Raw genomic sequence first — 72,089 nt, forward strand, 5'->3', positions numbered from 1 at the left:
ACTAGTTTCGGATCGTTTGGCTTGAATCGAGGAGTTAGAGAGGCGTTAGAGCCGGTTTTGGAACTTCAGAGCGAGGTAAGTCTCCTGTATAGCCTTGTGAGGGGGAAACTACCCCTAGGTGATATTTATTGTTACGTGCAACTAGTTGTGTGTGCTATGTACGCACGAGGTGACGAGAGTCCGTACGTAGCTAAAGCATGTTTATGTCCGGGTAGACTTAGGATTTTATCATGTAATAATTGAATTATTTGAACTCGTTCTCCTGGCTTAATTAATTAAAGTTATAACTGAATTTGATTTAGAAATAAATATATGTATAATAGGACGAGCCTTAACACTTTGAGTTGTGGTGAGTTATTTGAGAAGCGTAAAGTTTATATTCGTTATGTGCTCATGTACTGTATTGTAAACACGTGTCTCGTAATTCGATAGCTTCCCTCCTTTTTTGTGGAGCGGGCCGAACGCCTTGGCAATATATAGATGCATCTATAGTTCATGCCGCACGACCCTCGGCAGTGTACACATTATTCTGGATTGGGCCGAAAGACCTCGGCAGAATCATGCGTTATATCGCTAGTAGTCTGAATATTTACGAGATAAACCTTCCACTGATGCCAGATATTTTATGGCTTTCCTTATTTATTTGGTATTGACACTTGGCATTTTATGAGTTATTGAGGTAGAATACAAGATCGAGAAATTTATACTTTAAAAGAAATAATTGGAAAATTATGAAATTACAAATTTACTTCACTATTTCTGTGCAAATATTATTTGGACCTCTAGTAAGTGTCGATATCGACCCCTCATCACTACTTCTCTGGGGTTATGCTAGGTACTTACTAGATACGCGTTGATTTATGTACTCATGCTGCACTTCTACATTAAATGTGCAGGATCTGACAGGTTTATTTGGTGATCATCTTGGCCCGTAGGCGCATCTGTTGAGGAGACATATGTGAGCTGCAATTCAGGCTACGCATCGCAGTCGACCTAGTCTCCATTGTACTATTTATTTTATCCTGTCTCATTTACATTCTGGACAGATGTTGTATTATTGTTGTACTCCTTAGAAAATGCTCATACACTTGTGACACTGGGTTTTGGGTGTTCCTACGGGTTTTCGTTACTGAAGTTGTGTAAATATTATCATTTACCCTGTAAATTCTATTTCATACGATTTAACTATGGAAAAAATATGATTTCTAAATTCTGAAATGAGTAATTAAGTTGATCAAACACCGTTGGCTTGTCTGACGGCTGTGTTAGGCACCACTACGACCTTTAGTGGATTTTGCATCGTGACACTGGTGTTGGTAAAGGTGGAGATGAAGCTGATGGAGTCTAAGGGTAAGAAGAAGTTGCATCAAATGCAATGCTAGTGGATGGATACTTGCCAACCAAAGGCAGCAGGGATCCGGTACTCAGCCCCATAATACCAGACACATCAATTGGGGCTCGAAAAAGGGAATTGACATTATCTACCAAATCAAACTCTCCCCAAAGTTTCGAGGCGTCATCCTCAGTTGGTGTAACTCTCTCAACAGGTCGAGCATCCTATTGAGATAATGAGGATCGTTGTCTTCTATGTAAAGAAACTCCCTCATCACTAGCTTTTTCATCATCGTCAATAGTCACGGTGTCTATGACTGACCCAGAAGGAGGGCCAATCACCATCGCCACCGGAGATGACTCAGGGGCATTGGTCCTCGCTCTCTTATTCTTTTTCCCGGCTGCAGAGGAGCATCTTTTCTTTGGTTGTTTGTCCTCCAGTCGGGGACTCCGTAAAGAAGCATTTGTTCTCGAAGCAGGTCCGGAGCCACCTGCTCGAGTAAGCGCCTCGTGAAGCAGCCTCGCTGCATCAACAGAATCAGCCAAGGCATCCTCCTCGGGAACGACAATAGAGCACGTGGTAGACCTAATTTCATAAACAGGTTATAAGAGATCAATCAAGTTCTTTACATGAATAATTGAAACAAGGTGAGTTTTAGTTACCATGATTCTTGGCCTTCCACCCATATTTAGGGGTCAGTTCTTTCCACAAGCGAGTCTCGGGCGTCGTAACGTCCAAGATCTTTTGTACCCACCAGTCCAAACCTTCGATCACTAGTGGGATTCATCGAGTTGCTGAAACAAACGGAGGATGGATGATCAATACAGCTATAGAAAAGTTTTTAGTAAAAAGAAATACTAAACAAAGAGCTTACGAGTTCGGTTCCAAGCGGCTAGAAAGGATGAAGCCATTGCCGTAATGATGTTGTTGGTCGCGACTGTATCGAACCATTCCATCCACCCATGGTCGTTTTCATCTTCCATGCTAGACAACAAAGCATGGTTGCCACGTTTGCAGAGGTTTATCATTCCCCCGCAAAAGATTTTGGGAGAATAAAGATTCATCATATGATTTTGGGAGAATAAAGATTCATCATATGAGCTAAGGTTAGCTCCTCTCCAGTTTCCTGGCTCAAACACCGAAGGCAAGCAACTGTCCTCCACATAGAAGGACTTACTTGTGCCGAACACACTTGGTAGTGGAGGAAAAACTCCGAAATCAGGGAATCAAGCTCCCCACTCAAAGAAAACGCTCCCAAAGTTAAGGGATATGTGTAAACATATGTAAAACCCTCCTTGGGAAGGGTGACTCGATCCGACATATCGGGAGCGATAATTTCCAAGTCATGGCAGCTATAGTCTTCCTTCACAGTAGGAATTCTCAAAGGATGTATGGAAGAAGGATACCGGCTAACGGCCCATGTACGAAAATTAGCAGTAGAGAATTTCTCTTTAAAGTCTTTTGTGGTAATAAGAATTCTAGGGATGATGGAACCTACCGTTGGAGGAGCAGAGTCCTCGGCTTTGTTCTTGTTCTTTGAAGAACCGGCACGCTTGGAGGAAGAAGCCATTAAATAAGAAGAAGGAAAGGGTTTTTGTTTGAACAGAATTAAAGAAAGGATGGAGAAAAAAAATGCAAATTAGAAGCTCGAGAAATTATGAAGTGCAAGGGAAAAGAATGATGCGTATAAATAAAATTTTGGCGGCTAAATTTATGGCCATGATTGCCTCGATAATTGGCAAACGTTGTGCTAAATCGTGATATAACGCGTGTTTGAGGCACTAAATACGGAGAGACGTGCGTCTAATCAACTGTCGGAAGTTATGTCACCAGAAAGCAGGGGGACTATCTATATAAGTTTCAAATATGATATGACACGTGGTCATCTAAAGGAAATACACTTGGAACCCAAGACGGGGATGGCCGAAGACCGAACGCAGCCATTCCGCTTGTCATTGAAAGAGATAACGTTCATAAATGACGTCTTTGCCGCTACATCTTCATCAATGACCTGTTACAGAGAATTTGGCATTTATGTTCACCGCTACATCTTCATCAATGACCCTCATAATTGATATTAAATGAGGGCATGATCTTAGGACGTCCTTACCTAGATACAACTTTAAATAGTGAGCCCAGTTATCATAGGAATTTTCTGGCTAAACTTACACTACATTCTATACAAAGCTTAATACAATCTTACTTTTCTGCTTTTTGATATCATCGTTGCTGTTCCCGAAAACCTTGTTCCCAAAACTGTCATCTTTGCCGTTTCATCTACATTTCTTTAATTATTGCATTATTTCAGGATCAAATTAGTTCACTTGTCTAGAAACCACATATAAATTCAACTATATCGTTTTACAAGTAAACAGTTTGGCGCCCACCGTGGGGCCTAGACAGTCGTGCAATTAAGTTGATCCTTGCCTTTTTTAATAACGTGATTTGATTATTTTGTCTTAGAAAAAATCACAAAAATGGCATATAACACTGTTAACAACACGCACAACCCTGAAATTCGAGGGGATCAACCTCATTTTGAGGATTTAATCAGTGACACCCGCAATGAGGGGAATAACGCCACGCCGATGCATGACAGGTAGTACCCTCGGCAGGTTCGGTAGACAACTCCCGATGATGCTGATGAGGATCATGTCATGGATGCGGTGAGGGTCCTGCAAGAGCAACATGCGATCATTCTAGGCCATCTCACGCGACAGGATAAGTTTATGACGGAGCTGAAGCAGGCACTATCGGGGGCTTTAAATAATGCAAAATGACGAGATCCAATTCCTCTCGGTGTTCCCGCAAACCAAACAACGCAGAGAGTCGACAACAACACTCCCAAGTGTATCGTATATGTGAGAAATCAGTACTTTTTCATCTATAAATAAAGCTACATTTAGCTTCTCACATGACAGAAAATTGAGAAGAGAGCTTCTTCTTTCCCTTGCTTCTTTCAGTACTTTCTTTTCTTCTTTTAGCTATTACAATATCTTCATTTCTAGTTTCGAATAAATTATAATGTTGGAAATTACTCTAGCACTTATTTTTAATTAAATAGGGGGAATTATTCTCTTGAATATTTTTTTCTATTTTCTTATTTAATGGGCAGGAATATTTTCGTTGTCAGTACTAACTCCATTATGGAGTAACTTTTTCTTGTGTTGGGAGAGTGACAGATCTTAATATTTCTATATAACAGTACATATTATCCCTCAATTTCACATGTTTGAGCTGAAGTTTTTTCCATTTAAATTTTATCTGCTTTATAGTTAGGTGTTATTTAATTTTATTAACATTCATCTATTTCGTACTACATATTAACTTCTTACTAATTCTATAATCGAAAAAGGCGGAAGAGTAATATAGTTAATTTTGGTATTGATAGATGTTAACTTTTATTTAGTGACATCTAACTCTTATATGTTAAAAATGATTCTACACTTATTTGTAATCGAAAGAGGCGAATATTGTAGTAATCAGTTATAACAAGTAGGGTAACCAAAAGGGACTTACCAAAAAGAGCAAGTTTTAGTTTAAGTATATATTTCTGGCTTCTTAATATTACTATTTTGACGATTAATTTGTATAACCGAGAGAATTGTAATTAATTGTTCAACTTAAGTAATAATATATAAATGTAATCGTGAGAGACATTTATACATTTGTGAGAAATAGAAATTAAAGGATAATTATATATATTATATTATAGAAATATTAAGTGAAGTTATGATCCCAACACCTTTTATTATATTTGTGAAAAATAAAATATTTTCTATTGCTCTATTCATGCATTTTTAGTTAGTTAATTCACAACTCAACTCTTCCTGGTTTTCTCAAATAGTAATTAAAACAAGAAACGTCTGTAGAATAGATAAACCAATCTCTGTGGGTTCGACATCTTTCTATATAATAATTTGACAGAGTACGAGTTTAAATTTTATACACGCCAGACACTCGTCAGGTTACCACTTCTTGCTCACTTAGCTGCAAACGAGCCTCCAAAACTACGACCTCGGTAGATTTGGTTTCCAGTTCCAAGAGGCAGAGAACAGTTTGGTCCCGTTCCACCAGAAGTTGATTCCGTTTAGAATTAAGTTCCTCCTTCTCACGAATCAACCTCTGAAGGCCCTCAGAAGCAAGAAAGTTGACCTACAAAATAAGAAGAATTAAAACTTAGAATACATTCATACAAAAGTAGAAGAAATAACAAAGGAAGAAAGGAACGCATAACTGCGGCATTTTGCATGGCATTGTTCAATAAACACTTCCCCGAGAGTGCTTGAATCTTTTCCCAGTCTTTCTCTGAAACCAAAGGCTTCAGATAATTAGCAAGCTCTACCGGCCGGGATAGTAAGTTGCATCCGGTAGTGACCGAAAGAATAACGTTCCTCCTCCTTTGTGGATTTTCAGAAGGGGCAACATAATTTTGCCCCAAATTCCCATGAACTGGGGACTGGGGAAGAGGAACACCCTCTCCATGGTCAGGTGCGGCCGGCGGAGATGATGTAGCAGTTGCTGGTGGGAGAGTAGATGAATGTGAAAATGATGTATATGTTGCTGGTGTTGGTGAAGGTGGAGATAAAGCTAATGGAGTCGAAGGGTGAGAATCAGTTACATCTAATGTAGTGCTGGTGGATGGATGCTCGCCAACCAAACACGGAAGGGATCCGGTACTCAGCCCTACAGTACCGGACACAACAATTGGGGCCTGAAAATGGGAGTTGACATTATATACCAAATCAAACTCTCACCAAAGTGCCGATGCATCGTCCTCGGTTGGTGTAACTCTCTCAACAGGTTGAGCATCCTGTTGAGATTATGAGGATCGTTGTCTTCTATGTTAAGAAGCTCCCTCATCACTAGCTTATTCATCATTGTCAATAGTCACAGTGTCTATGACCGGCCCAGAAGGAGGGCCAATCACCATCGCTACCGGAGATGACTCGGGGGCATCGGTCCTCGCTCTCTTATTCTTTTCCCCCGGCTGTAGAGGAGCGACTTCTCTTCGGTTGTTTGTCCTCCAGTCGGGGACTCCGTAAAGAAGCATTTGTTCTCAAAGCAGGCCTAGAGCCACCTGTTCGAGTAAGCGCCTCCTGAAGCAGCCTCGCTGCATCAGCAAGATCAGCCAAGACATCTTTCTCGGGAACGGCAACAGAACCCGCGGGTAGACCTAATTTCATAGACAGGTTAGAAGAGATCAATCAAGTTCTTTACATGAAAAATTGAAACAAGATGATTTTAAGTTACCATGATTCTTGGCCTTCCACCCATATTTAGGGGCCAGTTCTTTTTACAAGTGAGTCTCGTGCGTCGTAACGTCCAAGATCTTTTGTACCAACAGATCCAAACCTTCGATCACCTATGGGATCCATCGAGTTGCTGAAAAAAAAGAAGGATAGAGGATCAATACGGCTATAGAAAATTTATTAGTAAAAAGAAATACTAAACATAGATCTTACGAGTGCGGTTCCAAGCGGCCGGAAAGGATGAAGCCGTTGCCGGAATGATGTCGTTGGTGGCGAATGCAATGAACCATTCCATCCACCCACGGTCATTGTCATCATCCACACTAGACAGCAAAGCATGGTGGCCACACTTGCAGAGGTTTATCATTCCCCCGCGGAAGATTTTGGGATAATAGAGATTCATCATATGAGCTAAGGTTAGCTCCTCTCCAATTTCCTGGCACAAACGCCGAAGGCAAGAAACCGTCCTCCACACAAAAGGACTTGCTTGTGCCAAACACACTTGGTAGCGGAGGCAAAACTCCGGAATCACGGAATCAAACTCTCCACTCAAAGAAAACGCACCCAAAGTAAAGGGATACGTCTAAACATATGTAAAACCCTCCTTGGGAAGGGTGACTCGCTCCGACATATCAGAAGCGATAATTTCCAAGTCACAGCAGCGACAGTCTTCCTTCATAACAGGAATGCTCGAAGGACGTATGGAAGAAGGATACCGGCTAACAGCCCATGTACGAGAATTAGCAGTAGGAAATTTCTTATCAAAGTCTTTTATGGTAATAAAACTTCTAGGGATGATGGAACCCACCGTTGGAGGAGCAAAGTCCTCCGCTTTGTTCTTGTTCCTTGAAGAACCGGCACGCTTGGAGGAAGAAGCCATTGAATAAGAAGAAGGAAAGGGTTTTTGTTTGAACAGAATTAGAGAAAGGATGGAGAACAAAGATAAAAATCAGAAGCTCGAGAAATTATGAAGCGCAAGGGAAAAGAATGATGCATATAAGTAAAATTTTGGCGACTAAATTCATGGCCATGATTGCCTCGATAATTGACAAAAATTATGCTGAATCGTGGGATGACGTGTGTTCGGGGCATTAAATGCGAAGAGACGTGCGTCTAATCAACCGTCAGAAGCCTTCAGAGAGAGTTATAGCAATTCCCGCCAAAAGAGTGTTTCTACCAACTTTTCAGTTAAGTGGGCCGGTCCAAACGGTCCCGATCCCGATCTCGGGCCGGTCCCAATTTAAACGGGCCAAACGATCCCGGTCCTGGTGGTCTTTTTGTAGGAACTGGCCCATGACCGGGCCCACGAACTAATGGTCCCGGACTAAACGGTCCCGGCCCGCAGGCTAAGTGGGCCCAACTGATATATATATATATATATATATATATATATATATATATATATATATATATATATATATATATATATATATATATATATATATATATATATATATATTAAATTTTTTATAGAAATTAGAGAAAAAATAAAAATATCTAAGGCAATTTCTTGTAAATTTTATTATAGAATTGTGACCTAAATTTTTTAATTCAAATTTAAAGACAAAAATATTGTAAAGAGATATTCAAAACAATGCATTATAATTTTATTATAGCATTAAAACAATATGGCAATATATTTATTAGTCTTCCTCCCCCCAATGGAATGAGCACAATAAGGTGCTAATACCATTATTGAGAAGAAAAAGAAACTAATCAAAATGTGCCAAAATACAAGTTACATAATACATACTAAATTTTGTTCATACAAGTTACATGGTATCTTTTACAAACTTTATAAATCCATCAAGGTCCTGAGGAATTTCCGTTGGTGGTAGCGGAAAAGAAGCTTGGTCTTCACCACTTCCGGGCGAAGTTGGGGGGTTAATTATAAAAAGTTTAGGGGTTAAAACAAAGTTGGGAGGGTTAAATGGCTATTTTGTAAAGGGCAACAGCCAATTTTTTCAAAGCCCAACAGGCAAGTTTTTTTTTTTTGAATTTTGACCGTTGGGACCGTTTGGGCCTGCCAAGGACCGGTTCGGTCCCGGGCCTAGCGGTCCTAAAGTGAAGAACCGGACCGGAAGATCGGACCAGGCCCACGTACACAATTCTAACCAGTTCAGGCCCGTTTAGGCCCAAAAGACCAGTTGGTCCCAGGCCGGTCCCGGTCCTGGACTGACCCACTTGCCACCCTTATTCCCGGTAACACAAAGTTATGTCACTTGAAAGAAGGGAGACTATCTGTATATGGTGAAATATGATATGACACGTTGTCATCTAAAGGAAAGACATCTAGAACCCAAGACGGGGATGGCCGAAGACCGAATACAGCCATTCCACTTGTCACCGGAAGGGATAACGTTCATAAAGGTGTATTAAATGCTCTGCGCCCGGTAGCATTTAATAAGAAATATTCTGCAGCATTAAGAGCGACGGCTCGTTACATAGAATTTGGCATTTATGTTCACCGTTACATCTTCATCAATGACCCTCATAGTTGACATTAAAGGAGGGTACGGTCCTAGAACCTCCTTCCCTAGACACAACTATAAATAGTGAGCCCAGTTATCATTGTAAAGTACAGGAATTTTCTGGCTAAACTTACCCTACATTCTATACAAAGCTTAATACAATCTTACTTTTCCGTTTTTTGATCTCATTGTTGTTGTGCCCGGAAACCTTGTTCCCCGAACTGTCGTCTATGTTGTCTCATCTACATTAAGGCTAAGTATTGTACATTTCTTCAATTATTGCATTATTTCAGGATCAAATTAGTTCACTTGTCTAGAAACCACGTATAAATTTATCTGTACCGTTTTACGTGGAAACAAGCAATTAATACGTTAAGAATTTAATTTGGTTTATTCTGTTTATCTTTCTTGCAAATAGTAACAAAATCCAGCTTTAATTCACAAATACTTAAGTGTATTATAAAGCAAAAAAGAAAACCTAAATATCAAAAGATATTATTATTAATGTTCAGTCTTAGTGTTTAGCTTCTGTATGCTTATCTAAATAATTGCTTACCATTAAAAGAGAAAGATTTAGATTGACATGGCATATATATAAATACAATTGAAAGCAAAAATGAATAAATATAAAAATAAGATAGATTTTAAAAAAAAAAAAAAAAAAAAAATTTGGGACTGGGTGGATGGACGTTGGTGGGCTGCGAGGCAGGGCAAGGCAGGGCGAAATTTTGCGGGTTAAGGCATAACCCGCCATGCACCCGCACCACTTGCCATTCCTACGTGGCACGGTGCGATCTCATGGCGCCCAAATCTGTTGTTTTCTTCTACTTTCTACTCTTGGGTGTTTCGATAGTAAGAAGCCGATTCACTTAGTGAGGTAGATACCCATTAAATGCCGGTCACAACCTTCTAAGTTTGGATCATGACACATGCTACAGTCAAACCTCTCTACAACAGTCTCGTTTGTTCTGATATTTTTTGCTGCTATAGTGAAGTGCTGTCATAGAGGACATATATTATAACATAACATAAAAATCGATTTCGAGAATAACTTGATTTTTATAGAGAACGACTATTATATAAGGATGTTGTTATAGATATGTCCGACTATATAAATACTCATAAGTTATACTAATAAATAAAAGCTTTAATGTAAGTGTACTAACACGGGTCCATAAATTCCAACTACTTCTGATTCATTTGAACGGTTTACTACTATTGTGTTATATTTTAGCTAATTTTGCATGTTTTTCAAATAATTGTAGATTCGAAGGTGTGATCAAGTGAAGTTAATAAGAGAACAAGATTAACCTAAAATCAGGATATTCAACTAAACACGATAAGAGTTTTTTTCTTTAAGTGTTGACTACTACCCAATTTGAGGCCGAAAATATTGTAGTTGTCTCTCTGTAGTTACTTATGAACGCCAAATAGAAAGGCCAACAACCGGTGCTGCTTACTTTTCTTAATATTTTTCTCATCCATAGATCTTTTTTAGTGAAAAAAAGAAAAAGATTTAAGTACAAGATAACAACTTTATGAATATGTTTCAACTCAAATCTCCATAAAATAGAGTTCCATTATATATAATTTGTTAAATAGGATCTAGTGACCATCTTGTACTTCAGATCTTAAATCAAGGGGAAAAACGGAAATATCATTTATAAAATGAAAGTGGCCGGGAGAATTATTAATTTTAATTATACTAACTGAAAAGACAAAAGAAGGCATGCCAGATGTCCATTCCCGATAGATTTAATAAGGAAAAAAAAAAACGGAGAGGAGGTATAAATTAAATTGATTAGTTAAAAGTTCGAGGGCAATCCCCAATAGTTTTTTTTTTTGGTCCGACCTCTTTATAACAATATTCTTATATAATATCACTTTACTATAAAAGTCAAGTTTCGGAACCAAATATCATGTTTTGTTATAATATATGTTTTCTATAACAACAATTCGCTATAACATCTAAAACTATCTTAAACAAACGAGATTATTATAGAGAAGTTTGACAGTATAGATATACACACATTGTATGTATGTGTGTGGGTGTAGGTTTGGTTAGAGCAAGTAGATGTCTAAAATAATAAAGAAAACATAGGACTTTGTTTTGGCTCGCCAAAAGTCAGCATCTATGTGAATTAAGATTGGAATTAGTCAATTAGTCAATGTTCAAGAGAGACACGGTATGATCCAATCATGGCAGGCAGCTGGAAATTTCTAATAAAAAATCAGCAACCCTTACCTAATACTGAGGAAGTATTTTTATAATTTGAATCAATCTCGAATAATTAATTATTCTTTTGAAACCAACATGTAAAAGTGGAAATTTATACTGAACCCTCCCATTAACAACTCTTTTTCTTTCAATGACTAATTATTTTAAACTCGTGACATTAGTTGAGGTAAAATTTAAGTTTTCTTTAGTGACGAACTTCTTCGACTTTAGTTACACTTGTACTTCATTTGGTCTGTATTATCGATCATTTTAAAAATTGTCTCCTCAAAAAAAATAATTAATATCATAACTATAAGCTATTTGCCTATAGTATCATTCATCTCCTTAAATATCTCATTTATTTAACACTCTTCTAAATGAAAAATAGAAATATATTTGAAAAAAATAAAATAATTTTTTTTTACAACGTCAAAATTCTTAAACAAATTCAGTTTATCGAAACGACTAAGATTTAACATGGACAGTTATATGTAATTTCTCCTAAGAATATTTGAAAACATAAATTCTCTTTTTTTATAACTTTAAATATTCTTAAACAAATTAGTTTACCGAAACGATTACGATTTAATGTGGACGGTTACAAATAAATTTCTCTTTTTCACTTTCAGGGGTTTGGTCAGAGCAATATAGAGAAGACTAGCTTGGTCACAACTGCAGTTGCTTTTAGAGATTGACTAACCCTATTGACATCTTAGTTGTCAGTCTTTGGACTAAATTTGACGTTTTACCTAAAAGTTTTGGACTGTTTTACTAATTCCATGCCTTATCTTTTGGCAGGATCGCAGAAACTACTTTTCCTTGGAAAAGATAGAATTGTCAAATAGCACCCAAACCATTTATTAATTCTACAACTAGAAATGAACGAAATTATTGGAGTTTCTTCTTAAATGTCCTTTTAAATCATTTTCGTTCTTTCTTTCACGTTCCGCCTTTTCTTTTACCACATAGTTGTTAGGAAAATGACATTGTATAATAATTTTTAAAATAATAGTTGACAAAGTGTATATTTTTTGTATTATTTTGTATATATATATACATTCTGTATGTTATATACAAAAACTATACAAATTTTATATACTTTTTCGACTGTCAAATGAAAATAGTTTCTGACGCGTACTAAAAGTACCCATATTTTTCTAACCACTTTCGAACTGCCAGGAAAGAGAGACAAGGTCAGCGGACGCCAAGCAACTACCTTTATAGTCTCCAACTGACAGTACTCTGAAATCTAACAATCTTTGTGTCCGAAAGCACCTGGATCTGCAAAGTGCAGTATGAGTACAACTAACTCAATAAGTAACAAGACTAATCTCTCGGCTGAAAGAAATGATGAGCTCTGCAGGTACAGTCCAGTAAAAATAATGGTACAGAAATATAGGCATGCTTTAAAGTTCAACAGATAAACTCAGTACAAGTGAAATAGATCAATACTACATGATATAAGGAATATGACATCTCAGTAGCAAGACCTCCTATAGATACAGGTCACCAATTATTTGGTCACTCGGTACAGGTTATGGCCAGTCCAGCCCCGGGGTGTTCCAACCCGTATATATATACATATCGATGACAGTCAGTCATTTAGTTCCGTATAAGGCCAATCCAGCCCTGGGTAATTTATACCCAAATATAAATGATACGGAGAAGATCCATGTCCAGGTAAATTCATTACAATATAAATAAGTAAGGCAAGTCCATGCCCTGGGAAAAATCCATCCCAAACATATATATAAGCAGTAAGTAAGGCAAGTCCATGCCCTGGGAAATCCATCCCGAATATATATATAATCATCTATGCTCACTGCGGGTGTACAAACTTCGGAGGGGCTCCTTCAGCCCAAGCGCTATAAGTCGACCGCGCTCACTGGGGGTGTGTGCAGACTCTCGGAGGGGCTCCTTCAGCCCAAGCGTGATATAAAGCCAATATGGCCTACTGCAGGCGGGCAGTCCCGATCCGTATAATAATAAAGCCAATGAGGTTTGCCGCAGGCGGGCAACCCCGATCCATAAAATAGTAATGCCAATAAGGCCTGCTGCAGGCGGGCAGCCCCGATCCAGAACAATAATAATGTATAAAGCCATTCTGGCCTGCTGCAGGTGGGCAACCCCGATCCATTAATAATAACATGTATAAAGCCAAATGGCCTGCTGCGTTGCGCAACTCAATCCCATAAATATCCTCACAATAAACAATTATTACTGAATGTGAAATGTATATTTTAGAACAATTAATTCAATAGCATCATGACCTCATGGGTCCTAAAATATCGACACATAGCCTAAACATGATCTTTATTACTAGCCTCAGCTTAATTCCTCTAACACGTGCCACATGTTCAGATAATAACATGATTCTTTAATTTTACAACTTCACAGGATTTATTCAAGACACAATTTCTGTGGTGCACGTCTACATGTTCGTCACCTATCATGTGAGTCACCATCAACAATTTATATCATACCAAATTTGGGGATTCATACCCTCATAACCAAGTTTAGAAGTGTTACTTACCTCAGAGCATGAAATCCTTTATTCTGTTATACCTTTGCCTCGCAAATCGGACTCCGAATGCCTCAAATCTAGTCACAAATTATTCGTTTCAGTCAATAAAATTTATTGGAATTAACTTCATAAGAAAATGCTAACTTTCCATAAAAATCCAAATTTTAGCTCAAAATAGCATGTGGGGCCCACGTCTCGGAACTCGACAAAAGTTACAAAATCCGAAAGCCCATTCAACCACGAGTCTAACCATACCAATTTTATAAAAATCTAACCCCAACTCGACCCTCAATCTTCAATTTAAACTAAGAGGGTTTTCAAACTTTTCCAACTTAATTCGCCAATTAAATGATAAAAACAACCATGAATTCGGGTAATTTAAACAATATTGAGTTAAAAACACTTACCCCGCTGTTTCCTCTAAAAATCTCCCAAAAATCACCCCGATCAGTGCCTCGCATTCGCGAAGCACAAAATAGTTCCCGACCAAATTCCTCCTTCGCGAACGCGACATCTCCCTCGCGTTCGCGAAGCATAAAATGCCTCTGCCTCAATGCCTTCTACGCGAACGCGTTCAACCCATTCCGAACGCGATACTTCATTCCCCCTCACTACACGAACGTGACACCCCCTACGCGAATGCGACACCCCCTTACGCGAACGCGTAGACCAATTGCCTGGGGTCCTCAGCTGCTTCCTCTCTTCTTCGCGAACACGTAACACCTCTCGCGTTCGCGATGCACACCCAGTCCACCCTTCACGAACGCGTTCTTCACTTCGCGAACACGAAGAGCAAATATTGCCAGCCTCTCAGTTCCTCTTCGCGAACGCGAGGCTCCACTCGCAAACGCGATGAAGGAAACTAGATGGTGCATCAAAAAAATTCCAGCAGAGTTCCAAGTCCAAAATCCAACCCGTTAACCATTCAAAACTCACCCGAGCCCCTCGGGACCTCAACCAAATATACCAACAAGTCCTAAAATATCATATGAACTTAGTCGAACCCTCAAATCACCTAAAACAATGCTAAAACCATGAATTACACCCCAATTCAAGCCTAATGAACTTTGAAATTTCAAATTTCTACAAACGACTCCGTAACCTATCAAATCACGTCCGATTGACCTCAAATTTTGCACACAAGTCATAAATGAAATAACAGAGGTATTCAAATTTTTAGAATCGGATTCTGACCTCGATATCAAAAAGTCAACCCCCAGGTCAAACTTCCCAAAATTCAACTTTCGGCATTTCAAGCCTAATTCCACTACGGACCTCCAAATAATTTTCCGGACATACTCCTAAGTCCAAAATCACCATAAGGAGCTATTGGAATCATCTGAATTAAATTTCGAGGTCGTTTACACATAAGTCAATAACCGGTCAACTATTTCAACTTAAGCTTCCAAGCTAACTCCGAAATACCTTAAAACCAAAACCAATAATTCACACAAGTCATAATACCTCGTAGGAAATTATTCAAGACTTCAAATAGTTGAAAGGAGTATAAATGCTCAAAACGAACGGTCGGGTCATTACAGCAGGTGCGAAGTCCAGGACCGCAGAAGCAGAAAGGGCACAGGTGCGAAGGGCTTAGCCGCAGATGAGGGGCCGCATGTGCGATCACAGCTCCGCAGGTGCAAAAACACTGTTTGACAGAATGGTTAAAAAGTCGGGGCTCAGACATTTTGAGCCCACGTTTCTTCTATTTACGAGCGATTTCAGAGCTTTTGATAGTGGGATTTCAACTAGCAATTGGAAGGTAAGTTAATTCTACACCCCTTGAGTTAAATACATAGATTATGGGTAGATTATAGCCAGTAAATCTTAGAAATCAAGGGTTTAGGTAAAAAAAAACATAGATTTTTATAAAAATGAGATTTTAACCACGAAAATGGTTATGGAATTTGATAAAAATTATTTATTTGAGTTCTTGAGATTATGAGTAACTTTTTCATCCGAAAGTTTTCGGAATCCGGGCACGTGGGCCCGGGGTGAATTCTAGGAATTTTACCGTTTTGGATAGGGTAAGTTATTTAATAGATGAATTTTAAATTATTGAGCATATATTAATTATTTTGTATAACATTTGGATAGTTTCGGATTTTTTGGCGCCGAATCGAGAATTTTACACGACGCGATAATCGGAATGTGGACTTCGAGACAAGGTAAGTCTCTTGCCTAATCTTGTGAGGGAAAATTTTTTTCATAGGGATTAAATTAAATAATTATTGCTAATTGCGGGGGCTAAGTACGCACGAGGTGACGAGAGTCCGTGCGTAGCTACTATAAATGCTAAAGTCCGGGTAGTTTAGGACTCAGAGCATAAATTACTTGTGTAAATTATATTTTTTAATAATTAAATTATTTAATGTATATATTGTGAATTGTTAGATAAGGATATTAAAAGATGAAATTCTCATATGCTAAATTTATGTTTATATTAATTAATTATTGAAATAAATTATTATCTTCTCGAATAAACTTAACAATAAATACTCTTATTCCGGAGGTACATAAGAAAATATCCTCCTTTCTTGTGGATCGGGCCGAAAGCCTCGGCAGGATAGATGCATCTATGGATCGTGCCGCACGTCCATCGGCAGTGTACACGAAACTTTGGATCGGGCCGTACGACCTCGACAGAAATCGTGCCTAATAATAATAATTACACGATACTTTGATAGTTTATTGCAGCTTGTGAAGGTAATTGAAATTTGAAAATTATTGGAATTTAAAGAATTTATTTATCTCTTCTTGTTAAGGAAATTATTGTTATTCCTGTAAATGAGGCTAATTGATAAATAGGAAATTTATTTGGAATTGAAGGAATTTAATTTAATATGTTGAGAATTGTTGCATTTGAAGGAATTTAATTATTTCTGTTGGTGCAATAAAAATTATTGTTAACTCTGTGAATCATGTTGATAAAAATATTTCTGCTTTTATGTTACTTATCATTATTGATCCTTAGTGAGTGTCAAGGTCGACCATCTCGTCTATACCTCTTCTTGATTAGGCTTAATACTTACTGGGTACACATTATTTTTCGTACCATGCTGCACTTGCTGCACATTTTATTGTGCATGTGCATTTATGTCTAGCGGCCTTGTGGGAGCAGAGGTGAGGTTAATAATTGTGGGGACATAGGTGAGTTGCATTCTGTATTACGATCCGCAGCCAAAAGAGTCTCCTTCAGAGTTATTATATTTTCCTGTCTAAATTATATTCTGGACAAATGCTGTATTTTATTCTTAATTTCCTAGTAAATGTTCATGCACTTGTGACACCGGATTTTGGGATGATTATGGATTGCACTGTATTGGAAATTTTTAAAGATATTATTACGTACTTTGTAAACTTCATATTCTGCTATTTTAATTGAGGGGAACAACTATGATTTCACAAATATTAAAATGAGAATTTATTTAGTATTTATTATTGGCTTGCCTGACAGCGGTGTCCGGCACCATCATGACCTTTAATAGATTTTGGGTCGTGACAACATGGTATCAGAGCACTAGTGTCACGACCCAACATCCCACCACATGCATCATGATGGCACCTAGTCTCTAAGACTAGGTAAGCCGATTTTCATTACATTTCGAAGCCCTTTTTGTATTTTTATTTTTTATAATCGAAACCAACAGCGGAACAAATATAAATGTAGCAACCTCCCAAGACTGGTAGTACTGAGTCACGAACTCTAACTGAATACATAAAATAATCTCAAGGATAGAATACTCAATACTGTTTAAATAATAAATAACAGTACAATAAAATGGAAAGACTCCAAGGAACTGCGACGACCAAGCAGCTCTACCTTGAATCCTTGCAATCCCACTCTAACTCTGTCCGAGTCCGATATCTCCAATACCTGGCTCTGCACAAAAATGTGCAGAAGTGTAGTATGAGTACACCATGGTCGGTATCCAGTAAGTATCAAGACTAACCTCAGTGGAGTAGAGACGATGTACATTCAAGACACTCACTAATCTAATAACCTATGCAATATGATATACAAAATAATAGAAAACAGATAGCAGTGATAGCAACACAAATCAACTAGTGATTTAAACAGCAAGGCAACAGGAATACCGTAAATATTACTCAAACGAATAATAAACACAGGTACAACCAATTAATCAAGTCCTTTCAATATACATCTTTATCTATAAGTTTTTCAATAAAATTCTCTAGAATATAATCCTTTTCAATAAATATATTTCGAATATACTTCCTTCAAATAAATATCCTTCCATTATAATTCATTCAAATAAATATCTTTTGAATATAATTCTTTGAAGTAAATATCTTTCAAATATAATTCTTTCAAGTAAATATCTTTCAAATATACTTCTTTCAAGTAATTATCTTTCTAATATAATTCTTTCAAATAAATATCTTTCTAATATAATTCTTTCAAGTAAATATCCTTCCAATATAATTCTTTCAAATAAATATCTTTCAAATATACTTCTTTCAAGTAAATATCTTTCTAATATAATTCTTTCAAATATACTTTATTCAAGTAAATATCTTTCTAATATAATTCTTTCAAATAAATATCCTTCTAATATAATTCTTTCAAGTAAATATCCTTCAAATATAATTCTTTCAAATAAAAGTCACCTTGTGACACTTCATTTAACTTTTCTGGCGTGAGAAATATACGTATCACATCAACTGGCACGGCAATACCTTCATGCACTTGTCTCATTCTCACCCAATACATATATGTAGATCAAATCAATTGGCATGATAACACCCTTCGTGTATTTATATCTTTCTTACTGCGCATACATATAATAGTACCAACTAGGTGGGAGAAATGCAAATAACAATAAAAGAAATAACGTGGAGGCACACAGGAAGCGACAACGACTACAAGTCACATAGAAAACATAGGTGCATAATAACATCTCAAGATAAAGGCATGAATGTATACACAACAAAACGATATCGCAATATAATGTATGTCTCTCGTCCTCGCCTGCACGGAAACACCCTTCGTGCCATGAATATATTATAATATAAAAATAATTGCACGGCATCACCCTTCGTGCTTTTACTCTCATCCTCACCTGATAATATAAATGAAATAGCACGGCATCACCCTTCGTGCTTTACACTCTCAATGGCACGGCATCACCCTTCGTGCTTTACACTCTCAAATGGCATGGCATCACCCTTCGCCCTTCATGCTTTACACTCTCAAATGGCACGGAATCACCCTTCGTGCTTTACACTCTCAAATGGCACGGCATCACCCTTCGTGCTTTACACTCTCAAATGGCACGGTATCACCCTTCGTGCTTTACACTCTCAAATGGCACGACATCACTCTTCATGCTTTACACTCTTCCTTACCAAGCACATGTATATCATTAACAAGTAAGGTAGGAAGCATGAATAACATCAAGGAGAGTGTTTAAACTACAACATGATACAATAATTCATATCACAATTTTCCACTGACCACAACAAAATTCTAAATATGTAGCAGAATCAATAAATTTCTCAACAAATAGCCCAAGGCTCCACACAACATATAATAAACCTCAAAACAATCAACAGAGGTGAAAAATACTCAGTATAGGGCAACACCTTCATTAATCTAAATTCTTGATAATTATATTAACTCCTTAATTTAAACTTATTTAATAAATGTTTGCAGATAAGGATTCCATCATGAATTAAATTCCAAGAAAAATATCAAGTCAACTAATACACGGAATTCACATAAAGTCCAAGTGACCATAACACCAAATTATTATATAAAATACAAACTTAACAATTAAGGAACAAGGCGTGATAATTCAAGGATTTACTAATGCTAACAATTATCTAATTTAATACATAAGAATGCCTAAAATTCTAAACCAATAAAATTTGCACATATAAGCCCGAGTACGTACTCGTCACCTCACGTACATGGCTTTTCACATTTCACAAATAGCACATAAGACTCGATGCATAAGGGGTAATTCCCCCACTCGAGGTTAAGCAAAACACTTACCTTATTGAAGTTATGACGATATTCCAAAATCGCCTTCTTGCTTGAATTGACCTCCGGACAGCTTAAATCTATCCAAATTAATTGTACCACTTCCTTAAAATTCATCGGAAACAATTCCAGATAATAAAACACCAACTTAAAATTCTATTCTAAAAGTCAGAGCGGTGCCCGCCCCTCGAAACCCGACAAAAGTTTTACGAAATTCGAACACCCATTTCGATACGAGTTCAACCATACCAAAATTATCAAATTCTGATAACGGATCACCCTTCAAATATTAAATTAAAGTCTAGAGGATTTCTACCATTTTCAACCTAATTCACTAATTTAGTGATAAAAACAATAATAGATTCATGTAATTTAACCACAATCAAGTTAGGAATTCTTACCCCAATGTTTTTTCTTGGAAAACCCTCGAAACATCGCCTCACCCGAGCTTCCTTGGTCCAAAAATGGAAGAATGAGACGAGTTTGAACTTTATTCTGCTACCCAGGGATTTGTTTTTCGCGTTCGTGACCCTTCCCTCGCGTTCGCGATGAACAAATTCTCTAACAGCCATTTTCAAACTCTTCTCAGACAACCTCTAGTATAATGTTCATAATGTTTTGTACAAAACTTCAAATGACAAATGGTTTAACTTTCTAGAAACTAGACTCAAAGCCTTATAGATTGCGAGATATAAGTTTCCAAAGTCAGCCCTGTGCAATAGAGATTTCCAAACTCTTCCCAGACAGCATGTAGTTTATCTACTATAACCTTTGGTACATAACTCCAAATGACAAATGTTACCTTTTTGAAACCTAGACACAAATAGCTACAACTTTCATCTTTGGATGATCTCCAAATTCCTTATAGATTGCGAAATATGAGCCTCCAAAGTCAAACTATTGCAACAGAGATTTCCTGCTTCATGAACGCGAGAACTTCTTTGCGAACGCGAAGAACAAAGTCCCAGCAGCAAAATCCTTCTTCATGAATGCGAGAGGCTCCTCGCGAACGCGAAGAACAACACCAGAACCAGCAACCAGCAACATCAAAACACCCAAACTTGGTCCAGAACTACCCCGAATCAAACCCGAGGCCCCCGGGACCCCGTCCAATCATACCAACCAGTCCCAATACATAACACGAACCTGCTCGAGGCCTCAAATCACATCAAACAACATCAAAACCAACGAATCGCACCTCAAATCCAAATCTATGAACTTTAAACTTTCAAATTCTATATCTTGTGACGAAACACATCAAATCAATCCGGAATGACTTCAGATTTTGCACACAAGTCATAATTGACATAACGAAGCTATTCCAATTTTCAGAATCGGATTTTGACCCCGATATCAAAAAGTCAACACCTCGGTCAAACTTCTCAAAAATTCATCTTTCTCCATTTCAAACCTAATTCCATAACAGACCTCCAAATAATTTTTCGGACACGCTCCTGAGTCCATAATCTCCATACAGAGCTATTGACATCATCAAAATTCCATTCCGGAGTCGTTTTCTCAAAAGTCGACTCTCCGATCAACTCTTTACATTCAAGCTTCTAAATAAGAATTGCTCTTTTAATTTAATTTTGAATCTCCAGTAATTCAAACTCGACCACACCCGCGAGTCATAAATATTGCGAAGCTGCTCGAGACCTTAAGTCACTGAATGGGGCGTTAATACTTAAAACGACAAGTCGGGTCGTTACAACTAGGTTTACTTAGGTCTCACGAGTCATGAGCAAGTCTAGTAGAGTCTTGCGGATCTGTACGGAGACATCTGTAGTTATCTTCAAGAGGCTACAGGGTTGTTAGGAGCATTTCCCTTCTTGATTCCTCATCGTGCGATTTAATTCCTTTGAGGCTTATGCCTACATTTCCTTCCTATTCAATCATATGCGACGTGAAGCGCTTGTTATACATTGAGGATCGAGGAAATTTTTAATGGTACTATAGATGTAGTGCAGGATGCTTCTCCCTGTGCAATTAATTGGGCTATTGTCGCCGCTTTGCGGAAGGACGCTCTGTCGTTTCAAGTTAAGTATCAGTACTACCTAAGGTTTTGAAATTTGGCATTGATTGTTATGACGATTCGTGCGTTGTTATCGCACAGTGTTTATGTAATGGTAGAATGCCTGTCTATGTATCAGGGTAGTAAACGACTTAAAAGAAGGTTTTTCTCAGTACATGAATCAGAGGTTCCATGTTTTATTTCCAGTGGAGGAAAGGCAATTAGACTATGAATGTTCAGGTTTGGGGTTGATGGAGTAACGAAGCTTGATATTTTCATGTGTGGTAGAGTTCTCAATTTTGATGTGGTGTCATCGCCTTGTAAAATGTGTTAAGGTTCGCCGGTGTTATGGTTTTCTTCAACTCGCCTTCACGGCGGGGTGTTAGGAATTAGTGTAGGGGAAGTAGTTGTTAGAGATCATTGTGTGCAGTGGTTCAGGATCGAAGCGGTGTTCCTAATATTGATGGCTCGAGAAGGATGATCCTCAGAAAGGTTTAAAGTTGGTAACGATCTATTGGTTCAAGTGCTACAGAGACGGATTTTGAGTTAAGGCAACAACTGGGCAGCAAAGGATGAGGAAGGACATGTGGGAGGTGTCTTGTGGTGGTTAAGTTCCTAGAAGGCCAAGTGTAAGAAAACAGAAGTCAAGAAGTTGCTTAAAGGAGAGGGTTTGACCAAAGTGGGAAAGTGGAAAGGTAGCATATGGGTTACGGGGTAGGATAGCTACATGTCTTGAGGAAAGTTTAGAGTGATTTGGGATTCATGGTGGACAGTGACTAGGTCTATGGGCTTAATTTGGAAGATTTGTTGCTATATTGAGGAAGATTGGGTGTGACAGGATAGTGTTGCTTGATATGAAGAAGGATACAACATGACTTTGGAATGGAATGTATTGTCGCACCTTTAGTTGATGTCCATGAGGAATGAACGGACTAGTGCAGCTGGTGAATGAGCTCGGACTCAGGATGATTTACTGATTTCGTAGTAATTACACCCAGTGCAGCGACGTTGGAATATGTCAGAATATAATTTCCACATGTGGGTTATCTCCTGTAAGCAGGTTAGCGGTCGCATGGTGTTGACGAAGCTTCTGCGATTTAATATGTAAATGTGGCTAGTGGTTCGGAGTGTTTATTAAAGGTTAATAGAAGGATTTCGAGAAAATTTGGCGAGTTACGTGTGCAGGATAATGTCAACAATGAAGAAAGAATCTCGGTGGATTCCAAAATTTTGTAATTGTAGCTTCAAGCTAAGTGGGAGAGCCCCACCGTCTATGATTGGATTGCGTAGTGTCAACTTGTGCGCTTTTTGGTTATTGGTTTATTAGTGGGTCATCACAACTAAGAAAAGAAAACATCGGTGGTAATTTGAGCAAAGGATTTGAGGAATGTGTGCCATGTTTGGCCTTATCGATTCATGTTCAGGCTTTGGGAAGACTCAGAGTTTATGCTTCGTGTAGATGTAATGCACAGTTAAAGTGAGACAGTCAGATGTTTCCTTGATAAAGTGTCCATGTGCTAGCAGGGCCTTGGAATTGATCATGTTTGGGAACAAGTCAGAGCAAGTGACTCTCAATAACGGTCCTAGTGGATTCAAAAATTTAAAGTGTGGTGTCTAAGGATCTCGAGTCTATAGTATGGTTGAGTATCGAGATTTTGTAGCATATTATGAAATGGGGCTTGGAGTACTCTGCGTTATCTTCAAGTTGTGGTGTAGCATTAGAGAAACGGAAGAAAATAACTTCGGATTCATAAAAGAAGTATCAGAATGGGTGTACTAGTTGAATATGTAAAAGTGCGCACCAGGAGGGGTATGAGATGATTCATGAGTTTGAAACAGCGTGGTCTCGTGAAATAAGGTCACTTGAAATGAGTACGGATTTGAGTTCGTGATGTAATGAATATAACTATTATTATTTCTAAGGCAAGTTGAGAGTAAATTGAGAAAAGACGGATCAGCTAACAAAGGTTGAATTGGCATGATGGTGGCAATGATCAGTTCCTTCAGCGCATTGAGTTATGCATGTGATTTGTGGCGGTACGTGCGGCATGAAGGATTCCATAATTGATTTTATTTTGAGGAATTCAAGTATTATGGCATGTTATGTATAGAGGGATCCAGAAGAGTTATGGTGGTTTAGACCACTACTTGAGGCCGGTATTTTCTACGGATATGGGAATTCAGTCACGTGTTGCAATGGTTCTCTTGAAATGAGTTAAGAAGAAGGTTTCTATATGATAAAGTGTTTACCCTATTAGTGGTTCAGGAGTTATGATGGAATTCTTGTACTCATGCGCATTAGCACGATTAAGTGCATTAAGTAGCATGGGATTCGAAAGTTGAGGATTCAAGATTTCGGTTCGGTGTTGATAAGGATGTCATAAGCTTTGATGAGCAGGAAAATGATTTAGATGTTTAAAGTAAGATGGTATTGTTTTCAGCGTCACCTAAGGTCGATGTCAGGTGTAAGTGTGATGACCCAAAAGGTCATCTTATGTTTTAGAAACTCGAATCTGCGCTCTTAAGCCTTAAAAATCTCATTTTTACCCTCCTCAATTTGCGTGTGCAGTCCGGGCAGGTTTCCGGAAAGCTTTTATGTTGAAAACAAATGAAAATAAGAATTTTTGCCTTAAAAGTTGATTTTAGTTGACTTCGGTCAACAGTTTTGCTAAATGGGCCCGGATCCATGCTTTGACGGTCCTGGTAGGTCCGTATCGAATTATGGGACCTAGGCGTATGCCCAAAATCGAATTCAGAGGTCCCTAGCTTGAGTTATGAATTTTTGATGAAAATTAAAAGTTTGGAAATTATTTATTTTTAAGAATTGATTGATATTTGGCGTTGTTAGTATCGGGTCCGTATTTTGGTTCCGGAGCCCGGTACAGGTTCATTATGATATTTAAGACCTGTCTGTGAAATTTGGTGAGAAACGGAGTTGATTTGATGTGATTCGGACGTCCAGTTGAGAAAATAGAAATTTTAAAGTGTTCTTGAGAATTTCATTTGATTTGGTACTAAATTCGTAGTTCTAGGTGTTATTTTGGAGATTTGATCGCGCGAGCAATTTCGTATGATATATTTAGACTTGTGTGCATGTTTGGTTTGGAGCCCCGAGGGTTCGGGTGAGTTTCGGATAGGCTACGGAGTGAGATTTGGCTTGGTAAACACTGTTGGGCATCTGATATTATTGCAGGCCTCTGATCTCGCATTTGCGAGATTAGGCATCACAATTGCGACCTCTGAGAGTTTCGCATTTGTGAACTTCTCATCGCAAATACGAAGAGAAGTTGGGCCGGTAGTTTTCGCATTTGCGAAGGGAGTTGGGGAAGGGAGTTGGGGAATGATTTAGTCGCATTTGCGAAGATTCAAGGTCGCATTTACGAACTTATCTTCGCATTTGCGAAGGCAACAGAAGTGTGAAGGGCTTTTTATTTGCGATGACTCCTTCGCATTTGTGAAGCTCAGGTCGCAAATGCGACACCTGCAGCTGATCAAAATGACTTTTGGATGGGAATTTTCATTCATTTCCCAAATTTTCAAGACATAAAACACAAGAGGCGATTTTCCAAAGACCATTTCTTTCCCAAATCATAGGTAAGTGATTCTAAACTGGTTTCTTTCAATATTTCACTACATTTTACAAGATTTCAACCTAAAATCTAAGGATTTCATGGTAGAATTAGGGGTTTGGGTAGTAACTAGGGATTTCGAAAATTTGGGGATTCAAACCTCAATTTGAGGTCAGATTCCAAAACTAATTACATATTCGGGCTCGGGGGTGAATGGGTAAAAGGATTTTGGTCCGAACCTTGGGTTTTGACCAAGCGGGCCCGGGGTTGATTTTTCAACCTTTTGGAGGAGAATTTGGGAAATTTAATTTATGAAATATAATTGATTCCTTTAGCAATATTTGATGTTATTGAGTCATTTTTGAATAGATACGAGTAGTTTGGAGGTAAATTCCAAAGGAAAAGCTGTGATTGAGAATAAGTGGTCTTCGGAGCAAGACAAGTGTCGTGTCTAACTTTGGCTTGAGGGAATAGGTACTATGTGTTTATTTGCTTCGTGTTTGGTTGTTAAATACGATGTATATGTGAGGTGACGAGCATCTATGCGTTCTTGTCGAGTCATAGCATGCGAGTGAAATTCTATTCTTGTCTATTTTGTAGCCTTAAATTCTACTATCCATGATTAGCAGGTTATTTGAAATGTTGGGTGACTTATATCTGGTTTCACTGAGATTTGATAACTTTCGAATATTGATTCAAGGTTGAGGTTACATTGTGTTATTGATTATGTGTAAAATACTGGTTTCTTTGTGATACTCTTATCTATCCGTTGTTATTGATTCTGTGATTGGTGAGGAAGAGTGTAAAGCACGAAGGGTGATGCTGTGCATGTATTATTTATATTATGAGGAAGAGTGTAAAGCACGAAGGGTGATGCCGTGTATATTATGAGAGGTTTAATGCACGAAGGGTGATGTCGTGCCGTTCTATTTATTTATTTGGTGAGGTTGAGAGTAAAAGCACGAAGGGTGATGCCGTGCTGTTCTATTTAATTATTTGGTGAGGTTGAGAGTAAACGCACGAAGGGTGATGCCGTGCAGTTTTCCTTTGATGTTTTTATTTGCTCAATTTGTTTAAGGATTTTCAGTTTAATTCTGTCTTTTTATTATTCTCACTCTTTATATTGTATTCCCCCATTGTATGTCCCCTTCCAATTATTTCTGCGTTATTTCTTTATTTATTGTTGTTGCCACTAGCATGATTATACTATTCAGGTTATATGTGGGTGACTTGTCCTAGCCTCATCACTACTTCGCCGAGGTTAGGCTTGGCACTTACCAGTACATGGGGTCGGTTGTACTAATGCTGCACTCTACACTTTCTGTGCATATTTTGATACCAGCTCGGGTTGATCGAGATTTTTCTATTTGTCCACTATCCGGAGACTGAAGGAAGATCTGTCGGCGTTCACAGACCTTGAAGTCCCCGTCTATCTTTTCTGTTCTACTGTTTCTTTCATTCAGACAGTTGTATTTCTTTCAGACTATTACTTGTAGTAAATTCTAGAATGCTCGTGAATTGTGACTCCAGATCCGGGTGGTAGTAATTAATACAGTTTTATAATATTCCGCACTTATTATATTTCATATTTGTTAATTAGTGTTAATTACTGAATGGAAATAAGGAATTGGTTTAATGATTCTCTAACATTGGCTTGCCCAGCAAGTGAAATGTTAGGCGCCATCACGGTCCCGTCGGTATGAAATTTTGGGTCGTGACAGTTGGTATCAGAGCACTGGGTTACCTAGGTCTTACGATTCACGAGCAAGCTTAGTAGAGTCTAGAGGATCGGTACGAAGATGTTTGCGCTTATTTTCCAGAGGCTATGAAGTTTAGGAACAAGTTTCACTTCTATTCTTCTCTGTCGTGCGATTTTGCTTTCTCAATACTTATTAAACTGTTCTACCCTTATTCTCTCGCAGATGGCGAGAACACGTACCGATTCCTCAGCTGAGCAGGAGCCAGAGCCTCCAGTGGCAGCTCCTACGCGGGGCAGAGGTCAAGGCCGAAGCCGTGCCAGAGGCCGAGGCAGGGGCAGCGCTCAGCATAGAGCCCGAGCAGCAGCCCCAGCAGTGGAGCCTCAGATAGAGCTTGACAAGGAGGTTCCAGCCCAGACTGTTCCTACCAGACCAGCTCAGGTTCCAGAGGGGTTCATTGCCACCCCAGTACTTCAGGACGATTTGGTCCGTTTGGTGGGCCTTATGGAAAGTGTGGCCCATACTAGTGCATTTTCCATGGCACCAGCAGTCTCTCAGGCTGGAGGAGGAGCTTAGACTCCTACCACTCCCGCTCCAGAGTAGATAGCTCCCAAGTATTAGGCTCCAGCAGCTCAGCCAGTCAGATTAGTGCAGCCAGTTATTGCGGCACAGGTCGGAGACAAGCCAGCAATGTCTTCTGAGGCTTTATGGAGATTGGACAGGTTTATCAAGCTCTTTCCTGTTCACTTCAGTGGTGCTCCTTCAGAAAATCCCCAGGAGTATCTTGACAGCTGTCATGAGGTTTTACGGAACATGGGTATAGTGGAGACTAATGGGGTCGATTTCGCTGCATTTCAGATGACTGGTTCCGCCAAGAAATGGTGGAGAGATTACTTGTTGACCAGACCAACTGGGTCACCTGCTCTTACTTGGGACCAGTTCTCTCAACTCTTCATAGAGAAGTTTCTGCCTATCACATTGAGAGAGGAGCGTCGCCGTCAGTTTGAGCATCTCCAACAGGGCAATATGAATGTTACTCAGTATGAGACCCGTTTTGTGGATTTGGCCCGTCATGCCATTCTTCTGCTTCTCACCGAGAGAGAGAGGGTGAGGAGGTTTATTGATGGACTTGCTCAGCCTATCAGATTGTAGATGGCTAAGGAGACTGGAAGTGAGATTTCTTTTTAGGCGGCTGCTAATTTCACCAAACGAGTCGAAATGGTTCTTACTCAGGGAGGTCAGGGGTCTGACAAGAGACCCTGTCATTCCAGTGAGTTCAATGGTGCCTCATCTAGAGGTAGGAGTACTTTTGGTAGAGGCCATCTTCCCAGGCCATTTCATTCAGCACTCCAGGCATCCCACGGTGCCTCAGGTGGTCGTGGCCCTCATATGCCTTATTCCGACCAGCTAGCCTACAGTGCACCACCGTCTCCTATTAGTGCACCTCCGCTCCAGAGTTATCATGGTGGTAATTCAGGTCGACAGGGTCAGTTCCAGGGTCAGCAGTCACAACAGCCGAAGTTATGTTGTACTTGTGGTGATCCGAGGCACATTTCTAGATTTTTCCCTCGGGCAACGGGCAACTCACAGCATCAGAGTTCTCATGCCATGGTTCCGGCACCAATTGCTGGACCACCTGCTCAACCATCCAGAGGCAGGGGTCAGGCAGCCAGAGGTAGAGGCTAGACTATTAGAGGTGGAGGTCAGGTCGTTAGAGGTGGAGACCAGCCAGTTAGAGGCCATCCCAGGAATGTAGTTCAGGGTGGTGGGGCCCAGCCTCGGTGTTATGCTTTCCCAGCCAGGCCAGAGGCTGAGTCATCTGACATTGTTATCACAGGTACTGTTTCAGTTTGCAGTAGAGATGCTTCAGTTCTATTTGATCTGGGATCTACTTACTCTTATGTGTCATCTTATTTTTCTTCCTATTTGGTTGTGCCCCGTGATTCTTTGAGTGTTCCTATATATATGTCCACACCAGTGGGAGATACTATTGTTATAGATTGTGTTTATCATTCGTGTGTGGTCACCATTGCGAGTTTTGAGACTCTTGTAGATCTTCTACTTCTTGACATGGTTGATTTTGATGTCATATTAGGTATGGATTGGCTGTCACCTTATCATGCTATATTATATTGTCATGCCAAGACGGTGACCTTAGCCTTGCAGGGGTTGCCTCGATTAGAGTGGAGAGGGAATCATGGCCATTCTGCTAGCAGGGTTATCTCTTATGTGAAGGCTCGGCATATGGTCGAGAAGGGGTGCCTAGCTTATTTGGCTTATGTCCACGATTCTAGTGTGGAGGTTCCTTCTATAGATTCGGTGCCGGTTGTTCGTGGGTTTCCAGAGGTGTTTCCTGCAGACCTGCTGGGGATGCCACCCGACAAGGATATTGATTTCTGCATTAATTTGGCTCCGGGTACTGAGCCTATTTCCATTCCGCCATATCGCATGGCCCGGCCAGAGTTGAAAGAATTGAAGGAGCAGTTGCAAGATTTGCTTGATAAGGGCTTCATTAGACCTAGTGTCTCGCCCTGGGGTGCACCTGCATTGTTTGTGAAGAAGAAAGATGGATCGATGAGGATCTGTATAGATTATCGGCAATTGAACAAGGCCACTATCAAAAACAATATCCGCTGCCAAGAATTGATGACTTATTTGATCAGCTTCAGGGTGCCAAGGTATTTTTGAAGATCGATTTGAGGTCTGTTACCATCAGTTGAAGATTAGGGCATCTGATGTCCCTAAAATAGCTTTTTGAACTCGGTATGGGCATTACGAATTCCTAGTGATGTCATTTGGGTTGACGAATGCCCCAGCAACATTTATGGATTTTATGAATCGGGTGTTCAAGCCTTATTTGGATTCTTTTATGGTTGTATTTATTGATGATATCTTGATTTACTCCAGCAGTCGAGAGGACCATGAGCAGCATCTTCGAAGTGTGCTTCACACCTTGAAGAATAATCAGTTATATGCCAAGTTTTCAAAATGTGAGTTTTGGTTAAACTCAATTGCCTTTTTGGGGCATGTTGTATCGGCAGAAGGCATAAAGGTGGATCCTATGAAGATTGAGGCTGTTCAGAATTGGCCTAGACCTACTTCAGTTACAGAGATCCGGAGTTTCCTGGGTTTAATAGGTTATTGTCGTCGGTTCGTGGAAGGGTTTTCAGCTATAGCAAGCCCATTGACTAGATTGACCCAGAAAGGTGTCCCATTCAGATGGTCAGACGAGTGTGAGTTGAGCTTTTAGAAGCTCAAGACCGCTTTGACTACGGTGCCAATGTTGGTATTACCCGCATGTTCAGGATCGTATACGGTATATTGTGACACATCTCACATTGGGCTTGGTGCAGTATTAATACAAGATGGCAAGGTAATTGCATATGCGTCGCAACAATTGAAAGTTCACGAGAAGAATTATCCTGTTCATGACTTAGAATTGGTAGCCAATGTTCATGCGCTGAAGATTTGGAGGCATTACCTCTACGGTGTCTCGTGTGAGGTATTTACTAATCATCGTAGCCTTCAGTATCTGTTCAAACAAAAGGATCTTAATTTGAGGCAGAGAATATGGTTGGAGTTGTTGAAAGACTATGATATCACCATACTGTATCACCCCGAAAAGGCCAATATGGTGGCCGATGCTTTGAGTAGAAAGGCTGTGAGTAAGGGCAGTCTTGCGTATATTCCAGTTAGTGAGAGGCCATTAGCTGTAGATGTTCAGACTTTGGCTAATCCGTACGTGAGGTTAGATGTTTCAGAACCCAGTCGGGTTCTAGCTTGCACAATCGCTCGGTCTTCTTTATATGAGTGCATCAGAGAGAGGCAGTATGATGATCCTCATTTACTTGTCCTTAAGGACACGGTGCAGTACGGTGATGCCAAACAGGTTGCTCTGGGGAAAGATGGGGTTCTACGAATGCAGGCTCGTATTTGTGTGCCTAATGTGGATGGGCTTCGTGAATTAATTCTTGAAGAAGCACATAGTTCCAGGTATTTTATTCATCCAGGTACTGCCAAAATGTATCAAGATTTGCGGCAACATTATTGGTGGAGAAGAATGAAAAAGGATATAGTTACATATGTAGCTCGGTGTCTGAATTGTCAGCAAGTTAAGTACGAGCATCAGAGACCTGGTGGTTTGCTTCAGAAGTTAGAAATTCCTGAGTGGAAGTGGGAGCTTATCACTATGAATTTTGTTGTTGAACTCCCACGGACTCAGAGGAAGTTCGATGCAGTTTGGGTTATTGTGGACAGGCTGACTAAGTCAGTGCATTTCATTCCTATGGCAGTTACCTATTCCTTAAAGCGGTTGGCAGAGATTTACATTCGTGAGATCGTCCGTCTTCATGATGTGCCCGTGTCTATGATTTCTGATCGAGGTACACAGTTTACCTTGCACTTTTGGAGGGCAGTACAACGTGAGTTAGGTACATGGGTTGAGTTGAGCACAACATTCCATCCTCAGATGGACGGACAGTACGAGCGAACTATTCAGATCTTGGAGGATATGCTTCGTGCCTGTGTTATTGACTTTGGAGGTTCTTGGGATCAGTTCTTGCCGTTAGTGGAGTTTGCCTACAATAACAGCTACCAGTCGAGCATTTAGATGGCTCCCTATGAGGCATTATATGGTAGACGGTGTAGGTCGCCAGTTGGGTGGTTTGAGCCGGGGGAGACTTGGTTATTGGGTACAGATTTAGTTCAGGAGGCATTGGACAAGGTCAAGATTATACAGGATCGACTTCATACAACTCAGTCCAGGCAAAAGAGTTATGCCTACCGTAGAGTTCGTGATGTTGCATTCATGGTCGTAGAGAGAGCGTTACTTCGGGTATCACCCATGAAGGGTGTAATGAGGTTCGGAAAGAAGGTCAAGTTGAGCCCTAGATATATCGGACCTTTTGAGATTCTGGAGAGAGTGGGAGAGGTGGCTTACAAGCTTGCGTTGCCACCTAGTTTAGCAGTTGTTCATCTGGTATTCCATGTGGCCATGCTTCGAAAGTATCACGGAGATCCGTCCCATGTGTTAGATTTCAGCTCTGTCCAGTTGGACAAGGATTTGACTTACGAGGAGGAGCCGGTAGCAATTCTAGCCCGCCAAGTTCGCCAGTTGAGATCAAAGAGTTACCCTTCAGTTCGAGTGCAGTGGAGAGGTCAGCCTATTGAGGCAGCTACTTGGGAGTCCGAGTCTGATATGCGGAGTAGATATTCCCACCTTTTCACCAACCCAGGTACATTTCTATGTCAGTTCGAGGATGAACGGTTGTTTCAGATGTGGAGAATATGATGACCCAAAAGGTCATCTTATGTTTTAGAACTCGAATCTGTACTCTTAAGCCTTAAAAATTTCATTTTTACCCTCCTCAATTTGCGTGCGCAGTCCGGGCAGGTTTTCAGAAAGCTTTTATGTTGAAAACTAATGAAAATAAGAATTTTTGGCTTAAAAGTTGATTTTAGTTAACTTCATTCAACATTTTTGGTAAACGGGCCCGGATCCGTACTTTGATGGTCCCGGTAGGTCCGAATCAAATTATGGGACCTGGGCGTATGTCCGGAATCGAATTCGGAGGTCCCTAGCTTGAGTTATGAATTTTTGATGAAAATTAAAAGTTTAAAAATTATTTGATTTTAAGAATTGATTGATATTTGGCAGTGTTAGTATCGGGTCCGTATTTTGGTTCCGGAGCCCGGTACAGGTTCATTATGATATTTAAGACCTGTTTGTGAAATTTGATGAGAAACAAAGTTCATTTGACGTGATTCGGACGTCCAGTTGAGAAAATAAAAATTTTAAAGTGTTCTTGAGAATTTCATTTGATTTGGTACTAAATTCGTAGTTCTAGGTGTTATTTTGGAGATTTGATCGCGCGAGCAAGTTCGTATGATATATTTAGACTTGTGTGCATGTTTGGTTTGGAGCCCCGAGGGTTCGGGTGAGTTTCGGATAGGCTACGGAGTGAGATTTGGCTTGGTAAACACTGTTGGGCATCTGATATTATTGTAGGCCTCTAATCTCGCATTTGCGAGATCAGGCATCACAATTGCGACCTCTGAGAGTTTCGCATTTGCGAGCTTCTCATCGCAAATGCGAAGAGAAGCTGGGCCAATAGTTTTCGCATTTGTGAGTTTTCTTTCGCATTTGCGAAGGGAGTCGGGGAAGGGCAGTGATCGAAAATGCGATCATTTAGTCGCATTTGCAAAGATTCAAGGTCGCATTTGCGAACTTATCTTTGCATTTGTGAAGGAAATAGAAGTGTGAAGGGCTTCGCATTTGCGATGACTCCTTCGCATTTGCGAAGCTCAGGTCGCAAATGCGACACCTGCAGCTGATCAAAATGACTTTTGGACGGGAATTTTCATTCATTTCCCAAATTTTCAAGACCTAAAATACAAGAGGCAATTTTCTAAAGACCATTTCTTCCCCAAATCATCGGTAAGTGATTCTAAACTGGTTTCTTTCAATCTTTCACTATATTTTACAAGATTTCAACCTAAAATCTAAGGTTTTCATGGTAGAATTAGGGATTTTGGGTAGTAACTAGGGATTTCAAAAATTTGGGGATTTAGACCTCAATTTGAGGTCGGATTCCAAAACTAATTACATATTCGGGCTCGGGGGTGAATGGGTAAAAGGATTTTGGTCCGAACCTCGGGTTTTGACCAAGCGGGCCCGTGGTTGATTTTTCAACCTTTTGGAGGAAAATTTGAGAAATTTAATTTATGAAATATAATTGATTCCTTTAGCAATATTTGATGTTATTGAGTCATTTTTAAATAGATACGAGTGGTTTGGAGGTAAATTCCAAAGGAAAAGTTGTGATTGAGAATTAAGTGGTCTTCGGAGCAAGGTAAGTGTCGTGTCTAACTTTGGCTTGAGGGAATAGGTACTATGTGTTTATTTGCTACGTGTTTGGTTGTTAAATATGATGTATAGGTGAGGTGACGAGCATCTATGCGTTCTTATCGAGTCATAGCATGCGAGTGAAATTCTATTCTTGTCTATTTTGTAGCCTTAAATTCTACATTCCATGCTTAGGGGGTTATTTGAAATGTTGGGTGACTTATACCTGGTTTCACTGAGATTAGGTAACTTTTGAATATTGATTCAAGGTTGAGGTTACATTTTGTTATTGATTATGGGTAAAATACTAGTTTCTTTGGGATACTCCTATCTATCCGTTGTTATTGATTCTGTGATTGGTGAGGAAGAGTGTAAAGCACGAAGGGTGATGCCGCGCATGTATTATTTATATTGTGAGGAAGAGTGTAAAGCACGAAGGGTGATGCCGTGTATATTATGAGAGGTTTAATGCACGAAGGGTGATGTCGTGCCGTTCTATTTATTTATTTGGTGAGGTTGAGAGTAAAAGCATGAAGGGTGATGTCGTGCCGTTCTATTTATTTATTTGGTAAGGTTGAGAGAAAAAGCACGAAGGGTGATGCCGCACCATTCTATTTATTTATTTGGTGAGGTTGAGAGTAAAAGCACAAAGGGTGATGCCGTGCAGTTTTCCTTTGTTGTTTTTATTTGCTCAATTTGTTTAAGGATTTTCAGTTTAACTCTGTCTTTTCATTATTCTCACTCTTTATATCGTATTCCCCCACTGTATGTCCCCTTCCCATTATTTCTACGTTATTCCTTTATTTATTATTGTTGCCACTAGCATGATTATACTGTTCAGGTTATATGTGGGTGACTTGTCCTAGCCTCGTCACTACTTTGCCGAGGTTAGGCTTGGCACTTACCAGTACATAGGGTCGGTTGTACTGATGCTGCACTCTGCACTTTCTGTGCAGATTTTGATACCGGCTCGAGTTGATCGAGATTTTGCTATTTGTCCACTATCCGGAGACTCAAGGTAGATCTGTCAGCGTTCACAGACCTTGAAGTCCCCGTCTATCTTCTATGTTCTACTGTTTCTTTCATTCAGACAGTTGTATTTCTTTCAGACTATTACTTGTAGTAAATTCTAGAATGCTCTTGAATTGTGACCCTAGATCCGGGTGGTAATAATTAATACAGTTTTATAATATTCCGCACTTATTCTCTAACATTGGCTTGCCTAGCAAGTGAAATGTTAGGCACCATCACGGTCCCGTCGGTGGAAAATTTCGGGGTGTGACAGTAAGAGACCTTGTGTATTGATTTGTGGATTCTTGATATGCTTTACATCATTAGTGTGATTGGTGGCATGGATGTGCAAACTTGTTACCTGGTGCGGAAGGTCGTGGGAGCGTGTCCCACGGGAAGATTTTGTAAGAGTGGCATGTAGTCACTTGATTGAGTGAAGATTGAAATCGAGGATGAAGATTGTGGTAATATCGCTGATTCAAAAATTTATGCCTGGAGGGTGCTCAGTTCATTTGATTGTGAACTGTGGAAGTTTGTTATGGTTATGATGGATGTTCTTGTGTGTTATAGGAAAAAGGGTTATTATGGATCCTTGAAAGGTTATTAGCTAGTACGGTGTGATCAGAATCGGCTTGAGGTCTGTGGATGGATTTAAATATGAATATAGGCTCTATATCAGGCCGGATATGCTCATTTCAGCATAGCGCTTCTTATGGAGGAGTATTCGGACGTTGGGAGTCATTTCGTCATCGGTTATTTCATATAATACTATATTTTGTTGTGTGAGTTGTGAAACTACTCGATAAATTTCTTATGTGTTGAGGTTTCGCATAGCGATGGTGCTATGTGAGCAGGATGGCTCTCGAGATTCAGATCATATATCACACCTTAGTTGTGCTTGAGTTTTGTAGCGTATGGCGCTATCGCCCCCTCCCCCCCAGGGATGGTATTATGCACTTAGCGTGCTTGTGTCCGATATTCGGATATTTTGCAGTAATGACCATTCTTGCTCGGTAAGTATTTTCTTATAGATTCCATTTGTACGGATCGGGTGGCACGACACCACGGGTATGTTGTTTGGATCGGGTTGCATGCCGCAACAGTGTGATATAGAGTACAGTCCCCTATATTCTATTTTTGTGTTTTGTGTCCTATTTTCTGAGGAAGGTTCATGACACCTTTTCAGTTATCTAATTAGTCACGTGGGCTGAATAATCCTTTCCAGAGTTCGTTTTCCTTATGTATCGAAATCGAGTCCGTAGCTTATTAGCTCATTATGGTGTCATATGAAGCTTTTTCCCGTATCTGAGGTGGCTTATTGCATGAGCAGTTTATACTGGGTACGACGAGATTATTGGATCTGGGATCAGTGCGATCGGATTATATGAAGTATAATAAAGAGGAAATACCATTATTTGGTCCATAATGAGGCAATGGTTCTTGTCAGAAGGAGAAACTCAATAATTTGTTGACTCGGCAGTTGGTTATGAATTTCTACACATTTCTTCCATCGTGGAAGCATTTCAATAGTTGGAACAGGACTTATATGTATCATGAGGTGTGTTGTGAACATCAGATTCGTGGAATTTTGGCTATTGTTATCGGAGGATGTTATTATGGTCATGTGAATGGTGCGGTGCATGGTCTAAATTCAACAAAGGTATGCAATCCAGTATTGGGGCGTCGTGTAGTGATTGATACGACGTTCGCAGGTTGGAAACATGCATGGTGGAGAATTCTGGATGTTAGAATTGGGCTCTAAGGCTTAATTGCCTAAATAAAGGAGAGAATCATCAAACTGGCTCGAGCTAATGTCCTCAATTGGGTGTGGTAGCATGCGTAGGTGATCAAAGTATTAAACAGTGATTTTGGACAACTCCGGAACAGTCCTTAGCACGTTCGAGGATGAACGTATATTTAAATGGGAGAGAATGAAACGGCCCAACCGGCCATTTTGACTTTTAGAACCCTGTTCCCCTAAATAAGACTCCTCGTGTGTGCTTTTATTAATCTATGACTTGCGGGGATGGTTGATACGGAATTTGGAAGTGTTTGGGTTGAAATCGGAACACTTGGTTCCTTAAGTTAGCCTTAAAAGGCCAAGTTTGACTTCGGTCAATATTTTGAGAAAACGACCTCGGAATCGGAATTTGACGGTTCCAATAGGTTTGTATGATGATTTCGGACTTGGGCGTACGTTCGAATCGGGTTTTGGATAACCCGGGAGCATTTTGGCGCTTAATAGTGAAAATAAACTATTTGAAGGTTTAAAGTTCTTTAAATTTGGTTTGGAATAGTTTTTTGAGTAATTGAAGTTCGTTTGGAATTTTGAGTTTGGGAATAGTTCCATATAGGGATTTAAGACTACGCAAAATTTCGTGTCATTCCTAGTAGTTTAAATATGTTTCGGCGCATTGGAAGTAAATTGAAGAACTTGAAGTTCTTAAGTTTGAATCAATTTGGTTTGGGGTATGCTTTTTAGATTTGATGTTGTTTTACACGTTCCGATAGTTCGAGTGATTCCGCTTTATGATTTCAAACCTTTTAGTGGCACACAGAGAGAGGATGCCCAGGACTTCTTGGACAGGTATCAGAGGATACTCCGTACAGCTGGTATTCTGGAGACTTGTGGGGTCTCATTCACTACTTTTCAGTTTTCGGGGGCTGCACTCATATGGTGGGAGACTTACGAGAGGCGTAGGACTATTAGTGCAGCACCCCTTACTTGGCAACAGTTCTCCATGGTCTTTTTGGAGAAGTTCATGCCTCAGTCCCGCAGAGAGGAGCTGCACAGACAGTTTGAGCAGCTTCGTCAGGGTGATATGTCTGTGACACAGTATGAGATGCGGTTCTCCGAGTTGGCCCGTCATGCGATCCGGTTGGTTCCCACAGATCATGAGAGGATCAGGAGGTTTATAGATGGCCTCGGTTTTCAGCTTTGATTGCTTATGACCAGAGAGAGAGTGTCTGGTGCTACTTTTGATGAGGTTGTCGACATTGCTCGACAGATTAAGATGGTTCAGGGTCAGGAGAGGGTTGAGAGGGAGGCCAAGAGGCCTCGTGGTCAGGGTGGATTCAGTGGTGCTCCTCATGGGGGTCAGTTCCAGCACGGCAGAGGTCAGGGTGGATTCAGTGGTGCATCATCGGGCCATGGTTCTCACAGTTCTCACCAGGGCCACTCATTACTTAGTGCCCTCCCACCCCTCGGACCAATTTTGAAACTTTGAGCCAAAAGTTGAAGCTTCCAGTTTCTGCTGCAACCGCATCTGCGCTTGGGAAGCCGCAGATGCGAGCTCGCAGAAGCGAACTCCAAGCCGCAAATGCGAAAAAGGGAGAGGTTGGCACTGACCGCAGAAGCGATCAAGGAAGCGCACCTGCGAGCCCGCAGGTGTGAAGTCCAGGACTGCAGAAGCGGAAAGGGCGCAAGTGCGAAGGGCTTAGCCGCAGAAGCGGGGCAGCATGTGCGGTCACAGCTCCGCAGGTGCGAAAACACTGTTGGACAGAATAGTTAAAAAGTCGGGGCTCAGACATTTTGAGCCCATTTTTCCTCCATTTCCGAGCGATTTCAGAGCTTTTGAGAGGGGGATTTCAACTAGCAATTGGAAGGTAAGTTAATTCTACACCCCTTGAGTTAAATATATAGATTATGGGTAGATTATAGCTAGTAAATCTTAGAAATCAAGGGTTTAGGTGAAAAACCTAAATTTTTATAAAAATGAGATTTTAACCACGAAAATGGTTATGGAATTGGATAAAAATTATATATTTGAGTTCTTGAGATTATGAGTAACTTTTTCATCCAAAAATTTTTGGAATCCGGGCACGTGGGCCCGGGGTGAATTCTAGGAATTTTACCATTTTGGATAGGGTAATTTATTTAATAGATGAATTTCGAATTATTGAGCATATATTAATTATTTTGTATAATATTTGGATAGTTTCGGATTTTTCGGTGCCGAATCGAGAATTTTACATGATGCGGTAATTGGAACATGGATTTTGAGACAAGGTAAGTCTTTTGCCTAATCTTGTGAGGGGAAAATTTCCTCATAGGGATTAAAATAAATAATTATTGCTAATTGCGGGGGCTACATACGCATGAGGTGACGAGAGTCCGTGCGTAGCTACTATAAATGCTAAAGTCCGGGTTGTTTAGGACTCAAAACATGAATTACTTGTGTAAATTATATTCTTTATTAATTAAATTATTTGATGTATATATTGTGAATTGTTAGATAAGGATATTAAAAAATGAAATTCTCATATGCTAAATTTATGTTTAGATTAATTAATTGTTGAAATAAATTGTTATCTTCTCGAATAAATTTTACAATAAATACTCTTATTCCGGAGGTACATAAGAAAATATCCTTATTTCTTGTAGATTGGGCCGAACGCCTCGGTAGGATAGATGTATCTATGGATCGTGCCGCACGTCCCTCGGCAGTGTACACGAAACTCTGGATCGGGTCGTACGACCTCGGCATAAATCGTGCCTAATAATAATAATTATACGATACTTTGATTGTTTATTGCAACTTGTGAAGCTAATTGAAATTTGGAAATTATTGAAATTTAAAGAATTTATTTATCTCTGCTTGTTAAGGAAATTATTGTTATTCCTGTAAATGAGGCTAATTGATAAATCGAAAATTTATTTGGAATTGAAGAAATTTAATTTAATATGTTGAGAATTGTTGCATTTGAAGGAATTTATTTATTTCTGCTGGTGCAATAAAAATTATTATTAACTCTGTGAATCATGTTGATAAAAATATTTCTGCTTTTATGTTACTTATTATTATTGACCCTTAGTGAGTGTCAAGGTCGATCATCTCGTCTCTACCTCTTCGAGATTAGGCTTGATACTTACTGGGTACACGTTATTTTTCGTACTCATGTTGCACTTGCTGCATATTTTATTGTGTAGGTGCATATATGTCTAGCAGCCTTGTGGGCGCAGAGGTGTGGTTAATAATTGTGGGGACATAGGTAAGCTGCATTCTGTATTACGATCCGCAGCCAAAAGAGTCTTCTTCAGAGTTATTATATTTTCCTGTCTAAATTGTATTCTAGACAGATGTTGTATTTTATTCTTAATTCCCTAGTAAATGCTCATGCACTTGTGACACCGGTTTTTGGGATGATTACGGGTTGCACTGTATTGGAAATTTTTAAAGATATTATTACGTATTTTGTAAACTTCATCTTCTGCTATTTTAATTGAAGGGAACAACTATGATTTCAAAAATATTAAAATGAGAATTTATTTAGTATTTATTGTTGGCTTGCTGACAGCGGTGTCCAGCGCCATCACGGCCTTTAATGGATTTTGGGTCGTGACATGCACGCAAAATTTGGTGTCATTCCGAGTAGTTTAAGTATGTTTCGGCGCGTTCGGAGTAAGTTTAAAAATTTTGAAAATTCTAAGTTGAATAAATTTGGTTTGAGGTATGATTCTTAGTTTTAATGTTGTTTTACACGTTCCGAGGGTTCGAGCAAGTCCGTTTTATGATTTCAAACTTGTTGGTATGTTCGGGCGGGACCCCGGAGGCCTCGGGGGTTAATCGGACGAGGCTCAGACCAAGTTGGAAATTGGGAGCCAAAGCTGAAGCTCCCAGCTGCTGTCAGAATCGCACCTGCGCTTGGCCAACCGCAGGTGCGAGACTCACAGGTGCGGTCCTTTGGGCGCAGATGCGGAGCCAGGCCAAGAGGAAAATCTCGCACCTACGAGGCTTTTTCCGCAGGTGCGGCTAAACCTCCGAATATGCGGAAATGACTGTTGGAAATAATGTTAAAAAGGGGGCGAGGCTCAGTCATTTTAGTCCGTTTTTCCTCCATTTTTGGGCGATTTTGGAGCTTTTTGAGAGGGGATTTCAACTAGCAACTAGAAGGTAAGTTAATTCTACACACTTTGAGTTAAATACATAGATTATGGGTAGATTATAACCTGTAAATTGTGGAAATCAAGGGTTAGAGGAAAACCCTAGATTTATATAAAAATTATATTTTAACCACGAAAATGGTTATGGAATTTGATGAAAATTGTATATTTGAGTTCTTGAGATTACGTTTAATGATTTCCTCTGAGCATTTTCGGAATCCGGGCACGTGGGCCCGGGGTGAATTTTAAGAATTTACCATTTTGGATAGGATAATTTATTTAATAGTCTAATTTAGAATTATTGAGCATGTATTAACTATTTTATATAACTTTTGGATAGTTTCGGATTTTTCGGCACCGAATTGGGATTTTTACACGACATTGTGATCTGGAAGTGGACTTTGAGACAAGGTAAGTCTCTTGCCTAACCTTGTAAGAGGGAATTTACCCTATAGGTGATTCACATTAATAATTGTTGCTAATTGTGGGGGCTACGTACGCACGAGGTGACAAGAGTCCGTATGTAGCTACTAATTATGCTATGTCCGGGTAGTTTAGGACTCAAATTATGAATTAATTATGATAATTGCATTTTTTTTATTTTATTATATTATTGGAATTATATTGTAAATTGTTTGAGGAAATAGTAAAAGATCGAAACTTCATATACTCGAATTTTGTGTAAATTATTGAATTGTTAATAGAAATTGAACATCCTCTGCGTTAATATTATAATAACTTCTCATTCCGGAGGTTCATATGAAAATGTCCTCCTTTCTTGTGGAGCGGGCCGAGCACCTCGGCGGTATAGATGCATCTATGGATTGCGCTGCACGTCCCTAGGTAATGTACACGACTGTCACGCCCCAAAACCGAGGAGCGTGACCGGCGCTCAACCGAGTGAACCTGACCGAGCAAGCCTGTTAGATTTCTTTCTACCTAAACTCATCCACGAATGGCGATAATACATATTTTCATTAATTAAACAAAAATTTGTTCACGTCTACAATACCAATTCATTTCCAATAGTTTCATCATTTTTAAAGTCTCAAATGGACAAGTAATACAACCACAACATAATATATTTTGATTTTTCCAGCACCAATACACAACCCACACTATGTCTACAGAGCCTCTATAGATAAACAAGAGTACAATGATAATGTTGGCAACAAGGCCCCAGCTATACCTCAAACAGAATACACAAAGTACAAAAGATTCATGACCTCGGGATGAAGTGGGGTTCACCAAGTCAGCTGGGAAGAAGGTGTACTGCTATCACTGATCAATATCTTCTGCTGTGGAACTACCTGCATCCATTTAAAGATGCAGCGCCCCCGACAAAAGGGACGTTAGTACTGTCGAATATCACTAGTATGTATAACTAAACACCCTCTTAATAAAATGACAAATAATACAAACAAGAGTATTATAATATCAATGAAAGCCTTAATCAACATCAAACCTCAATTTAGGATCAAGACAGTGTTCAAATTAATTTTCATATCTCACATTAAGAGATTTTAATATTGATATACCATTGTCCACAATACCATTATTCACAATACCATTATTCATAAAACCGGTACCACCGTACTCTCGGCAAGGAGTCCGATCACGACCCAATCGGCTAGGCTATCTCATTAGAGACATCAACCACAATTACTCTCAATATCAATACCACCGTCTTTAAGACGGAGTCCGATCATGATCCGATCGGCTAGGCTATCCATTTGGGACATCGACCAAAATCACAATTTCAATTACAATTTCCAGCACAATCACCACCATGTGTGCGGCATGGTGTATGATCACGACCCGACCGGCTAAGCTGTCTTATTCGAGACATCAACCTTTTTATATCAATCATCGCATTTCATATTACTTTCACATCTTTTCATTTCATTGGCACTAATGGCCATAATTATAAGATCATTCTTGGCACGTTGGCCATATTCAGTATTTCATGCTCACCTTTTCAATTTCAAATATCATCATCAACAACAAATATAATTCAAATCAAGGTGTGTAGTACACATGTGAGCAATTTAGAATCTAAGGCACATAGAGATATTTCACAAAATTTGGCATAATAGCATTCGTTTGAACTTGACTTGAAGTCGAAACATTATTAATGCACAACACATATTTTAACACATCCTCAATTGATAACATAACATGAATAAAGTATTTGGGATACTTGTTAAACATATATCTTTCAACCCAATCTTACTCGGAATAGCCAATTTCATAATAAACCACTCGGGACTTACATAATTTACATGAATATTGTGGGATTCAATTCTAAGACAAGAGTTTAGCCAACATACCTCAATCGAGCTTCCTTAAACTCTAAAATGTTCCGGAATTCTTAGCAACTTCAATCTATTATAGAAATATAACAAATTAAGCCAAAATTAGGAAAATGTTCATGGTTCTAGCTCATTTGAGCATTTTATCAAACACTAGGTGTGCATAAGGTTTCAAGGTCCTTTTATGGAGAATTCCATCATCCTACAACCCAATATTTACCATTTTTAGCTCAACAATCTTCCTACACCCTTTGATAACACATGCATGTAAAATAAACAACTCTCATGCCCAAAATTTATCTTGCTAATTACCAATTTCTAGACAAAATTCAAAATTGAGGGTTAGGGTGTAGAATCTTACCCCTGGGATGAAGACCTAGTGAGTTTCCCTTCTTAATCTTCCAAAACTTGAGCAAGAATTGAAGAACAATTATTGAAGAACACCTTCTCACTCTAGGGCATTCTCTCTCACTCTAAAATATCAGATTATATCTAAACAATGGCCCAAAATGTGTATTTAACGAAGTAGGGTCGGGTTTTAAAAACCCAAAAATAAAGCTCCGGAACAGGTTCTGTGGTCGCATATGCGACTGCGTAATGGTTATGTGGACCACATATCGGTCGCATAATTGGTGTCCAAAACGACCAAAACTTTGTCTGTATATGCGGTCACTATACGGTCCGCATAACTGTTCCGCAGTCCCATAGTGCACCACATAATAGTTATGCGGTCGCATAGTCGACCGCATAAATGCTTCCAACTGGCCCAATTAACTGCCTCACTCTGCGGCCATTATGCGGTCCGTAGAGTGATTATGCGATCGCATAATGGACCGCAGAATCGCATTTCATTGCCAAACATTTTCCTTTACTCTCCGGTGCATGTTCAACCCAAAAAGTCCGAGCCACGGCGAGCTTGCTCTCCGCAAAGAATTTCTACAATCCTCAAACACGTAAGCCTATTCCGGCGCCATGAAACATTATTTTCTTTGCAAATTTTACCGGGCTTTACACTTAAGTACTTCAAAATTTTTCGGGGTGTTACATTCTCCCCCGCTTAGGATCATTCATCCTCGAATGAGGGTAAAAATACGTCATTAGCATCTTATGCAACTCAGTTTGTTTTATACCACACACTAGCAACCCCAAATTTTACTAGCTCCCTAAATTTCCAAAAATTTCGTGAGAGTTTCCCTTATAATTAGGCCTATCCACGTGTCAGAGAGCCCCAGAAACACATCCTAACAACATATACATAATCCAACGATGTAACATAATACAAAACAACACCAACTGTGGCCTCATAAGCAATATATTTCCAAAAAGGAACACCCTTAACGCCAATTGTTCAAATGATACAAAATTCATAAAAAGTAAGTCTTATAATTTTCCTAGATCATAACTTTATAAAAACATGGTCATTTAAACAAGTAAGGATACTTTTTCTTCATTTCTTCCTCGGCGTCCCAAGTAGCCTCTTCAACCTGTTGGTTTCGCCACAACACTTTCACAGAGGCAATTTCTTTATTTCTCAATTTTTGGACTTGCTAATCAATAATAGAAACCAGAATCTCTTTGTTAGTCAATTTTACCCTAATAGTCTCAACCGGGACAATGAGTGTTGGATCTCCAACTACTTTCTTCAACATAGACACATGAAACACCGGGTGTACTAATAACATCTCAGGTGGTAACTCAACCTTGTATGCCACCTCACCAATCCTCTGAATGATTTTGTATGGTCTGACATACCTTGGACTCAATTTCCCTTTCTTACCAAATCGCATTACCCCTTTCATGGGGAAAACTATCAAGAATACCCAATCATCTTCTTTGAACTCCAAATCCCTACGACGAACATCCGAATAGGATTTATGATGACTCTGAGCAGTCTTCAACCACTCCTTAATGATTTTAACCTTTTCCATAGACTGATGCATGAGGTCTGGCCCTACTAACTCTGCTTCCCTAATTTTGAACCACTCAATGGGAGATCTACATCTCCTACTATATAAAGCCTCGAACGGTGCCATATGAATGCTAGCATGATAGATATTGTTATAGGCAAATTCTATGAGTGGTAAATGATCATCCCAACTACCTTTGAAGTCTAGAACACAAGCACGCAATATATCCTCAAGCGTCTGAATAGTCTGTTCTGCCTGCCCGTCAGTCTGCGGGTGAAAGGCTGTACTAAGATTCACCTGAGTACCCAAACCTTGCTGAAATTTCTTCCAAAAATTAGCAGTGAATTTTGCTCCCCGATCAGAAATGATGGAAACTGGGGTGCCATGCAACCTGACTATTTCTTTGATATATAACTAAGCATACTGCTCCGCTGTGTCGGTAGACTTAACCGGCAAAAAGTGTGCTGATTTCGTGAGTCGATCCACAATCACCCAAATTGACTCAAACTTGCGCGGAGTGCGCAGTAATCCTCCTACAAAGTCCATATTAATCATTACCCATTTCCACATTGGAATTTCTATGTTCTGTGCCAACCCACCGGGCCTTTGGTGTTCGGCCTTCACTTGCTGATAATTCGGACATCTTGCCACAAACTCCGCCACATTTCTCGTCATATCATTCAACTAATAGACTTCCTTAAGATCATGATACATTTTTATAGAACCTGGGTGCACGGAATACTTATAAGTGAGAGCTTCAGTCAAAATTCTTTCACGGAGACCATCCACATTTGGAACACATAGTCGCCTTTGGTACCTTAGTGTAGCATCATCCATACCAATATAAAAGGCCATGGTCTTATGTTTATGAATCCCCTTTTTCAATTGCGCCAACAATGGATCGTTTTATTGTTTCCTTCCACAACAAGCGATGATTCAGCCCTATTTTGCATAATTACCCCGCCTTCACTAGAGTCTGCAAGACGAACTCCCAAACTAGCCAATCAGTGAAATTCTTTGGCCAATGGCCATTTATATACCTCCAAGTGTGCTAAGCTACCCATAGATTTTTGGCTAAGAGCACCGGCCACAATATTAGCCTTCCCCGGATGGTATAAAATATCAATGTCATAATCCTTGAGTAATTCAAGCCATCTTCTCTGCCTCAGATTCAATTCCTTCTATTTGAAAATATATTGAAGGCTCTTATGGTCCAGGGATAGACTGTACAACATGAGGATAATGGAATCTCATGGGGTAGACTTTGCAACTTTTCAGCTGGAGGGCAGAACCCGTAGATGGTGGAAGTCTTATCTTCTTGGCAGACCAACAAATTCTCCTCCAGTGACTTGGGACAGGTTCACCTGTATTTTCCTGGACAGGTATATTCCACCCTCCCAGAGGGAAGAGTTGCGGTTTCAGTTTGAGCAGCTCCAGCAGGGTCAGATGTCAGTAACCGATTATGAGGCGAGGTTATCTAAGTTATCTTGCCATGCACTTATGATACTTCCCACTGAGTCGGAGAGAGTGCGGAGGTTTGTTGCTGGTTTACATACTGGCATTCAGGCCACTATGGCCTGAGAGGATGAGATGGGGGACTTCTTATGAGTTGGTTGTGGAGATAGCCCGAAGGATTGAGGGTGTGCGTCAGCGTAGCCGAGAGGAGATTATGAGGGACAAGCGGTTTAGATATTCTGGAGAGTTCATAGGTGCTCCGTCTGGGGGGTAGAGGTCAGTTCATGGGAGGGCAGTCCAGCAGGCCTCCATATCCAGCACCACCGCGTCCTCGGGGTGCCCCAGTGTGACCTTATTTCAGTGTTATGCCAGAGAGTTCTTATCGCCCACAAGTTATTCAGGGTTTTTCCAGTGGGTATTCAGGTCACCAGGTACATACTTCTAGTCAGCAGCCCATTGCACTGAAAAGTTGTTACGAGTGCGGGGATTTCAGTCACATGCAAAGATTCTGCCCTAGGCTTCGGGGTAGACCAGTGCAGCAGGATCAGCAGCCTATGATTACCGCACCAGTTGCCCCACTAACCGTCCGACGACCCAGAGGTGGAGGGCAGGTGGGTAGGGGTCGTCCTAAAGGTGAAGGCCATCCAGTTGGCACTCCAGCTCGGTTCTATGCTTTTACGGCCAGACCATATGCAGAGGCCTTAGATGCAGTGATTACATGTATTATTTCTATTTGCGGCGAACATGCCTCTATATTATTTGATCCAGGATCTACGTATTCATATGTGTCATCTCTATTTGCTCATTTCCTGGGTGTTTCCCGTGAGTCTTTGAGTACTCTTATTTATGTTTCCACTCCTGTGGGATATTGTGTTGTTGTGAATCAGATCTATTGGTCCTGTATTGTTACATTCTGTGGTTATGAGACTAGAGTAGATCTTCTATTTCTTGATATGACCGACTTCGAGATTAGCCCGGGCATGGACTGGCTATCCCTATATCATGCCGTCCAAAATTGCCATGCTAAGACTGTTACTTTGGCAATGCCGGAATTTCCTAGGTTGGAATTGAAGGGTTCGTCTTTTAGCGCATCTAAATTGGTTATTTCCTTTCTAAAAGCTCGACACATGGTCAAGAAGGGTTGTTTGGCTTATCTAGCCTATGTTCAGGATACTACTGCAGAGACTCCAACTATTGATTCAGTGCCTGTAGTTGGGGAGTTCTCCGATGTATTTCCTTCAGATCTCCCAGGTATGCCACCAGATCGTGATATTGATTTTTATATTGATTTGGCTCTAGATACCCAGCCTATATCTATCCAACCGGCATGAGTCCGAAAGAATTGAAGGAATTGAAAGAACAACTTGAGGAGTTATTAGCCAAAGGTTTTGTCAGACCGAGTGTATCGCCTTAGGGTGCACCGGTATTATTCGTGACGAAGAAGCATAGAACAATGCGAATGTGTATTGATTATCGCCAATTGAACAAAGTTACTATTAAGAAAAACTACCCATTGTCACGTATTGATGATCTATTTGACCAGTTGCAAGGTGCTAGGGTGTTCTCTAAGATCGACTTGAGGTCGGGGTACCATCAATTGAAGATTCGGGATTCAGATGTTCCGAAGACTGCTTTTCGGACTAGATATGGTCATTATGAATTTCACGTGATGTTTTTCGGTTTGACTAACGCTCCGTCAATGTCTATGGATCTAATGAACAGGGTATTCAGGCCATATATTAATTCGTTTGTCATTACATTTTGATTTACTCACGCAATAAGGAAGAGCACGAGCAGCATATGAGAGTGGTGCTTCAGACGTTGCGGGAACAAAAGTTATATGCTAAGTTCTCCAAATGCGAGTTTTGGCTAGATTCTATAGCATTTTTGGGGCATATTTTATCAGGCGAGGCATTAAAGTTGATCCTAAAAAGATCGAGGCAGATCAGAATTGGCATCGTCCCACTTCGGCGACTGAGATCAGGAGTTTCCTAGGGTTAGCAGGTTATTATCGTTGGTTCGTGGAGAGCTTTTCATCTATTGCAGCACCTTTGACTAAATTAACCCAGAAGGGTGCTCCGTTCCGATGGTCCGATGATTGTGAGGTGAGCTTTCCGAAGCTTAAGACAACATTGACTACAGCACTAGTGTTAGTGTTGCCTTCCGGTTTGAGGATGTATACAGTGTATTGTGATGCCTCACGCGTTGGTTTGGGTTGTGTATTAATGCAGGAGGGGCGAGTTATTGCATATGCCTCACGTCAGCTAAAACCCTACGAGAAGAATTACCCGGTACATGATTTGGAGTTAGCTGCAATTGTTCACGCTCTTAAGATTTGGAGGCATTATCTTTATGGGGTGTCTTGTGAGGTTTACACTGATCATCGCAGTTAGCAGTATTTAATCAAGCAGTGGGATCTAAATTTGAGGCAGCGCAGATGGCTTGAGTTACTACAAGATTATGATATTACTATCATGTATCATCCGGGCAAAGAAAATGTAGTTGCAAATGCCTTGAGTAGAAAGGCAGAGAGTATGGGTAGTTTGGCTTTCGTTTCAGCGGAGGAGAGGCCATTAGCCTTGGATATTCAGTCCTTGGCTAACAGACTTGTGAGGCTGGATATTTCAGAGCCCAGCCAAGTTCTTGCATGTGTTGTGGCCCAGTCTTCATTATTTGAGCAGATAAAGGCTCGGCAGTATGATGATCCACACTTAATGGTTCTTCGGGAAACGGTACTACGGGGTGGTTCCAAGGAAGTTACTATTGGCGCGGATGGTATTCTGCGACTTCAGGATCGTCTATCTGTTACTATTCATCCAGGTGTTACGAAGATGTATCTTGACTTGAGGCAGCATTATTGGTGGAGGCGGATGAAAAAGAACATAGTCGAATATGTAGCTAGGTGTCTAAATTACCAGCAAGTTAATTATGAGCACTAGAGGCCAGGTAGCCTACTTCAGCAGGTGACTATACCGGAGTGGAAATGGGAACGCATTACTATGGACTTCGTAGTTGGGTTGCCGCGGACCTTGTGGAAGTTTGATGCAGTTTGGGTCATTGTCGATAGGTTGACCAAGTCGGCACACTTCATTCCAGTCGTAACTACGTACACTTCGGAGAGGTTGGCCCAGATATATATTCAGGAGATAGTTCGGTTGCACGGTGTGCCAATTTCCATCATATCAGATAGAGGCCCTCAGTTTACTTCACATTTCTAGATATCAGTACAGAGTGAATCGGGGACCCGTGTAGAGCTCAGCACAGCCTTTCATCTGCAGACCGACGGGCAGTCAGAGCGGACAGTTCAGATTTTGGAGGATATGCGCAGGGCATATGTGATTGACTTTGGAGGTTAGTGGGGGTCATTTCTTGCCTTTGGCCGAGTTTGCTTATAATAACAGTTACCAATCCAGCATCGAGATGGCTCCATTTAAGGCTTTATATGGTCGATGATGTCGTTCGCCCATCGGATGGTTTGAGCCCGGTGAGGCTAAGTTATATGGTACTAATTTGGTGAAGGATGCCTTGGAAAATGTAAAGTTAATTCAGGAGCGACTTCGTACAGCATAGTCCAGAAAGAAGAGTTACGCGGATCAGAAAGCGCGTAATTTATCGTTTATGGTGGGTGAAAAAGTTATCTTGAAGGTTTCTCCAATGAAGGGAATCATGAGATTTGGGAAGAAGGGCAAGTTGAGCCCAAGGTTTATAGGCCCATTTGAGGTGTTGAGATGAATTGGGGAGGTTTCTTACAAACTTGCTTTGCCTCCCTATCTATTGGGGGTTCATCCAGTTTTTCATGTATCTATGCTCCGGAAGTATCATATCGACCACACCACATATCAAATTCATACTCCGTGCGCACTACATCATTCACCAATAATAACTCACTCATCCCACGAATTTCATATACTCATACGTGCAATATAATCCTTAACCAGGAATTTTCTTATTCGAGTCATCCTCGATCTCAACTTCTGCAAGTCATACCTAACCCACAATTATGCCTCAGACCAAAATTAAAATTTAACACCTAACCATGAAATCAAATTGTCAATAGCAGACTCCCCTACTTAGGTCAAAGCCATAGATTAAAACATTCCATAACTCACAATACCAATACTCTCTTACTGCCACAATGCCACAGTTAGTCCAACGAAACTTCTTCCAAAGTTCATACAACGCCAACCATAAGAATACCTCAATCATCTGCTAAGCTCGTATTCATCCTCTTAACACACAAGTCAACTTTCTCAACCAAATTCAGATTCAAATCTCCACCCATACACCCCGTCAGCGGAAAAGAAACTCTCTACTCACATCATAAGGAATACACCTACATAGATTACTCCGTAGGGGATAACCCACCTGCTTAGCCTCAAACTGGTATCTTGTTATACATTATCGTAGTCACAATTACTATGCAATCACTTAGTCTATCTGAGTCCAAACTCATTAACCAGACATGAGAGTTTGGTATGTCCCAAAATTTAACAATGTGAAAGATCCTTCAAAATATTCATTACTCGAGACTGTTCGTCACATCAAATCGAAAATCAAGCACCCAATGGCCTTTCCTTTACATTTCAATAAAACACTTCTCGTCATATTCCAATCGTCTTAACGCATCCCACGGTTACATAATACCCATCACAGCGCTATTCCACCGCTCATTAGGCCACAAATTCCACTGTAGGATCATTACCGTACATATAAGTCCAATTGTACAAGTTACAACTGAAGCTACCGAGCTTAAGCTGCGGTCTAACCCTGGCCTCAAGTCCTCCAGACTGGCCCATCATCAAAACATAGAATACTCATCTCGAACTTCGTTCATGGAATCATAAGCCGGCGATGCACAGCTGATACCGAGCTCTAATGTGCGCATACGAATGCGTGGAAGGAATTCAAAGAGTTATGTCTCAAGGTGAATCAACTCCACACGATAAAGAAAGAAAGTTGGGAAGTATATATCCTAAATGCCCTGTAGCCTCTCGAAGATAAGTATGGACGTCATCATACCGATCTGCAAGACTCTACTAGACACTTGCTCATGACTTGTAGAACCTATGAACCTAGAGCTCTAATACCACCTTGTCACAACCCAAAATCCAACTAATCGTGATGGCACCTAACCCAACCCGTTAGGTAAGCCAATTACCAAATGTTCTATTCCAATAATGATTATTAAAGCAATTTAAGTAAATAAAGATCTTAATCGTATACAATCCCCAAGAATTGATAGTATATATCATGAGCTTCTAAGATTAGAGTTTACAAGCAGAAATGAATTAAATACATAGTCTGTTTGAATAGTACATAAACAGAGTTGTTATAAATCTAAGGCTACCATGAACAAGAGGCAGCTATAATAGGAACGTAGGTACATCTTTAAATCTGGCAACCATCGAACACAGCAACAATGGCAGCCAATATCTGCACGCAATGTGCAGAAGTGTAGTATCAGTATAACTGACTCCATGTACTGAGTAAGTGTCACGCCCCGAACCTAGGAGCGAGACAAGCACCCGGTGCCTCACCTAACCTGGCGTACCAAATTGCGACTAAGGGACTCTGAACATATAATGTCATACTTTGGCCATGGGGCTACCTTGCAAGACAATTTGCGAAGCAAAATATAAAACTGAATGGAAACTAGCGCTAACTAAACATCAATATAAAGCTAGGCCGACAAGGCCGTCATAGCTACTACAGCTGACAAACCATCAAATATACATACCAGGCCTACAAACCCAACATACTGCACTAACCAACAGGATATGTCTACAAGCCTCTACTGATAGATATATTGTGATCGGAACAGGGCCCCGACCTACCCATAACATATATACAGATATACATAAGATGTACACAAAACTCTAGACCTGGCAACTCTGAAAGACGTGGAGCTTACCGATCAGGCTGAACTCAGGAAACACCTACTGAGGAGGTCTACTCGTCTGTCTATCTGAACCTGCATGCATAAAATGCAGCGTCCCCGAAAAAGGGACGTCAGTACGAAATAATGTACCGAGTATGTAAGGCAATAACATAACTGAAAATTGAAACTGAACTGATAATATAATAACTGGAAGTAACTGGGAGTCAAAGATGATCTGGAGATATACTTACCTGCTGATAGTGACTAAACTCCTTCAATATAGTAAGTAAAATAAATGTCCGGCCCTATAAGGCTCGGTACGTGTAAATGCTCGGCCGTAGTAGGCTCGCTCATAGGCGCTCGGCCATACTGGGCTCTGTATCTCGGCCATCCTGGGCTCGCTCATAGGCGCTCGGCCATAGTAGGCTCGGTATATATAACTTACCATTTAATCAGAGGTTGCCCAATAGGGGCCTGCCCACCGATTATAGCTCGATGGTGGTGAAAATAGTGTAATACTGTATATATATGTGAAAATAGTGTAATACTGTATATATATATAGACCCTCTGCTCTCTTGACTGAATAAAGACAAAACTAAACTGAATATGAAGTCTCGATAAGGAATAATATTGTAACTTATGAGACTAGAATAATGTGAATAAATTCATGAATACGAACTTCTCTTTATGTCTCATTATTAACACATGTAGCTACGAGATCATGCCAAAATGAAGGAAGGGCTTAGCCTTAACATACCTTATCACAATCTTTCCAATCACCAAGTTGAACTCACCTCTTTGCACCTTAATCTACAAGAACGATAATAATACTATCGTTAAGTTATGAAAGGTACAACTATCGCACAACGAACGACAAACTTATTTTGTATTAAAACGGGCAGCATCTCCCCTATAATCCTTACTTCCTCCAAATTCAAGATAACACCAACAATACAAGAACAGAATAATAACAACATATATACATCATTTTCCAGCCCTATATACATCATCAAATACTACAAAACAGCCCAACACACCCCAATCTCTTCGTACACAAAACGACCACCGTAGTAGTGTCAAACAACCCGAAAATGTTATGACGAACGACCAGCCAACCACCCTACATTTATATGGTGTTTATAAACCCCCTTCCTCCTCCAAAACTCCACAAAATAGTAGTACAACACGCAGCCCAACAGCAACACAAAACAGTCCACAAAACAGTCCGCTACAAGTGAATAACTCGAACTCACGGCTTCCGATCACCGTCCCGTGAGTTCTTACAAGTATAGAACGACTTACCATGAATTTACAGAAGAAAAATTAGATGAAAGAGTGCAGTAAACTCACCTTATTTGTTGGATAACTCAGCTCTTATCTTGGTTCTTCAAACTCTAGGTTTTACCTCCAATTAGAACTTGAAAGGGAGAGAAAATCAATTAGGGTTTGTGGGAAATTTTTGGGAGGATTCTTTGCAGAGCTTATGTCTGGTTATTATGCTCTATTTTAAGTCTAATATATGAAGAAAATAGGCCCTTAAAAGGCCTCTTTGGACGACCCGAAATGGCCCATTTTTGGGCTTTCATTTAAGCAAGTAGGTGACACACCTACTTGTCACCTAGCAGCTTGCGCAGTATCGCACAAATGCCCATATCTTTCTACTCCAATGTCGTATTGACAAACGGTTTAATGCGTTGGAAAATACACTCATAGATATTTAATTTGATGGGTGGAACACCCCATAACTCTAAGTATATTGGAAGAAAATCGCAGTTACATTTGACCCAAAGTTTCAGTAAAACTTATGAATGTAACTTGTGATGACTTTCATCGACTTTTATTCCACAACTCGCTTGACTTCAAAACATAACACATGGATGTCATACGACTAATATAAATCATAACATAATCTCCTTATCATGTTAATCACCCTAGTCTCACCCCAAAGGTACATGTTATAACATTTCCAACTTGTCGACTTTCGACGAAACATTATTTTATTTAATTGCTTTAGCTTCTGAACTGTCCAACCCTCTTTGTACTTGTTGTTCATGATCTTCAATATTTGTAACCTCAGAGGTAACATGATTAACTTACTTTATATACTTTTAAATATTATCTCATTTTTGGTCCTACATTAGTTTGCTTACGACGCATTTTTACGTACGAAAATATAGGGTGTAACATCACTCCCCCCTTGGGAACATTCGTCCTCGAATGTTTACTCTTAGAGACTTTGGAAAATTTTGCCAAAGTATCCTTCGTACACTAGGTTAAAACCAACCTGCACGTAGCCAGAAACATACTATGCATGCCACATATGGCCAATCTTTATAAATAGCAGCAATTTGCCTCACCGACCGTAAATCATAAATATTGAAAGTGAAAAATAAAAGCTTACCTGATGACCTGCTAGCCTACATAGAGCTATGTTGTAGCGTCCCATCTCGAACCATATCTTCAGTTTGAAATAGGTGGGGGTATTTAGACTTCATTTCTTCCTCCGATTCCCACGTCATCTCTTCTACATTCTTGCTCCTCCATAAAACCTTTACGGAAGCTACCTCCTTATTTCGTAGATTGCGGATTTGTCGGTCTAGGATGGCAACTGGAATTTCCTCATATGACAAGTCCTCTGTAATCTGTACATCATCCGTGTTTATAGTCGACTGTGCTCACTGGGGGTATGTACAGACTCATGAAGGGCTCCTACAGCCCAGCACTATAAGCATGGATAACTCGCGTGCTGCACGGACAACTCACGTGCTATAATATCATATGTGGATCCGCACGGACAACTCACGTGCTGCACGGATAATTCACGTATCATAATAATATCTGGATCTGCACGGACAACTCACGTGCTATAATAAAGCCTATAAGGCCTGCTGCAGGCGGGCAGTCCCGATCCACATAATAATCCTCACAATCAGGCCCTCAACCTTACTCAGTCATCAATCTCTCCAGTCTCTCTCTCATAGGCTCATAATGCCATAAATATAGCCCAAAAATGATGACATAATGTATCAATAAATAATAACAGAGACTGAGATATGATGTGTAATGACATAAATATGACTGAGTATAAATTTTCAATTGAAATAAAATAATTCACAGCAATACAACCTCTGTTGGTCCCAATAATACTGGCACATAGCCTCAACGTGATTTTTATTATGTTTTTCAGCTCAATTTCTTTAACACATAAAACCGCATGAAAAATGCCAAGATTATTTAACTACAAAATTTCACATAAATAATTATGTTATAATTTCTATAGTGCACACCCACACACCTATCACCTAGCATGTGCATCACCTCCCAATAATTCATGAAATATATATATTCAGGGTTATATTCAGGGTTCATACCCTCAACACCAAGATTAGAAGAGTTACTTACCTCGAACAAGCCGAATCCAATGTCGAGCAAGATAAACAATGCTCCTGAAATCCCATTATGCGCGTATCAACTCCCGAACGGCTCGAATCTACCACAATTAATTTGATTCAGTCCACACAATTTATAGGAATTAATTCCATATCAAAATGCTAATATTTTTCACAAAATCTGAAATTTGACCCCCAAAATCACCCGTGGGGCCCACGTCTCGAAATCGGACGAAACTCACAAAATACGATAACCTATCCAATTACAAGTTCAACCATACTAATTTTACTCAAATCCGACTCCAAATCGGTATTCAAACTTGAAAACTTTCGTTTTGTGACATTATAGAAATTTCCTTTTATTTCTCTTGAAGATTCAATAATCTTACACCAAAAAGGAAGATTAATTCATGGAATATAATCACAAGGGAGTTAAGAACACTTACCCCAGGTTGTGTGAAAAATTTCCTCTCCAAAATCGCCCTACCCGAGCTCCAAAATCCAAAAATGGGTGAAATTATCGAACCCTCAAATTTAAGGTTCTGTCCCAGCGATTTCCGCATCTGCGGACAAGGGGTCGCATCTGCGACCTTTGCTTCTGTGGGAAAATCTCGCTTCTGCGAGAACAGCTTGGCCAGCCATAATCGCTACTGCGATGCCAAGGACCGCACCTGCGGTCGCGCTTCTGCGTGCGTTGGGCTGGTCCTGCGCAAGCGCTTCTGCGCCCTTGCTTCCGCTTCTGCGATGCCTTCCCAGCCAGCACTCCCTCGCTTCTGTGACTGATTTCGCACACATGCGGCTTCGTACCTGCGATCAAAACTTCGCAGGTGCGATCACACCAGTAGGCAGCAGATCCAACATTTCTTTAAGTCCAAATTTGATCTGTTAACCATCTGAAACTCACCCGAGCCCCTCGAGACCCCGTCCAAATACACCAACAAGTCCTAACACACACCACGGACCTACTCAAGGCCTCAAATCACATCAAACAACCTCAAAATATGAACTACACACGGATTCAAGCCTAATAAATTTTTAAATTTCCAAATTCTACAAACGACGCCGAAACCTATCAAATCACGTCCGATTGACCTCAAATTTTACACACAAGTCATATTTCACATTACGGATCTATTCAAATTTCTAGAATCGGATTCCGACCCCGATATCAAAAAGTCAACCCCCCGGTCAAACTTCCCAAAAATTCAACTTTCGGCATTTCAAGTCTAATTCTACTACGGACCTCCAAATAATTTTCTGGACATGCTCCTAAGTCCAAAATAACTGTACGGATCTATTGGAATCATCAAAACTCCATTCCGGGATCATTTACACATAAGTCGACATCCGGTCACTATTTTTAACTTAAGCTTTAAACCTTGAAACTAAATAGTCCAATTCATTCCAAAACCTCACCGGACCTGAACCATTTACCCCGGCAATTTACACAATAACTGTGAAGTATAATTTGAGCAGTAAACGGGATTTTAATACTCAAAACGATCGGCCGGATCGTTACAGCGAGTGTGCATGTCCTGAATGGACTCATCATCCTTCATCCTGAAGAGTTCATACTCAGTGGTTAGCATATCGATCTTCGACTGCTTGACTTGCGTTGTCCCTTCATGTGCTGTTTGGAGAGCTTCCTAGATCTCCTTGGTAGATTGGCAGGCAGAAATATTGTTGTATTCATCTGGACCAATGCCACAGACGAGAATTTTCTTTGCTCTAAGGTTCTTCTCTATAGCCTTGCGGTCAGCATCGCTGTATTCCTTCCTAGTCTTGGGAACTGTCACTGCTGGTTCCCCAATGGTTTTCATAGGAACCAAGAGACCATCGCAGATAACATCCCAGAGCTCTAAATCTTCAGCCATGATAAAATCATGCATCCTCGTCTTCTATCATCTGTAGTATTGGCCTTGTCTCGTGCGTTATTTAAATTATTATCTTTTAAAGTTACTCATAGTACTGTATAATGTTTTATGGTAAAAAATGTATTAAAAGTTATAGGTAATCAAAACATGGGCTACACTTTAAATGTTTAATGATAATATATTTTTTGAGAAAATAATTATATAATTTGACATATATATACAATAATTTAAATGTTTAATTTGGAAGAGAAGTGTACATTGGTTGGAAACTCGAAATGCTTATCAAAGTAATATATGTACGTTTGCAATTTGTAGGTCTACGTCAATAAAAGAAATTATTATAAATGAATATTTTAATTTATATAATGTAAAAGTTTAGGTTATTTTAATATCTTAAGTATTAGTACTTTCTATATAGCGGTTCAAATAAGTAAAGTTTTAGTTGATTTAAAACTCTTAAATATTAGGAGAAAATTTAAAAGAAGATTTTGTTATGTGTGAACTTTATTTTTGAATGGCAAAAAAGACGGATATGTACTAAGGCCGTACGTGCTTTAATACTGTATAGATAATTAATAGCGATAAGATTTTTCAAACAATAAAACCACTTATTATAACTTGAATTTACATAAATAAAATGCGATAAGACTTTACACACAATAAAATCACATACTACAATTTTTAATTATATATAAATCAACTGCGACAAAACAATTCACACAATAAACATTATTGAAATATGAAATATAATATTTCTAAATAATACCAACATTATTGACAGAGAAGTTTTCCAAGGTTGCCGCAACTAATTGGCATCAAAATGTAGGAGAAGTTTTTTGACTGACGATCCATAGTAAAGGCTATCGATGAGTTTTTATATGGGTATAGTCGTTGATAAACTAAAATAGAAGAAATAAATAATTAACTAAAATCTAAAAATATGATTTCGATGAAATTTTCTGTCTAAACATATACTTACTCTATTTGATTGATTGAGTTATCATCGATTTCCCTTGCTTGGACACATTCATATCTCACATGTACCCCGATTGTGTTATTGCTTAATTATTTGGTTGTTTATCGTTGCTATTCGTGCTCCTATTATTTTCATTATTGATTGAAATTTGGAATTCTTCTGCTATTGGCCTTAAATTGATGTTATTTCCTTGTTAGCTTTATGTTATATCCTGCACAGGTTTACATATCTGGTAGGTGTCTTGACCATGCCTCGTCACTACTCTACCGAGATTAGGCTTGATACTTACTGGGTACCACTATGGTGTACTCATGCTACGCTTCTGCACATTTTTGTGCAGAACCAGGTACTTCGGATCGAGTTGGTTTTGAGACTTATGCTTGTGCCGCTGGAGACTTCAAGATACACCTGCTGGACGTTCGCAGGCTCCGAAGTCACCTTCTGTTGTATTTATTTTTATTGTTTTCTATTATTCCGAAACAGTGAGGTATTAATTATATATAGTTACTCTTAGAAAGGCTTATGACTTGTACTACCAGCTTTGGGATATTGTATCATGTTGAGATTATTGGCTTATTTAAAAAATTTCGGTTCATGTCTAATAGCTGCTTAGTAGAATCTGTTATCATTTCGATATGTGTTAGGCTTCCCTAGTTTTAGAGATAAGGTGCCATCACGACTTTTTCAGAGGGATTTTGGATCGTGACAGTTGTATATATAATTTTTTATTATTTTTTCATCTTTTCTCGTGCGTTATTTGAATTATTATCTTTTAAAGTTACTCATAGTACTGTATAATTGTTTATGGTAAAAAATGCAATAAAAGTTATAGGTAATGAAAACATGGGCTACACTTTAAATGTTTAAAGATAGTATATTTTTTGAGAAAATAATTATATAATTTGACATATATATACAATAATTTAATTGTTTAATTTAGAAGAGAAATGTACATCGGTTGGAAATTCGAAATGCTTATCAAAGTCATATATGTACGCTTGCAATTTGTAGGTCTACGTCAATAAAAGAAATTGTCATAAATGAATATTTTAATTTATATAATGTAAAAATTTAGGTTATTTTAATATCAATAAATAAAGTTTTAGTTGATTTAAAACTCTTAAATATTAGGAGAAAATTTAAAAGAAGATTTTGTCATATGTGAACTTTATTTTTGAATGGTAAAAAAGACGGACGATATATACTAAGGCCGTACGTGCTTTTAATATTGTATAGATAATTAATAGCGATAAGACTTTTCAAATAATAAAACCATTTATTATAACTTGAATTTACATAAATAAAATGCGATAAGACTTTACACACAATAAAATCACATACTATAATTTTTAATTATATATAAATCAACCGCGACAAAAAATTTCGCACAATAAACATTATTGAAATATGAAATATAATATTTCTAAATAATACCAACATTATTGACAGAGAAGTTTTCCAAGGTTGCCGCAACTAATTGGCATCAAAATGTAGGAGAAGTTTTTTGACTGACGATCCATAGTAAAGGCTATCGATGAGTTTTTATATGGGTATAGTCGTTGATAAACTAAAATAGAAGAAATAAATAATTAACTAAAATCTAAAAATATGATTTCGATGAAATTTTCTGTCTAAACATATACTTACTCTATTACATTTTCAACGATAAACTATATGCGACTAAATCAACCACTCAGATTGGATACACATATTTAACGAATTTTATTGTTTTATAGACAGTCAATTAATCTTAAAAGCTCTAAATTAACATTACAAAATTGTTTCCTCTTCTTCATTTTCATTATGTCCAAGCTCTCACTCAACTCAACTCTGTCCTCTCTCCCTACGCTCTCTCATCTCAGTCACCTCATGTTTAACCAAAGAAATAAGATTCTAGATCAAAGCCTATTTTTTAGAAGAACTTGGGTTACTGATAACCAAAAAATTTCGTACTTTCTCAATTATATGAAAGGAAATAAACGTGACAAGAAATATGGAAATAATTGATTGAAAACAACAAACAACAACAACCCAGTATAATCCCACTAGTGGGGTCTGGGGAGGGTAGTGTGTACGCAGACCTTACCCCTACCCTAGGGTAGAGAGGCTGTTTTCAAATGACTCCCGGCATCCTTCCCTCCAAGAACTCCCCACTTTGCTCTTGGGGTGACTCGAACTCACAACCTCTTGGTTGGAAGTGGAGGGTGCTTACTATCAGAGCAACCCACCTTGTAGGGGTAATTATCCAGTAAGAATCAGAACGTGCCTTTATAAGTGAAATTTTCTTCCCTTATATAGGGGGTTTACAAATATAACGTTTCATTCCTTTTATGTCTGAGTCATTATGAGCATTAATGACATTCAATGAACCGTTATAATTGGCGATTGTAACTGTCCATGAAGATTCTGTAACAGTTGCGATTCTTCTTCCTCATTAATTGGAGGTTCGTGAATCTTCTCTTTTTTATTGTCTTAATTCATTTCATCCGCGTCTCTTCATTGAACAATTTAGGCTCGAGCAATTATGTCCTTTCATCTCGTGAGTGATTTGTTCGTACCTCTTGTAACTCGTGCATCTTTTAATTATTACACTCCAGTTGTCATCTTCTTAGTGATCCACATATCATGCCCTGTCAACCACATATAATTCTACGTGTATTATTTATTTTCTACAAATACAGATAGTCCCCCCACTTACCGAATATTCTGCAATTGAATATTTGGAAAGTGGTACGTATTTATGGCGGGTATTTTTTGCCACCGTTTTTCATGTATCATTGCATCTTCTTCAGAACCAACGCGTCGCATGTCATTTCCATTTAATGTATGTGCCACGTGGCCTTCGTCGATTGGGTCTGCGACTCTTCAGTAGTTTTTAGGGCTTTCTTGCGACTGCGTCAGTCACGAAGTGACCATTTCATTATGATGTTTCCATCATGACTTACTTTACATGACGGTTGCTTTTTCTTATAAATACCTCATGTGCTTTTAGTTTCACGAAACCTTCAATCTATAGTGTTCTTCTTCTTTAATTGTTCTTGTTCTTCAGCACACATTATTTTCTTGTATAACCATATCTTCATCAAACCCTGATCTTCGCAGAGTAGTAATTGTAGATGAACTTTCCCCTTCAACTACTCATGTAAGGAGTAGAAGAGGTAGTAGATTACGTAGTTTAGGATATGTATCTATTCGTGGTTCTACTTCCCAAACCAACAGTGTTACTCCTTCTTCTTCTAGGACTAAGGCTTCTTCAACCCATAGATCTTCTACCAGAAATAGGGAATCAAGTGAACCCATTCGAGAACCAACGGTTGATGAAATCGTTCCTCAAGAATTTTCTTTCTCTACTGATCGTGAATCGATTAGGAACCAAGTTACTTCTATGACTTCCCATGATCGTGCCGATGTCTATCCTTCCCAGATTACTAACGGCTTGATTTCTCTTATGCGAAGAGAATGCCACTGGAAATCTGATTTTCCAGTTTTAGTTCCTGGCTCAAACAAAAGGATAACTTCGTACCAGGCTGGTTATTCTTTTGTTTACACATATCCTTTTACCTTAGGTTTCAGACCACCTATTACCCAACGATCATAGAATTTTATCGTTTCTTTAACTTTTGCTTAGGACATATTGGTCCTATTGTATGGAGAGGTGTTGCATGTCTACGATACCTATCTAATTTGGCTTTCTTACCCTTTACCTTTCAATACTTTCTTCATCTTTATTCCCCTAAGTTATTTTGTTCAGGGGTCTTTACTCTCGTGGCCAGAAGCAAAAGGGTTTTGGTTAGCTCTGAAGATGATAGAGATCGTGGCTGGTACGCCCATTTCGTTGTTGCTCCTACAAGTGGTTTGGTGGGTGAGGAGAACATGCCTTTTCCAAAAAAGTGGAATTTTGCACGTAAGTTTTTTTTTAAGTATCTCTATTCTTCTTTTATGAGGGAAGAAGAAACTTAAGATCTCGTAGCTTTTTTTATTTTCTTTTTATCAACCATGGAAGTTATTGAAGAAATACCAAACTTTCGTGCTTGGGTAGAGAAATTATTGCCGGTTGCTCCTATGGAAGGAAGGTCTTGGAAATACCTTTCTCATAGGTTTGGTTGGAAAGTCAAGACTCATGGTATCCTTCTCTTTAATTTTCCTCCTTTCTTTTGTATTTACTTGGAGGTTACTAACTCTTTCCCCTGCTAGGGTTTCCCATTCGAGGTGTCAGTGTCGTATCTATTACTTCATCAAGACTCTTGCTCAAGAGATGATTTTAAATTCTTCATCAAAGAGAAAAGCGGAGGGAGCTCGTGGCTCGGAGGGTGAAGAGGAAAAAGATGAGGGTCCTTTAGTGCGCAGGTCTCGGGCTAGGAGGCGCGTTATTTCGGATGATGAAACCACCCCTCCTCTAAGTTCAATTCCTGTGAATGAGCCTGAAAGTGCTACTTTAGTGAGTTCTGATGTAGAGATGAATGTTGCCCCTCGTAACTCTACCGATCAATTATTTTCCCGTGGTTTTGATAGTGAAAATTTTGGTCTTGTTTTCGAAGAAGTACCCCTTGCCTCTTTTCCAGTGCCAGTTCCTATTGATTCTCAGATTTCCGCTCCTGTTATTGCTGCTACTGCTCCTCCCATGGCTGTTTTCACTTCCTCAACTGTCCCTATTGCTACCATTTCTCATGTTGAAGTTGGTACTTCCAGTAGCAATAGGATGATGAAAAAGGTTACCATAGAAGTCCCCGAGGATGGTAATCTTTTTAAAAAATCTAGTCACGCCAACGTATGGCTAAAACCTCTACTTGGCCCAGTTGAGAAGTCGAAGTTGGAAAGCCACAGTTCCTTGACGTGGATGAATGATATTATTCATTCATCTTTGAAGGTACAAGTCTTAGCTCTTTCCTTTATTTTCCTCGTGATTTTATATCTTTGTTTGATAATCACTTCTTCTTTTTCTTTTGTAGATCAACTTGATAGGCACAGAGCTTATGAAGAGAATTGCCCACACTGAACAGCTAATCAACGATTATCGTACAGAGGTGGACAACTGGAAGGAACAATACGAGGGTCTTCAGTTGGATAAAGAAGTTTTAGATGAGGAGAAGTGTTCTTTGGAACAACAAGTAAGAGTGATGGCGGAGAATTGGCAATTGAAAAAGCCTCTTCCAGTCAAGTTGGCAAAGATAAAGACATCCTTGAGTCTTCATTTGCAGAGCAACTTTCCAAAGCTACCGAAGAGATTAGGGGTTTGAAAGAACTCTTTAATCAGAAGGAGACCTATGTCGGAGAGCTTGTTCAAACACTCACTCAGGCTCAAGAAGATATTCGTGCCTCTACTGATAAGGTCCAGTTCTTGGAAGGATCCCTCGCCCCTTTGAAGGCTTCTTATGATGCCTCTTTGACTAAAAGAAAAGAGTTGAAGGCTGAAATTAAGCAATGGGAGAAGGACTACAAGGCTCTCGAAGATAAATCAACTCTTGACATAAGATGGGCTTTTCTGAACATGCGTCTCGAGACTTTGATGGAGGCTAGCCAGGAAGGCTTTGAATTGAGTGCTGAGATTGCAAAGGCTAAGGAAACTATTGAAAAAATACAGCAAAGCCAGAACTTTTCCTCACCTGAGGTCGGAGTTCCCGAAGGTGATGAACTTACTCCTGGTGAAGTTGGTGTTCAAGCCTCTTCTGCTCAAGTCGAATCTTCTCCCGCTGCTGATGATGCCATATTGGATTCTGCCCCATAGTGTTCTTAGTTTGTTTCTTGAACTTTTGATGGGAAGTTTGTTTTGTTTGTTTTTGTTTTTTATTTTTGGAATGATTGGCTAGTTTATACCCCTGGTCCGTTTTGGGGTTTGTAATCAAATTAATACCTTGGTTTTAACTAAGTTTATACTTAATTTTAGCCAGGTTTATTATATAATATTTCGTTTGAGTTTATGTTTTACCCTTTGACTTGCATTTTAAAAATGCTTTAGTATTTCCTGATTTTGGTATAGACACGAATTTTATAAAAGAGGGCTCTTTTATAAATGACACTAATGAAGACACCGTCTCAACTTTATATTGGTGTAAGTATACGAAAGAAGTAGGAAAATACATGTTTCGAAGAGATTTCTTGAATAATTTGAGAAACTTTCATATTTTAAACTTTCAAATTATATAACACTTTACATGTATTCAAGTAACTTTTTGTACAACATCTATAACTCTTTCATAATTGTTTTCCCTATAACAGATTTCATAAAGTTCTAGGGTATATTTTGCAACCCATGACTAATCATTGCCCTTAACCTAAGTACTCGTAGGATCTTGTAATTTATATCCGCGAGTTTACACTTTATCAAAGCTTATTACAAAGGTTTTTGAATCAGGCTTGTTTTTTGGCTCTTGATTAGCTCTTGATTTTTGATTTTTGGGTTGATCCAGGCTTGACTTGAATTCTGACTCTTTTAGTATTCTTTAGTCTTCTTTGACTTTCAGTCTTCTTTGCCTTCCATAATCCCCCCAAATGTTAGAGCTTTGAAGTATAAAATCTCGAGAACTTGATTATTCCTTCCATGTGGTCCATTTCCTGAAAAGGAAAATACATACAAGACTCAGAGATATATTTTTAGATGATGACTGCTTAACCCTTTTTATTTTTATCAGAAAGGTTGTAACCCATACCGGGAATAATTTTATATCTCGCGTGTCTTTCAGGACTAATATCATCATTTGGTGTGGGCTAGCTTTTCGCCTATCATCTAAAATTGTTAGTATAATTTAACTGAACAAAACAAAATCGTAGTTAACTGATACCTGACCCTGGGTATTTCCCTTGCTTATAAATAATATTTCTTCAAATGAACAGCATTCCAATTCGAAGGTAACACCTTGCCGTCCATGTTTTCTAATTCATAAGTACATTTCCCAGCGATACCTCGAACTTTATAAGAACCTTCCCAATTTGGGTTCAACTTTCCTGCTCCAGCTGTTTTTGTTGAATGAAAAACCTTTTTGAGAACGAAGTCCCCAATCTTGAAGTATCTGAGATGAGCCTTCCTGTTGTAGTATCATTCAATGGTTTGCTTCTGTGCTGCCATCCTTATTAGAGCTGCTTCTCTTCTTTGCTCGAGTAAATCCAAGGTCGTTCTTAACTCTTCATCATTGGATTCTTCTGTTGCTTGTGTGAATCTCGTACTTGGCTCTCCTATTTCAACTGGGATTAAGGCTTCTGAACTATAAACAAGTGAAAATGGTGTTTCTCCCGTGCCTGTGTTTGTTATTGTTCGATAAGCCCATAATACTCCTGGTAATACCTCGGGCCAATTGCCTTTTGATTCTTCTAATCTTTTCTTCAAATTATTAATAATAATCTTGTTTGTTGACTCAGCTTGTCCATTTGCCACAAGATGATAAGGTGAGGAAGTTATTCGTTTGATTTGCCAAATTTGAAAAAATTTAGTGACTTTCGAGCCTATAAACTGTGGGCCATTATCACATATGATTTCTTTTGGCACTCCGAATCGGCATATAACATTCCGCCAAATAAAATCCATTACTTTCTTTTCTCACACTTATTTGAAAGCTCATGCCTCTACCTATTTGGAAAAATAATCCGTTAATACTAACAAGAATCGTACCTTTCCTTTAGCTTGTGGCAAAGGACCCACTATATCCATTTTTCACTTCATGAATGGCCACGGAAAAATAACCATGTATAATAATTTTGCTGGGAAATGCATATTATTGCCATATCGTTGGCATCTATCACACTTTGCTACAAATATTTCTGCATCTTCCTCCACTTTAGGCCAGTAGTATCCTGCTCTAATTAGAGTTTTTACCAAAGATCTACCTCCTGCGTGATTTCCACAATACTCCTCATGCACTTCTTTCATCACATATTCTGTTTGTGCAGGTCCAAGGCATCTTGCTAAAGGTCCACCGAACATTTTTCGATATAGATTTCCTCGAATTAAACAGTAACGAGCAGCTTTTCGTCGAAGCGACTGAGACTCTTTTTTGCCTTCAGGTACGGTTCCATACTGCAAAAAATTAACAAGCTCGTTTCTCCAATCCCAAGTCAGATTATTGAAACTTACCTCATTTTTATCCTGGTACAGTGCTGAATGAAGAAACATCTTGGTCACCAACCTTTGATATGTGGCTCCAGCGTTTTTCAACCAAAAGGCATGACTTTATAACAATAAGTCCCCATGTCCGTAATAATAAAGTTCTTCATCCAAAGGGTCCATTTTTATTTAATTATAACCTGAATACGCATCTAAAAAACTCAATAGCTCATGACCTGCAGTAGAATCAATCAATTGATCTATATGCGGTAAAGGAAATGAATCTTTTGGACAAGCTTTATTTAGATCAGTATAATCTACACAAACTCGCCATTTATCATTCTTTTTTGTAACTACCACAGTATTAGCTAACCAATTAGGATATTTTACCTCACGTATTGAACCGATCTTTAAGAGTTTTTGTACCTTATCATGAATCACTTGATTTTGAATGAACCTTGCTTCCTCTTCTTTTACCTGACAGGTACGTATGATGGATCTTCATTCAATTTATGAGTCATCACCTCCGGAGGTATACCTGTCATATCCGAATGCGACCAAGCAAAACAATCTGCGTTAACTTTTAAAAATTCAACTAACTTACCTCCCATTCCTGGGCTCAACTTTGCTCCAATATAAACTTTTCGATCTGGCCGTTGTTCGAATAACACAACAGCTTCGAGCTCCTCAATTATTTTTTTGATTTTTTCATTTTTCTCTGGTTCTTGAATTACATCCGGTCTCTAATCCATATCAGTTTGCTTTGATACATTTTCAGATGAGATTTGATTTACCAAATCTTCCACGAAAACCTCATTTGTATCAATGCTTTCCTTGTGTGAATGCACCACTGAATTGATATTCTTAGAAGATTGTTGATCTCCTCGAATTTGTTGAATTCCCCATTTTGAAGGAAACTTAATAACTTGATGTAACGTAGATGGCACAACATCCATGTCATGAATCCATGGCCTCCCAAGAATCACATTATAGACCATGTCTCTGTCTATTACTTGAAATTTCGTCTCTTTGATGACTCCTTCCGCGAATGTAGTTAACATTATCTCACCCTTCGTAATAACGGTTGAATTGTTGAATCAAGATAAGGAACGTGCTTTTGGTATCATTTGGTCGCCAATTTGCATTTCGTTCACCACTCGTAATAAGATAATATTCACGGAGCTACCTGGATCAATCAAAACTCGTTTTACATTAGTATCATGTATAAGTAAAGATATTACCAGTGCATCATTGTGAGGAATCATTAAGCCATCCATATCTACATCATCAAATATTATGCTATCTTCTTCCAAGGTTTGTCGAACTCACTTTCCGTGGGTTACTGTGAATTTCGCCGTCTTTTTCGCAGCTTTGTACGTTACACCGTTGACTTCTTCTCCCCCGCTTATCACGTTCACTGTTCTCTTTGGAGATGGAGGTTTTGGAGGTTCTTGACTATTTTTCATGGAAGACTGTCTGTCAAATATTCCTGCTTCAACAAATGTTCTACCTCACCTTGTAACAGTCTGCAATCTGATGTAACATGGTCGTGGTCATTATAAAACTCGCACCAGAAATCTGGATTTCTTCTGTTTGGGTTTGATCTCATTTCCTTTGGCCATCGCACCTTATCTCCCATACTCCTTAAAATATCTACCAACTCAGAAGTACTGATATTAAAACTATAGTCTCCAATCCTTGCATTTACGTTGGTATCCCTATCACGCACATCTCAATCTTTTTTGAACCTAGATGATGATGAACCCGAATCTCTGTTCCTCAATCTATGGTCAGATCGTACATTTTCTGGCTTGGAACGTGCATCTCGCCCTGGGGGTCTCATATAAGGCTCATACCTGTTTTTACCAGACCTCTTTTCAGATTTCGACCGCCTCGATCCTGTTCTCTCATCATCCTTTGACTGAGCAACGATGTCTTCTTCAATCCGCAACTTGGTACTATATCTGTTATATACGTCATTCCATGTTGTGGCAGGGAATTCTCGTAAGCTTTCTTTGAGCCTCCTCGTGGCTTCTGAACTTTTTTTCGTTTAGATTACTCACGAATGCAATAGCTTCCCAATTATCAGGTACTTTTGGTAGCATCATTCTTTCACGCTGGAATCTATCTATAAATTCTCTGAGCAATTCTGTATCTCCTTGCTTCACTTTGAAGATATCTTCCATTCTTTTTTCAATTTTTTGAGCCTCCGAGTGTGCTTTTATAAATAAATCTGCAAGCTCAGCAAAAGAGTCAATAGAATATTCAGGTAAAAGAGAATACCATGTTAACGCCCCTTTCGTGAGTGTTTCCAAACTTTTTGACCAACACTCACTCAATTTCCTGCTTGGTTAAATCATTGCCTTTAACTCCTGTGGTGAATGCAGTGACATGGTCACGTGGATTGGTTGTTCCATCATATTTTGGGATGTCAGGCATTTTAAACTTCTTGGGAATGGGCAATGGAGCCGCGCTTGGTTTCCAGGGTTATTACGAATATTTGTCGATATCCACTCCCTTAATACCATGTGGTACGCCAGATATTTGCTCGATGCGGTCGTTTTGTTCTTTCACTTGTTTCTGCAAAATTAGTAGTAAAGTTTGTAAATCAGAATTATTTGGTGTACTTGGTCTCCCATCACGTGACTCACTGAGAGTTCCCCCGCTTCCTGAATTAGCAAGCCCTGAGCGTGAAATTTTCACAGTTGCAGTATTATTTGGGGGAGGAGTTGGTGGTACAGTTGACAGTCCCCACACGAAAGCTTGGAGAGCATTATTCACGTGTTCAGTGATCAACTGTTCCATAACATCCTGCTCAACGGTCTGCTCATCTCCATGTTGTTCATTCGTGTGAATAGCAGATTTTTCAGGTGTTCATTCTTGAGAAGTGCGTGGAGATCCCTGAGGTGATGGAACTAGAGTTCCTTCTACCTGTTGGTTGTTGTCATTGACAGTTGACATGATTTGGTTGTGAGAGAGAAAGATTTGGAAAGTAAAAAGATTATCAGATTTCCGGTAACGGAACCAACCAAAAAATAAGATTCTCGGTCAAAGCCTATTTTTAGAAGAACTCGGGTTACTGATAACCAAAAAATTTCGTACTTTCTCAATTATATGAAAGGAAATAAACGTGACAAGAAATATGGAAATAATTGATTGAAAACAAAAGAAAGTAATTGTATTCCAGTAAGAATCAGAACGTGCCTTTACAAGTGAAATTCTCTTCCCTAACATAGGGGTTTACAAATATAGCATTTCATTCCTTTTATGTCTGAGTCATTATGAGCATTAATGACATTAAATGAACCGTTATAATTGGCGATCGTAACTGTCCATGAAGATTCTGTAACGGTTCCGATTCTTCTTCATCATTAATTGGAGGTTCGTGAATCTTCCCTTTTTATTGTCTTTATTCATTTCATTTGTGTCTCTTCATTGAACAATTTAGGCTCGAGCAACTGCGTCTTTTCATCTCGTGAGTGATTTGTCCGTACCTCTTGTAACCCATGCATCTTTTAATTATTACACTCCAGTTATCATCTTCTTAGTGATCCACGTATCATGCGCTGTCAGCCACATATAATTCCACGTGTAGTATTTATTTTCTACCAATACGCCTCACTCTCTCAATATTTTTTCTTGTTTTGTAATGTAAAATTTGGGTAATATTAGTTTTACTATTATTATAATATTATTAATTATGAATTTCTACCATTAAGTAAAGTATCACTGTATCATGCTTATTAGAACAGTTACACGAGCCAGAGCAAGTGGATTGTTTTAGTATTTCTCAGTCTTTATTGAATTCAGAGCTTATTTTTCATCTTAAATTGAAATATCTCTCTCATGTAGAAAATCTAACTGACTGAAAAAACAACTGTAAACTAAACTTGAAAACCTCGTAAGAGAATAATTATTTAGCAAAAATTGAGCGTGATATAAGGAAGAAGTTAGACTTTTCTTTGACCTAGAAAAGATGAAAATGAAAAGTTGAATAGTTTTCACATGAAACATAAATTATGAGTCCATTAAACAGATAGTAACTAAACTATCTAAAATTATGAATAAATTTTTTTTTATTTTTTTTTGTAATAACAAAATCACTCAACAATCTCTAATGCACTCTCATGATCATTCAATCGGATTTATTATTTTTTCGATTAAAAATTGTTGACTTGACAGTTCACATAGATTTTTTATATATTTTTAGACCATTTAAAGTAATTTATACCCAAACAAATCATAGAAACCCACCCATACACCCAATCTGACCCGACCCGTCCCATTTATAAAGAGATAAACCAACCCAAACGTCACGTTTTTTCTTTTTCTTCTATTCTATAATTGGACAGATATTATTTTATAAAAAATAACTATTTCTTCTTCTTCTTCTCTCAAGCAGACGAACTTCCACAGTTTCACCCTAGTCCCAAATTAAACTTTTCAACATGGAATCTGAAGATGTGTTGAGTAGAAAAGCAAAGGAATCTCAAAGAAAGGGGTCTATCTCTTTTCTATCTTCATTATTTAATACAGAAATAAATATTATTTATTTTTCTTCATATGGTAAAATCTGTAATTTTACCATATATGATTTATGGTATGATCTTTATCGTATGATCTAAAGTTTATGTTTGCTATTTCAGGTTTTAGGATTTTTTATACATGTGGGGTTTAGGGCTGATTAGTGAGTGAAATCACTTACTAATTTTAAAAGCAAAGTAAAGGATTTATAAATAATACTTTTACTATATTTATAAGCAATTTCAATATTCAAGCTATTAGAACTAAGGGTCCACCAAACTATATAAAGAACCAGGTTTTCTATTAGTTCTCACAGAACACACACACAGCAGTTAGTAAATAACACAATAGAGTTTTACATGGAAAACTCCCAGATCACGGAATTAAAAACCACAACCTACACTCGTAGGATTTCAACTTCACTACTGAGCAAACTTCAGATTACAAACTATTGTAACCTAGGAATTAACCTCTTAATCCCTCACTAACTTGTAATAACTCTATTACAAGCCCCTTTGTAATAACTGTATTACAAAGCTTACAACTCGACTAACTCTAGCCAAGACACAAACACAAGGTTTATGGTTTTACAAAAGGTTTCCTACACAATGCTTCTAACTAAGCTAAGTAGGAATTACAAGTAAATTACTTTAACAAAGGAACAATACAACTAAGGACATATAATGACTTAATACAGGAAACAAGTCCTTCGATATGTTGTTCTTTGTTCTTGACGCCTTGAATGTCACTTGGAAGTTGGCAACACGCTTGAGAGGAAGCTTGATGAATTATGGAATGTGCAAGTGTGATGTTTTGCCTTTTCTTCATGTTAATATTACATAAGTGACATCACTTGAATGATGTAAGCATGTTTGGTACAAAGGCATTCCCCATAAAGTGACTGCTGCATTATTTGC

The sequence above is a fragment of the Nicotiana tomentosiformis genome, chromosome 8, assembly GCF_000390325.3.
Source record: "Nicotiana tomentosiformis chromosome 8, ASM39032v3, whole genome shotgun sequence".
Classification (NCBI taxonomy): domain Eukaryota; kingdom Viridiplantae; phylum Streptophyta; class Magnoliopsida; order Solanales; family Solanaceae; genus Nicotiana; species Nicotiana tomentosiformis.